Source organism: Schistocerca gregaria, chromosome 3 (assembly GCF_023897955.1).
Source record: "Schistocerca gregaria isolate iqSchGreg1 chromosome 3, iqSchGreg1.2, whole genome shotgun sequence".
NCBI classification, from domain to species: Eukaryota; Metazoa; Arthropoda; class Insecta; order Orthoptera; family Acrididae; genus Schistocerca; species Schistocerca gregaria.
In genome coordinates, this window is record NC_064922.1 from 220,729,565 (window position 1) to 220,801,653 (window position 72,089).

Consider the following 72,089-nt stretch of genomic DNA (forward strand, 5'->3'; position numbering starts at 1 on the left):
AGTCAGGTAAAGCAGCAACTCATTGAAACCAGTAACTTAAATTAACCTAGTGAGGTGGAAGTACGTTAAAATCAGGGTGTAAAAGTACATGACGGTGGGAACATGACTCACCCATAGATCAATACTGATTGAATTTTTCATCAGATAGTTCGCTTAAAAGCCTTTTGAGTTGCCTACAATTACTTATTTTAAATAACACGACCGTTTTCGTCATTTTCGTTAACATTTTTGTGAACAAAGTTTCAATTTTCCAGGGAACTTCTTATCAGTACACGCTTCACAGCAACGAAAAAATCATTCTCAAAACATTCTCTAGGTTGTCTTTAAGACTTATATCGGCCGTATCCTTTTTTCCAGGAGTGCTCGTCCAGGAAATTTCCAAGAGTTAGTGTTTAAGGTAAGAGTTGAGGTAATGGCGGAAGTAAATCTGTGAAGACAGGTAGGAAATCGTGCTTGGACAGCTCAGTCGGTTAAGAACGTCGCCCCGAAAGGCAAGAATCCAGCGTAGCATTCTCGCTACAGTAGAGAGTTTTAATCTGCCAGAAAGTGTCAATATTATATGTGTTTCAAGTTGTATTTTATTTAAATTCTCAAAACTTGCCTTCAGTCCGGATCCGCGTGACCACTACGGTCACAGGTTCGAATCCTGCCTCGGGTATGGATGTGTGTTATGTCCTTAGGTTAGTTAGGTTTAAGTAAGTCTAAGTACTAGGGAACTGATGACCTCTGAAGTTAAGTCCCATAGTGCTCAGAGCCATTTGAACCATTTTTGAATCAAAACTGGACAGTGTTTAGATAACGTAGACCTAATGATCATATATTAGATCAAATTGTAGCTAGATTTGCTGCATGATATGAATGGACATCATGTCCCACTACGATCATTGAATGTTGAATGTGTGTGAAATATTATGGCACTTAACTGCTAAGGTCATCAGTCCCTAAGCTTACACACTACTTAACCTAAATTACCCTAAGGACAGACACACACACACACACGCATGTCCGAGGGAGGACTCGAACCTCCGCCGGGACCAGCCGCACAGTCCATGACTGCAGCGCCCTAGACCGCTCGGCTAATCTCGCGCGGCAACTACGATCATTGCAGATTGCAGGCCTTTATTTGAAATGGACTTGGACGTGTGTGTGTGTGTGTGTGTGTGTGTGTGTGTGTGTGTGTGTGTGTGTGTAGTGTATCATCACATGAATAGTTGCCGAAGAATATGATAAGGTACTAGCGTGAATATACGAAAAGCAGGCCAAGTTATAGAAAGCTCTACAAATTAATTGTTACTGTCATTGGCGAAATGTGAACTAGGTATATTATCGTGATGTGCTAGTATGTTGTAGTTGGTATTTTCGTCGAGTAATCACATCGTAATTAAAAGGTAATGGCACACACCAGTAAAGCCTCAACTTCCATTTCAGAATATAATCAATGTAAACATTAACAGATTCGGATTTTTCTTCTTCATTTATTGATTTACACTCAAACATTGTTATTAACTTTGAGATTTCCTGCACATCGGAATTCCTTGTACTGTGATTTATTCAAGTTCACCGACAATCCACCTGAAGAATAATTATTGTTCAAAAATATTAACATGTCACATTCAAGTATGAGGTCTCTCCACTAGCTAAAATACTATTACAGTTTTAGAAATACTGCTGACAATCAAATGTTGCCCCAGCCTAGGCAGCGTGTCTTTCTTAAGGCACAATGGAACGGTTAAAGTTGGTAGTACTGCTGCAGTCTGTAGGCCAAGTACTTCCACACCTGCCGACAATTTCCTTCCGCCTTCTTGTTACGCATTCGTTTCCGGTATGACACAGAAACGATAAGGGGCTGTCGGCGACCTTTTAAGCCGCAAATACTCTTCTCGGCGGCGTGCTAGCGGCTCCCAGCGGTTCCCGCTAATGCGGCTGTGTGGAGCAGCCACCCCTGACAGCAGGCTGTCCTGCACACACCCTTTTCCTCTCATTACGGCCCGCGCAGCTGTCTGTCGCAAATAGTCGCGATGCGAGCCGCACCGCTAATGCGCTCTTTCTGCTCCAATCTCATTGAGAGCTACTTTCTGGCGATTTCCGTAAATCTTTTAGCATGCAGCAGCGAGGAATTCGCGCTAAGAGCATGTGCCCGAATTAATGGACTACCCGAGCATTATACAGTTCTTGCTAATCTATCCGACATCGTTCAGTTACGTGACATATCACAGTGTATGAGGATAATTAAGCTGCACAGAGCTTTTGGACAGCTGTTTACAGCATAAACCGATGTATGTAGGACGTAAGTTATGTGTATTGGCTTTCGGGCGGTGCCCATTTACCCATCTCAATAGTAATGCTGATTATGAGCGGAGATAATATACGACCCGGTCGGTAATCGAACGAGGGTCACTTCGCCAAAAATCCCGCGACACTGACCGCGCCGTTACCGTTGCTGATACGGATCGGTGAGATGCCATGTAAATGCAAAGCAGCCGTTGCTTAACGTACTAAAGATCGCCTAAAACCACTCTTTAAAATCTCTTAAGACATAAATAGCTCGGCCAGAGGCTTACGGAACACTTCATACTTAAATGAGTGAACGACATTAACCGTTTTCGATTCTCTGACCTACTCTAATGCAAATGGAGTGCGATTCTTTGAAAGCTCTCTGTTAGAAACGTCATATATTGATACACCTGGCTCATTGTGTTGGGGAACGCACATTTCTGCAGCGCATCTGCACTCTGAACGTGGAGCCGTGCTGACTAATTACTTGCCTATTAGGTTGTCTACAGTTCGACCATGGAAAACTGCCAAGCACTTGCTGTGGCCCTGTGCCTTCTCCTGTTCGCCACCTGCAGCAGCTAACATCGTTTTTCCTACTAAGTTCAGAATTTTTTGTCTTCAGTACTGCGGAGATCTGGAATTATTTAGCTCTTTCTGGTGGAAAGACTCGCATTTGCTTAATTCTCTATTAGACGAATTTTTCCAGGTTTGCATATGTTTTTTCACTATATGCTAGGTTAAATCTTTATCCTTTATGTGTCGTTGTCTTGCATAACGATGATTAATATCGACTTTTTCTAGAGCCATCTCCAGGCATGAGCCACTTCCCATATCCCTCTTTGTTACACGACACAGCATTACCGTGACCTGAAGGCATGCAGGTAAACTGTCTATTTCTAAGTACGTGTTGTGTTGTATCTTCACAGTGTGTGTCGAGGGACGTTCGTATCTATGGTCCGTGATATCTGATGCTCATTTATTGCATAACAGTAGCAATTAATCTCACGTTCCTGTTTAATAATTTTCCTCTAAGAAATGACTTCAGTAGGAACTAAGACTTCCATACCCAGTCGACATGTGCTCATGTATCCGTTATTCACGTCAGTGTTAACGGCCGTGCAGACATGAATATACCGGTTTCCGCCAGATCACCGACGTTAAGAACCTCTGGGCGCGGCCCAGTGCTTGGATGGGTGATATTCAGGTATGCAGCGTGCTGTGGGATTTTTCCCTCTACCTTTATGGCAGAGGCAACAAGAGGGCTTGTAGTATGACGTGCCTTGCACCTGTCTTTGCTCCAAATGTCCTAAATTCAGTTCCAAACCTCTCCGATGGTGTCATGAAGTAAGCCGTAAGACTTTACATCTGAGTCACCTGGTTGATCGATCGTTGACTCTCGCCTGGGACGCCCCTTAAGTGGTTTATGTGGCGCCCTCTGTGCCACGGAATCCGCCACTGGTTGCTCTTGCTTCCAAACCAAAACATTTCCTCTCACTACTTGTTCCCCCTTCTGCTCATACACACGCATTATATAGGATCGGTGTGTTAGTACTGACTATTAGGTGTCATCCCTTTTTGCATTACATACTGATCGGCAAACCTCCTCATTACCACCAAATTAAGTTAGGTACCATATTCTCCTTCCCAAGTATAAAGTTATTATGTAAGGTGCGAAACTGACTTACGTTTACTCCGCCAGCTTACACTACATTCAGGAAGACTCATACATCCCACCAGAAAATGTACACGGCTTACTGTTACTGCAATATCTGTACTGATGCCTAATACGTCTTTCCAAAGTGAAAGCTGACGACAGTTCAAAGGGAAAATGGGAACAAGCAAGAGAAAAAAATATGGTTCAAATTTGCATGGGGGGAACTGACATTTATAGCCTTCTATTAGATCTCATCAAATCTGACTCGTACTTTAAACACCACTTCCAGTAGTCCAATAGCTCCATGGTAAGATGAGCGGCCTTTTCCAGCTGTTTGGAGACTGGCGTAAGAGGTTTACTGATCAGTGCTTTACTGATCAGTGCCTGATTCACTCGCCGATTCAGAGGTACTGGCATTGTTGACACAGTACTATTTGCCTATCTGTAGCCAGGAATACCACTGGAAATCCTGTTATACGAATCGATATCATCACAGACTTCATACTTTCTGTACATGAGCAATTATTACGAGACCAACCTGATAAGAAAGATATTTTTACTGCATAATCGTGACTGTTTAAGAGATCTATAATTATACAAAATATGAGGGGGAGTTTTAGTGTAGTGTACTGATTAAAGAATCGATGTGTGAATTGTCTCTCACATCTAGTACTTTTACTAAAGCTCCAGAGATTCGGTTACCAATTCCGATTACATCTTGTCTATACTGTTTCTTTAGGTGTATCTATAAATCAGTTTAGTACTAGCCAAAGTTATGCGACAAATTGATGTAGGAAAGAACAGCAATTTCTGTATTGCGAATGGTTGGTGTCATAATGAAGTCCAATATTTATCTATGCAGTGCACCTCAACGGCTATAGAGTCACTAATAGCTTAGATAATTTTACGGGTTGCCTCTACATGCTGTCCCAACATCGTCAAACTCACTTGTTAATGGATGACGTGGATCCATATTACAAAGGTAATTTTTTTCGAAGAAACCGATAGGATAATGTTGCAGCCACAAGCATCCCATTAATTGCTAGCCTACATACATATTACTTGTCCAAGTAAATGATAGTGATATTTCACTTTAAAACTAACAGCTCCATGCACTAGACATACAGAAGGATTCATATTGATGGAACAAAAAGAAGCATCGTTGCAATTCTTGCACGGGTTAGAAGGCTATTTTATGTGTTCAATGTGACACCCAACATCTACGTTGCTGAACTGTTAACCGACTATGGTTGTAAGTGTTGCCAGTCTGCTAGGTGCACATGACGCCTCGATGGTTTCTCATAGCTCGTTCATTGTAGCTGACTTCTGTTAATAAACCTGATTATTCATGATCTCCTAGAGGCATAAGTCAAGGGGTGCATGGCCAGGGATCATGGTCGGTACTTTATAACTTTCTCCTTCCTCTGTAGAGTACATTTAGGATTTCATGCAAGCTGTCTCAGACATCTTTGTGGTATTGAGGTGGAGAGCCGTCTTGTTGTAGGTTGGGGGGATGTTTAAGGGGGACTAAACAGCTAAGGTCATCAGTCCCTTGTTGTAGGTAAAAGATTTCATTTCCAAATACATCTCGCATAGCAGATTCAGCCGTGTGGCTAGCTCGGGGCGGACCTGCAGATACGGTTATCTGGTCAAGGCGTAATTCAAACTGAAAAATACTGAAAACCGCAACAGTTGGGTGTATTGCGCTCCTGAAAATCCTCACCTTCACGTGGAGAAACATGTTAATCTATTGGATGCTAACGTCTGTCATCGCGTAGTGTGATTCGCCCATTCTTCTTTGAAGGTATCGTAAATGGTGAGATGTATCTTCATCGATTTTACCTGTGAAATCTGGTTTCGCAGGATGGAACGAATCAGGTTATGGTTGTGGAGAGGGGCCGTAATCAGTTACTGTTAGTTGCACAAAACACACAAACTTTTATTTTCCTAAGAACCACTTAATTACACATTGCGCTAAAGGATCAAATTAAAACAATATGGCGAAAGGCCTAGTTAAGAAAACTTTCAGTTCCTCCTGGGCTGAAGGTCGAAAACCACACAAAAAACAAAAACGTCTCAAGGCCTGTACACAACTTTCAAAATTACTTTAAAAAATACACGTGGCTGAAGGGCTTACTAAAACAACAAATTTCACATAAATACGCTGCTGAAGGCCAACTCAGGGCTTAGGGCGTGGACAACAAGAATTTCAGATAGAGCAAATTATTAAAAAAATTAGTTTTGAACAAATCAATCTTCAAATTTTAATTTACGTCGGCTGAAGGCCTTCCATAGTGCATCAGATTAAAATGAAAATCACAATCCAAAACCAATAGAACAGTGGAGTTCAGAGGTGTTCCAAGGGTCAGCCCGAAGAAGTAGCTCTAATGTAAGGTGAGGTGAGGCAGACAGCAAAAAATAAGGATAAAAAAGTGAATGGCAACCTGACCCAAGGAGGCTGAAGGACCGACCAACAAACTAATCAATTCCCTTCTGCCCAACCAACGGTACGACAATGGAAAATATCAGCCAAGGACGAAGATACCAGCAGCAATAGGTCTTCAGAACTGACGTCTAAAAATAGCCAAGGCACAATAACCATTCTTAAGAAAAAATATGAACAAACAACTAAAAGGCTGTCGAACTACACGCCGTGCTGCACAGCATCAACACGGCGAGGAAAACCACTGCCAGCAAACTACGCTAACGACCAGGGCAAGTAACGGTGGCGTTAATGGCCACATGGCAGAAAATACCGCTGGTGCACTTCACTGATAAGTAACAACCAATTTAATAGTTAAAGACTATACAGGAAGATGGTATTTCCACACCATACCTGCTAACCATTCATCCTGGCGCCTTGAAACCACTCGCAGTACTCCATCCTTCGATCCTGGTCGTCCTCGTTTACAGCGTACAGCGATCAATGAATGTGGAAAGTGTACATCACATATCACTTTCCACTTTGCAACCATCAGAATCCGTAGTACGCTTTATCGGCTTGCCCCGCTTTCACGTGAGCACCAATTCACTTTTTTTTTTAGGTGACGTAGTAACATGGTGGAACCCAGCAGCGTTGGAATCTGCTTCTTTCATTTCCACATACATCTCGGATTGCAGGTTTAGCCGTGGCCAGCTCGCGTTGATGCCGTTTGTTCGTTGGCATTTTGTCACAATCGAGTAGCTTCATATTTCTCCCTGAGCTACTACCATAACGAGTTGCTGACTTCCAGTGGCAGCAGCAGCGCTTATCGATACCAGTACTGCTGTACCATCTGTGGTGTGACCTCTGTATTTCCATGTGGTGGTGTGTGTGGCAGTGTTTCGCATGGGAGAGAGAAGAGGGGAAGTGTCTGTGCCGCGCAGTCAGGCTGGGACTGCTGGCGGTGTGCGCACGTGGTCGGATTGTGAGACCCTAGCTGAGAGATCTACTAAGTTCGTTACGAATCGAACCTGGACACTGAAGTTGAGTGATCAGTCGACCTGTTGCGGTATCTCAACTGCTGTGACATCTCTCTATTCAATGCCGATTGTTGCTTCCTGATCCATTTTGGCTAGCAGCAACGTATGGTGTGTTATAGTCGGTGACATTTGGCACCCATCTTCCTGTATAGTCTTTAACTATTAAATTGGTTGTTACTTATCAGTGAAGTGCACCAGCGGTATTTTGTGCCTTGTGGCCGTTAACGCTCCAGTTACCTGAACTGGTCGTTAGCGTAGTTTGCTGGCAGTGGTTTTCCTTGACGTGTTCATGCTGTCCAGCACGGCGTGTAGTTCGACAGCCTTTTAGTTGTTTGTTCATATTTCTCCTTAAGAATTGTTATTGTGCCTTGGGTATTTTTAGACGTCGGTTTGAAGACATGGTGCTGCTGGTATCTTCGTCCTTGGCTGATATTTTCCATTGTCATACCGTTGGTTGGGCGGAAGGGAATTGATTACTTTGTTGGTCGGTCCTTCAGCCTCTCTGAGTCAGGTTGCCATTCACTTTTTTAACCTTATTCTTTGCTGCCTGTCTCACCTCACCTTACATTAGAGCTACTTCCTTGTTCTGACCATTGGAACACTTCTGATCTCCACTGTTCTATTGGTTTTGGACTGTGATTTTCATTTTAATCTGATGTACTATGCAAGGCCTTCAGCCGGCTTAAACTAAAATTTGAAGATGGATTGGTTTAAAACTAATTTTTTTAATAATTTGCTCTATCTGAAATTCTTGTTTTCCAAACCGTAAGCCCTGAGGTGGCCTTCAGCCGCGTAATTATGTGAAATATGTTTTTTTAGTAAGCCCTTCAGTCACGTGTATTCTTTAAAGTAATTTTAAAACTTGTGTACAGGCCTTCAGCCATTCTTTTTTTTGTGTGGTTTTGACCTTTCAGCCCAGGAGGAACTGCAGGTTTTCTTAACTAGGCCTTTCACCATATTGTTTTAATTTGATCCTTCAGCGCAATGTGTTATTAAGTGGTTCTTAGGAAAATAAAAGTTTGTGTGTTTTGTAAAACTAACAATACCTCATTATGCCCCCCCCCCTCCACAACCATAACCTGATCCGCTCCATAATGCGAAACCAGATTTCACAGGTAAAATCGATGTTTGCAACATATGAAGATACATCTCACCAGTTAAGATACCTTCAAAGAAGAATGGGCCAATCAAACTGCGCGATGACAGACCACATCACACATTAGCACCCAATAGATTAATATGCTTCGGCACGTGAAGGTGAGGATTGTCAAGTACACACGGCTATGACTGTTTTCAGTATTGTTTACTTTGAATTGCGCCTTGAACAGATAACCATCCCTGCTGGTCGGCCCCTGGTAGCTGAGTGGTCAGAGTGAAGGAATGTCACACCTGACGGCCACGGAACCAATTCCCGACTGGGTCAAAGATTTTCTCCGCTCACGTTCTGGGTGTTGTGTTGTCCTTATCATTATCATTTCATCCCCATAGACATGCAAGGCCCCGAAGTGGCGTCAATTCGAAAGACTTGCCCTAGGCGGTCTACCTGACGGGAGGCCCTACCCACACGGAATTTCCATATCATCCCTGCGGACCATTCATCCTGGCAAAGCATGCCTTGAAACCACTCGCAGTCCTCCATATTTAGATCGTGGTCGTCCTCCTTCACAGCGTGCAGCGATCGTCGAATGTGGAAAGTGTACTCATACATCACTTTCCACTTCGCAGCCTTCAGAATTCGTCGTATTCTTTATCGACATATCCCGCTTTCAAGTGAGCCACACTTCACAAACTTTTTTAGGTGACATAGTGAAATGTTGGAAAGCAGCAGCGCTGGAAACTAGATTTGCTGATGTTTCTAGTCGGCCAGACCGTACTTATGCACATCGTGAACAGTTCCGTTGGCTTCAAATTAATCCCGAATACCAGAAGTTGTTGCACGTGTTGGTGGCTGAGATCCGTACACATTACGCGGTTTCCGTTGTATCACCATCACGTTTTCGTTCTTGCAGTACCACATAAGTAAGACCTTACGTTGCTTAGGCGACAGCCTTACGTTATTCATTGTTTCACTTTCATTTGCTGGAAAATCTACGCCCTGGTTTGGTGAGAAAACAATGGACTAATTTACAGCTCATAATTTGAAAGGTATGTTTCTTTGTTCCAAACATATTAACTATCAAAGAGCGTCTACATTTCCTTGGGCTTCTCTGTATTTAGTTAAGTAGCGTCTTTTGGTAATCCTACCATGGTGACTGTGTATCGCTAACACACAGTATCGGAAATGTGTACCTACTTTCGATCTCTGTTTTGCCCGAAGGGTAATGTAAACTAGTGTGTATTTCTGCCTGTCACAGCACTATCGCATTTAGTGTACAGAACACATAGTATAAGATGTGGGCTGTCTGATAAGGAGACTACATGTACAACGCTTACAGAGTATGCATAGCGGCTCCCACTATGCCAACAGTGACAATATGTGAGCCATGTTATTTATTTACTGCTAAAGAACAATTAAGTTACAACAGTAGTGATTATACTCAAAATCTTTAACATGGTATGGTTTAAGTATTTCAACACATTTTCTCCTTTTCGTAGAAGCTGTGGCCTAACATCGTTTCTATGAATCAACTGCCATTCAGTAATAAGTCTATAATTGATGGTACTGTGGAGTGCGGAAAACATGTTTCTCCCTTTTTAACATTAAACATCCATGTAGATAGCATATAACGTTAGCAGTATCTAGGTATTTTCCGTAACGGGTAGTACAAAGGAGATGGCCGGCAAGGGGGTTTATGTCCACTATAAAATAAGGAAATAAATTTCTGTCATTATTGTTACGGATGAAAGCAAGTGGAAACTAAAATCGTAATTTTTCCCGAGGACTTACAGCTTTACTGTATGGTTAAATGATGATAGCGTCCTCTTGGGTATGATATTCTATAGGTAAAATAGTCCTCCATTCGTATTTCTGGGCGGGGACTACTCAGGAGGACGTTGTTATCTGGAGAAAGAAAACTGGCGTTCTACGTATTGGAGGGTGGAATGTCAGATCCCATAATCGGGCCGGTAGTTTAGAAAATTTAAAAGCGAAATCGATAGGTTAATGTAACATACAGTGGGAATTAGTGAAGTTCGGTGGCAGGAGGAACAAGGCTTCAGGTCAGGTGAATACAGGGTTATAAATACAAAACCAAATATGGGTAATGCTGGAGTAGGTTTAATAATGAATAAAAAAAAAGAGTGCGGGTAAGCTACTACAAACAGTGTAGTGAACGCATTATCTTGACCAAGATAGATATGAAGCTAACGCCTATCACAGTTTTACAAGTTTATATGACGACTCGCTCCATAGATGACGAAGACATTGGTGAAGTGTTTGATGAGATATGTAGTGTCGCAGAAAAGTAGAGAGTTAGAAACGTGGAATATTGTCAAAGTTTCGGTGCCTATACTGAGAACCAAAGACAGTAAGTTAGCCAAGAGGTTAGAGGATTGCACATGTATCGGAATGTGTAGTTACGCAGAGGCAATGGCCTGGTTACACACAACAGGCGAGAGAGAATTGCTCGAGAAAGAATTGCTTTCTGTTTGACGGAGACTTTCATAGAGTGTAAGACAGAGGTATAGCGTCAGCTTTGCTGCATTCCACAACTTCGCGTACGTGTGTCGTAACAACACGTAACTCTGTCACAAGAACACCTAAGGGGCGAGTATGACAGATAAATCAGCAGTATAAGTGGAACGAATGCGTTCATTGCAAACGACGATGTCAGGACGTCGCTCATGCTTCCTTTAAATACGCCAGCTTCGATAGGAAGAAGACACTAGCAGCTAGACTTGCAGTTAGATGTGTACTGGGTCTCTGTGTACCGCTCAGCTCGGTGATCGACATGTTAATCTTTATTAAGGAGATGAGGCAGTAAGGGCGGCCCATCCAGCAGCAGATGTGAGGGGACAGTGCCAGCTCTGGTCCTCTCTGCTGCCACTGTCAATCATCAACCTAGGATTAGGAGACATCGCGGCAGACTCGCTCGCCGCCAATGCTGACCACATACATGAGCCGTCGTCGAGATCGTGCGGGGCCTAAACCCTGTGCATCCGCCGTTACAACCGGGTGAGCCGACGACGCTGGGGGACTGAAGCGTATTCTGCCCAACCACTGTGGACGAGCCACCAGGAGGAGCAGGGAAGAGGACGGGATGGGACAGAGTACACTCCGCACTACGAGAACGTTTCTCATCCTGACAGCGCCGGGATTCCAACCCGGATCTTCCTACGCACAGCGGCCTGCTGTTTGCCGCTGAGCCGGCCAGCCAGCCGGGCGCCGTCAGCCACGCACAGCCTGAGTAAGGGCAGTTCACGCTACATCATCGCATGCGGCGCTGCATTAGCAAGACTGATGCGGCCCGGAGCTGGTGTCATCGCTCCGAGACAGCGAGTACTCGGGAAGATCGTTGGTATCACCAAGATCAGCCAGCCTGTGTTACGTGGGCCACATTGTACTGTGTTATGAATTAATAACGTTTCTTTGGCGTTTCTGACACATCCACAGTCATTTCCTAGCATCCTGTCAACTAGAGAGATCACCGCTGGGCTTCCAATCCACCGTAGGCGACCGGGACCATCGGGGCGCCTACAGATAAAAGAACTTTTTCAGATAGTGAAGGGACACGAAAATTTAATGGTCATGGGTGACTGGAATTCTGCAGTAGGAAAAGGAAGAGAAGGAAACTTTGTAGGTGAATATGGAATAGGGGTAAGGAATGAAAGAGCAAGCAGCCTGGTAGAATTTTGCACAGAGCATAATTTAATCATAGCTAACACTTGGTCCAAGGATCATAAGACGTTAGTATACATGAAAGATTGCTGGAGATACTGATAGGTTTTGATAGATTATATAATGATAAGACAGAGATTTAGGAATCAGGTTTCAAATTGTAAGACATTTCCAGGTGCAGATGTGGGCTCATACAGAATCTATTGGTTATCAACTGTAGATTAAAACTGAAGAAGAAGCTGCCAAGCAGTGGGAATTTAAGTATATGGGACCTGGATAAACTGACAGAACCAGAGGTTGTAGAGAGTTTCAGGGACGGCATTATGGAACGATTGACGAGGACAGGGGAAAGAAATACAGTAGAAAAAGAATGGGTAGCTGTGAGAATTGAAATGGTGAACGCAGCAGAAGAGCAAGTAGGTAAAAAGACGAGGGCTAATAGAAATGCTTAGATAACAGAAGAGATACTGAATTTAACTGCTGAAAGGAGAAAATACAGAAATGCAGTAAATGAAGCAGGCAAAAAGAGTTACAAACGTCTCACAAATGAGATCGACAGGAAGTGCAAAATGGGTAAACAGGAATAGCTAGAGGACAAATGTAAGGTTGTGGAGGTGTATATATCTAGGGATAAAATAGGTATTGCCTACAGGAAAGTTAACGAGGCCTTTGAAGAAAAGAGAATCACTTTGACGAATATCAACAGCTCAGATGAAAACACAGTTCTAAGAAAAGAAGGGAAAGCAGAAAGTTGGAAGGAATATATAGAGGGTCTAAACGAGGACAATGTTCTTGAGGACAATATCATGGAAATAGAAGAGATTGTAGATGAAGATAAAATGGGAGATATGATACTGTGTGAAGAGATTGACAGAGCACTGAATATGATAATTCCAGTCCCAAAGAAAGCAGGTGTTAACAGATGTGAAAATTGCCGAACTATCAGTTTAATATTCCACGGCTGCAAAATAATAACACGATTTTTTTTTACAGACGAATGGAAAAACTGGTAGAAGCTGACCTCGGAGAAGGTCAGTTTGTATTCCGTAGAAATGTTGGAACACGTGAGGTAATACAGACCCTACTACTTATCTTAATCTAAGATCTTAATCTAAAGCAAACCTACGTTTCTAGCATTTGTTATCTTAGAGAAAGCTTTTGACAATGTAGACTGGAATACACTCCTTCAAACTCTGAAGGTGGTAGTTCTAAAATACAGGGAGCGAAATGCTATTTAGAGTTTGTACAGAAACCTGATGACAGTTACACGAGTAGAGGGGCTTGGAAGAGTAGCAGTGGTTGGGAAGGAAGTGAGAAAGGTTTGTAGCCTACCCCCAGTGTTACGTAACTGTATATTGAGCAAGCAATAAAGTAAACAAAAGAAAAATTCGGAGTAAGAGTTAAAATCCATGGAGAAGAAATAAAAACTTTGAGGTTCGCTGATGACATTGTAACTCCCTCAGTGACAGTAAAGGACTTGGAAGAAAAGTTGGACGGAATGGACAGTGTCTTGAAAAGAAGATATAAGATGATCATCAACAAAAGCAAAATGAGGGTAGTGGAATGTAGTCGAATCAAGTAGCATGATGGTGAGGGAATAAGATTAGGAAATTAGACGCTTAAAGTAGTATTTGAGTTTTGCTATTTGGGTAGCCAAGTAACTGATGATGGTCGAAGTGGAGAGGATATAAAATTTAGACTGGCAATGGCGAGGAAAGCGTTTGTGAAGAAGGGAAATTTGTTAACATCGAGTATTGATTTAAGTGTCAATACGTATTTTCTAAAAGTATTTGTATGGAGTGTAGCCATGTATGGAAGTGGAAAGTGGACGATAAATAGTTTAGACATAACGAGAATAGAAGCTTTTGAAATGTAGTGCTACAGAAGAATAGTGAAGATTAGATGGGTAGATCACGTAAATAATCAGGCGGTATTAAACAGCATTGGGGAGAAGAGAAATTTGTGGCACAGCTTGACTAGAAGAAGGGATCTGTTGGTAGGACATATTCTGAGGCATCAAGGGATCTAAAATTTAGTACTGGAGAGCAGCGCGGAAAGTAAAAATCGAGGAGGGAGATCAAAAGATAAATACACTAAACAGATTCAGAAAGATCTATGTTGCCGAAGGCACAGGGAGATGAAGAATCTTGCATAGGATAGACTAGCATGGAGAGCTGTATCAAACCAGTCTGTGGACTGAGGGCCACAACATCAACAATATTATTTTTAACTTTTGTTAGGAAATTATTTTTATACAGTTGTTGATTTATTAGCAGGTCCCAGAGCCCAAAAATATCTTTTACAACAGTCTTTGTAATACCAATGAATTTCCTGTAATTTTTACACCGGCGGTAGTGTTACTTTACGACCACTTCAGGAAGTTTTAAATTAAGCTGATTTCGTTAATTATCGTTGCATTTTATTCACAACATGCTTTCCGAAGTTATATAAATGTGTAAGAAGGGTTCTGAACATGAAAACCTGAAAATGACATGTGTAGTGAAAAGTCACATTACGACTAAATTTTGTGGCTCATTTATGGGGAAAGCTTTTTAAAAATTTCAGAGAATCATTAAGTTTGCAGCAGAATATGTGGGGTTTTAACATAAGTAGTAGTTATAATAGGGAAACGAGATCCACATACTGTTCTAAATACTTCTGTAGAGGTATAGGTCAGAACTCGACAGTAAAAGACAATTAAGGAGCCAGAATTGTGAGCTGAAGAGTTCTTTCTCGGGTTTCGAGCAGTGTCGAAGTACTTCGTAGAGAAAGGTATGGAATCAAAGGACATTCATGCCGATTTTCAGGACACACTGGCGACTTTGCTCCTTAATATCCAATAGCTGCCAAGTGGGCAAGTGAATTTAAATTTTGTTGGGAGGGCTTAGATCATGATCGGCCTAGTGGTCGGCTAAGATGTGTCACTACTCGAGAGACCAAAGCAAAAGTGCACAAAACGCTAATGGGGGATCGCCGATGGAAATTGAGTAAAATTGCTCACGCTTGCATGATGTCGTCTGAATGGGTATATCACATTTTAACTGAAGGATTAGAAATGAAAAAAAAAATTATGTTCAAGGAGGGTGTCGCGACTGTTAAAACGTGCCTGCACACATGTGCCGTCGCCATGGCAAAATTACACGAATTAAGGTATGAATTATCGCCACACCCTCGTTTTTCACCTGATATGGCTTCCATCTCTTCCCAAAACTGAAAATTTTTCTTCGTGGACAAAGATTCACTTCAAACGAAGAATTGATAACCAGAGTTGAACAATTTCGCAGGCCATGATGAAACTCATTTTAGAGATTAGATGAAGGCACTGGAACATCGCTGGACCAAGTGCATCAATCTACAAGGAGACTACAATGAAAAATTCAAGATGTTTCAGTGATGAATGTACCTGTTTTCCATTCGGTTCTGAGACGTTTTCAAACCACTCTCTTAGTACCTTCCAAACTTCATAGAATTTCTCTCCCGAAACTTGAGAGCTAACATACCTGCATGAAAGCAGATAGGAAGTTTCATATCAGCACACACTCCGCTGTAGAGTGAAAATTCGTTCTGCAAACACTGTCATCGCCGAAAGCTGAGGCGAGGCCGTCAGCTTAAGAGTTCTTGTAGGTCTCAGGCTTGCGCGAACTTGTTTACTTCCCGTAGGCGAAAGTCGTTTACTCCAAGTTCACTGAAGCAACATGGAGGAAGAAGACTACTAAGATTACGTTCCCAGTCGAATATCTTCTATCCAAAGCGTAAGATACACAAAACTCCTTGCGTGATGAACTACATATGATTCCTCGGGGTATGAATGGTATTAACTTTTAGGTTATGTCAGTGATTACCGGCGCTGTCGGCAAGCTTCAGATCAGGCTTACAAATGGATTTACCGGCGCTGTCACCGCTTAGCAAGCAATTTATTCTTGAGGACCATTTGAGTTTCCGAGGTACGTTTCGAGGTACCCGCTGATAACGTTATCTTTATTCTTAAGCTGTATGGGACTGTCGTTAAGTGGCTGAGAAATGATAGACTTTTACATCTCAAACTCGAACTCGTGAAACCTGTACCTTCATACTAAAACCACCGGTTGTGGTGCTGTTATCATGTACAATGGAAACCACGACCATGCTAAAGATATGGAGAGATGGTCATGTTCCCTACGATTGTTTGCAGGGACGGATCACCCAGATCAGAAAAGTTGAAGCGGTACAAGTTTCTCGTTTGATTTTACCAATTTATTATGCACAAATGACAGCGCCTGCGACGTCTGGTGGTTGGAATCGTAATACGTTACCACCATAGACAGATGGACACATTACTGACGAGGCGCATACCACTCGCTTGCCGCAGATTGCGGCAGCACCTAGCCCTGAATAGCAACTGACACTGCAGGAAGATGATTTTAAACACAACGATCGGTTGGATGTTGATCGACGAATGGGGAAACCCAAGATTTCCTCTGGGCAGGTGCAGAGGAGTTGGATCTACACACAAAATCAGACACGGGGACACACATCCTGAAGCAGCGTTTGCACCGCAAGCACAAGAAAGGCCGACGCGAGAAGTAAACTATCGTACTTTTCTCTATCGTGTGTTGGACAGACCTACTACGGAGGTGTTGACCGACAGTCTATCCTTTACAGAACTGAAAAGATGGATTCCACTTCTTGAGGACATATATTCGGAGGGGGAGGGGACGATGGAACACCGCCCTCGCCGTGGGACAACAAGACGACTGCCTCTTTCGCACCACTGTACCACAATGGCAGCTTCTTTCCAGTGAATCGTGGGTGCATGACATGGAAAACGACCTGTGGCGGGCGTAGCACACAGAAAAGAAAGTTACACCACCAGCCGCAATAACCCATAGACGCTCACATAATAGCAGAGACGACATGGTGACTTTGGCGTGACATAACTGGTCCCACTGCTTACACTGATAACAGATACTGCCACAGAAGGTGAATGACACCGTTGTACTTGAATTCCAGGGCCATGGCACTTATGTTCCAATTAATATATCTCGTCTATGTTAACCCACTGTTAGATGTCCGCATGAGGCACCGTTTCGTGGTGAAGAATTAACGCAGTTATTCCGAGGCAGGGTAAATGACATGGTGATCGGGGATGTATTACCCAGTTAACTTCCTTACCTTTCACCGTGTTCAGCAATTGGTGCTTTCATTCATGAGATCAGTTTGGTAGAGACTTGGGTTATCATCTCTACTGTTAGATCGGGTTTCATGTACTTCACGGAACATTTATATCTTAGGATAATTGACACGATATATACCTTACTCTTTGTAGGGAGCACGTTGTGCTCATGTCGGAGCCATCTAGATGCTTGTAAAGCAATAAAATGATGGCCAACATCGCAAGATTTGGTTTTTATTCCATGATTAATGGTTTCAGCGAAACTGAACCCGCTATCATCGGATGTTAGGACACATACAGGTTACAACACCAAAGGAAGCTGGTGATATTAATAGTTGCCTGTAACTTACAATAATTTTGTGAAGCCTGCGTGTTGTAGGCAACTATTAATATCACCATTGTTTGCTTTGATGTTGTAACCTGTATGTGTCCTAAGATCCGATGATGGAGGGTTTAGTTTCGCCGAAACCGGTAATCATGGAATAAAAAGAATTCCCGCGATCTTGGCTACCAGTTTACTGTTTTACAAAGCTTACACTCTCTCATGGATGCAGTTACCGCAGCCGAGTTATAATTGGCATACTTTACTGACCACACTGCTAGCATCTACATCTACATTTATACTCCGCAAGCCACCCAACGGTGTGTGGCGGAGGGCACTTAACGTGCCACTGTCAATACCTCCCGTTCCTGTTACAGTCGCTTATGGTTCGCGGGAAGAACGACTGTCCGAAAGCCCCCGTGCGCGTTCTAATCTCTCTAATTTTGCATTCGTGATCTCCTCGGGAGGTATAAGTAGGGGGACGCAATATATTCGATACCTCATCCAGAAACGCACCGTCTCGAAACATGGCGAGCAGGCTACACCGCGATGCAGAGAGCCTCTTTTGCAGAGTCTGCCACTTGTCTATGTTAAGGGTCAGTTAGAACTCCGTGCACCAAGTGCCTATCCGCTGCAGATCTTCCTGCATTTCACCACAATTTTCTAATGCTGCAACTTCTCTGTGTACTACAGCATCATCCACGAAAAGCCTCATGGAACTTCCGACATTATCTACTAGGTGAACGGGGCTGCACGCATGAGCAGTGTGTGTCATTGGAAACACCGAATCAATGGGTTTCCCTTTGGTGGCATTGTTCTTAGGTGTCCTGCGTATGCAGATGGTCTGATGTCAATCTAGGACGTCAACATGTGTGGTGCATCCGCAGTCCGAGGAAAGTTAACATCACTCACCTGACCTCGCAGGGATGTCAGGCGGCAGTGGGCAACACCTGGAGACGGTGGCTAAGATAAAGAGGGGCGAATAAGTCACCTTTAAAGTCGTGTCAGCAGGATGGCAAGCCGATTCTTCGCTGCACCTTGAAGCTTGGTGAGGAAGCTGCAGCGTGCAGACACACCACTATGGAGCTATACTACGCCATCCATAGGGAGTGTTCCTTTATTCCCCATCACCGGACCGCCAGATGATTGTAAGCCGAACAAAAGCTATTGAAACTTGACGCGTCAGTACTTGAAAGGAGCGTCAAGCTGTCAGAATCGCCAACGAACGGTCCCCCATGTACCATACCCAAGTCACGAAAATTCAGGCGCATGATTTTGATCGATGCCGTGATGACAGAAGATGGCTTACACCACGTCACGTAAAGAGACGTTAGCAATGCATACCTTCTCCATTATCCAGTGTACAGGGGTCTATCTGTAGGACGCATATTATCGGCACCGCGCTGTGTCGCCACACGGACCCGATTGTCCACGCTGAGGTCTATAGCACTAAGGTACGTCGCATACTGGGGGCAGTAGCTGCGACAGACTTATGACAAGTACCTGACCGCGTCAGTCATATGTAAATACCGACTACAGAATATGCACTGAACGGTCGCTTTCGCCTAGGTGGTGCTTCGCCTCCTACCTGGAACAATATTGAAAAGCAACGGTAGACTATCGAACAGCAGCACATTCGCTGCATAGTTAGACAAGGGTGCTTCTTTCTTGTCAACGAGTCGGCACGCATGAGCAGTTTGAGTCATTGGAAACACCGCATCACTGGGTTTCCCTTCTGTGGCCTCGTTTTTAGTTGCCCTGCGTATGCGGATGGTCTGATGTTAACTCTTCGTGACCAACATGATGTCCGCAGAGTCAAGGATTAGGTAGCCACTCATGGCGAAGCTTAGGGGATCCGTGTAAATGTACATATATCGTTGGTCTTGAAAATTGGCACTGGGATGACACCTGCAAGCATCACACCACTTACACTGTGCGAAACAATCCGCTGTGTTGGTATCAGCTGGTTGGACTAAATCTCGTGGACGGCTACCATTAACTATCGGAGCCCCTTGCAACAAATCTGATCCGTACTAGACTTGTGTGTCGTTGTCTCCGTGGTTTGGATCTTCATCTACAGATCCAGTTAATTAGTGTCTAATAGGCATCACGAATTGCGCTTGTGGCATAGACACTAGTAATGTCTAGATACAGAGACCGTAGCCTCCTCACGGCATTTCATTCATTTGTTAGTGCTAGGATGATATTTAAGGTATCTACGGCGGAGGAGCGGACAGAATTTCAGGGCACTCTGTTGTCCTATGGGTGGGAAACTGCCCCTGCAGGCGGGAGAATCAACAATGGTCAACGACATGAGGATGCAGAAGGCAGTGGATATCACTGTATTAAAGACACGAACGTGTATCCACAGGACACGTGGCCTGTAATTGACACCTCTTCTATTAAATATGATCTCTCCATTGGCAGAAGATTCCGGAATAGTACCCCATTCGGATCTGCAGCAGGGGGCTGCCAAGAGGGAGGTTACCATAAGAAAAAGATTAAAATATCAACGAAAGGATTACATTTTACCAGTCAAGACGTGGAATGTCAGAAGCTTGAACGTCGTAGGGAAACTACAAAGTCTCAAAAGGGAAGTACAAAGGCTCAATCTAGATATAGTAGGCGTCAGTGAAGTGAAATCTAAAGAAGACAAGGGTTTCTGGTCAGATGAGTATAGGGTCATATCAACAGCAGCAGAAAACGGTATAAAGGAAGTAGGATTCATTATGAATAGCAAGGTAGGGCAGAGAGTGTGTAACTGTGAAGAGTTCAGTGACAGGGTTGTTCTTATCAGAATCGACAGCAAACCAACACCGACAACAATAGTTACGGTATACATGCCGACGACGCAAGCTGAAGATGAAGAGACAGAGAAAGTATATGAGGGTAATATGGTAGGTATAGGGTAATTAAGAATTTAATAGTCAAGGGGGACTGAAATGCTGTTGTAGGGGAAGGAGTAGAAGAAAAGGTTACAGGACAATATGGGACTGGGACAAGGAATAAGAGAGGATAAAGACTAAAGGATTAAAACTAATTTAGTTCTTTAGTAATTTTAGTTAGTACAAGTGAATTCACCGTTCAATAATCACAAGAGGTGGAGGTATACTTGGAAAATGCCGCGTGACACAGGATGATTTCATTTAGATTACGTCATGGTAAGACAGGGATTCCTTAATCAGAAACAGGATTGTAAGGTGTTCCCAGGAGCATATATAGACTCAGATCACAATATATTAGTGATGAAGAGTAGGCTGAAGTTTAAGACATTAGTCGGCAAGAATCAATACCCAAAGAAGTGGGATATGGAGGTACTAAGGAATGACGAGATACTTTTGATGTTCCCTAAGGTTACAGATAGAGCAATAAGGAATAGTTCAGTAGGCAGTACAGTTGAAGAGATATGGACATCTCGAAAAAGGGAAGGGAAACATAGATGCAAAGAAGGTAACTGCAATGAAACCACGGTAAAACAAGAAATACAGCAACTGCTCGATGAAAGGAGGAAGTACAAAAATGTTCCAGGAAACTTGGAATAGAGAAGTACAAGACACTGAGGAATGAAATAAAGAGCAGGGAAGCTAAGACGAAATGGCTGCAGGAAAAATGTAAAGACAACGAAAGAGGAATGATCATGACAAGTATACATTCTACATACAGGAAAGTCAAAACTACCTTTGGTGACATTAAAGGTAATGGTGATAACATTGAGAGGGAAACGGGAATTCAACTGGTAAATGCAGAGGAGAAAGCGGGTAGGTGAAAAGAATGCGTTGAAAGCCTCTGTAAGGTGAACGATTTGTCTGATGTGATAGAAGAAGAAACTGGAGCCGAGTTAGAAGAGGTAGGGGATCAAGTAGTAGAATCAGAGTTTAAAAGAGCTTTGGAGGACTTACCGTCAAATAAGGCAGAAGGGATAGATAACAATCCATCAGAATTTCTAAAATCAATGAGGGAAGTGGCAAGAAAACAACTATTCACTTTTGTTTATAGAATGTATGAGTCTGGCCACATTCCATCTGACTTTCGGAAAAGTATCATCCACACAATTCGAAAGACGGCAAGAGCTGACAAGTGCGAGAATTAGCGCTTAATAAGCTTAACAGTTCATGCATCCAAGTTACTTACAAGAATAATATACATAACAATGGAAGAGAAAATTGTGGATGCGCTAGATGACGATCAGTTTGCCTTCAGGAAAAAATAAAGGCATGGGAGAGGCTATTCTGACGTTGCGGTTAATAATGGAAGCAAGAAAAAAAAATCAAGACACGTTCATAGGATTTGTCGACCTGGAAAAAGCATTCGACAATGTAAAGTGTTGGAAGACGTTCAAACTTCTGAAAAAAAGTAGGGGTGAGGTATAGGGAGCAACGTGTCATGTACAATAAGTACAACAGCCAAGAGGGAATAATAAGAGTAGCCGACCAAGAACGAAGTGCTCGTATTAAAAAGGGTGTAAGACAAGGATGTTGGCTTTCGCCCCTACTGTTCAATATTTACATCGAGGAATCAATGATGGTTATGAAAGAAAGGTTCAGGAGTGGAACTGAAATTCAAGGTGAAAAGATATCAATGATAAGATTCGCTGATGACATTGCTATCCCGAGTGAAAGTGAAGAAGAGTTACGTGATCTGGTGAACGGGCTGAACAGTCTAATGAGTATAGAGTATGGATTGAGAGTAAACGGGCTGAACTGTCTACTGAGTAAAGAGTATGGATTGAGAGTAAATCGAAGAAATACAAAGGTAACGAGAAGTAGTAGAAATGAGAACAACGAGAAAATTAACATCAGGATTGAGGGCCGTGAAGTAGATGGAGTTAAGGAATTCTCTGGCAAGTCAGTAAAATAACCAATGACGGACGGATCAAAGAGGACATCAAAAGCAGCCTAGCGATGGCAAAAAGTTCATTCCTGGCCAATAGAAGTCTACTAATATCACTTATCGGTCACACTTTGAAGAAGAAATTTCTGAGAATGTACGTCCTCGGTACAGCACTGTATGGTAGTGAAACATGATCTGTGGGAAAACCGGACATCTGTTAAGACATGAGGGAATGACTTCCATGCTACTAGAGGGAGCCGTAGAGGACAAAAAGTGTAGAGGAAGACAGAGATTGGAATACATCCAGAAAATTGCAAGGGCTACTTTGAGATGAAGTTGCACCAGTGTGCGTGATCGAGCAACGTTTCTATATGTTGGAACACTCCTTGAGCTTCGGCAGCGCTGCCGGCGAGTCTCAGGAGCTTAGTGATTGGAGCTCTGGCATCGTCTTCCCTTGAGCTTCCTGAGGCCCTTACTGAGAGACTGTTGCCATTTTCCTAATTTTGAGGTATTATCTAGAATATAGCTCTTTAAGGAACTTTCTTCCTGCCTCTCGCTTATCAACGGTCAGTGACATCTATCGCGCCTTTCTTCGAGGCCAGCTGCTTAGTGTAGTAGAATTAACACATTCTAACGTGTATTGCAAGTTTGCACGGCACACTGTCAACACGGTGACGCTAGATTCATATTACTTACGTCCTGGTCCGTCACAGTGAATAAAATATAGATTACATGGACTCCATGGGAGCCATCTTGCCTATTCATCTTTATGTGGGAAATGCACCATTTAAGATACAAACGAACACCGGCTGTATTGTGCAACGCAGGAACGTATCATGTATTTTATGCGTCAAAATTTTTGTCTCTCTTTGACGGGTGTCCCCCTTTTATGTCGATTCACGCACTCCCATCTACCGGGACGTTTTTTACTAGCAGAGGACGAAACACAACGCTTCACGTGAAACAGAGATCACTCGCTTCATTATTTGTTTGAAGATGCCATAATAGGTCTGCTCGATTTTGAAGCTATTTAAACTATATTCATAGTGCCATTGTGAAGAATCCAACACTTTTCGAACTTGTTGCGCAGTATCTTCCACGAGCAGCCCCGTAGCTTGATCAGTCTTGGCAGGAGATGAATTTAAGACATCCACACGTACATGACCGGACACACAACTTTATCTACACGATATTGTGAGAAGACATGCCATGAAGTTGGTACGTCGGCGTTATTGGAGGATCGATGTCTCATGTTGGTGTACCAAATGTGTTGCCTTGTGTTTTTTTTTTTTTTTTTTTTTTTTTTTTTTTTTTTTTTTTTGTCACGCAGTTAATACAAATCCTTATTCCTTTGAAAATCTTGGTAAGATAGATACGTCATAGAAAAGGCAGCTTAATTTTTTTCGATAAATAAGTGATTATTCTCCTGTAGCCATGTAACCATTCACTTTCTTCCTGCTTGGCGACGCAACGCAGGAATTATGGACAGGCCTCGTAAATGGCCCTTTTAAAAAGAAGTTGATAGAGCACTTACACGAGACAAACAAAAGTTGCGAGTTCGAGTGTCGATCCAGTACATAGTCTTAATCTGCCAGGAAGTTAGACATCAGCGCTGACTCCGTTCCACAGTGGATTAACATTACAAACAGATATGGCAACACAACTTTCGTTCCACGTTGATTTGATATACATTTATAAATTGTTCCTGTCAGTGTCAGCGTTTTCATCGTCATTTTATATCTCATTCCTCATCAGAAACAATCTTTTCATTTTATAACCATATAAATTTCAAACATTTTACAAACTTCAGTCAGAAAAGTTTTTGTTTCGAAGTGGTTACTCGCTAGGTACTTTGTACACCTTCCCTTCTTGTTTATTTCATCGACCACATTTTTATTTGAAAGTGCTGGTCTCCCTGCTGAAGGTCCTTTTACATAATTTTGTGTTGTTAACTTGCAAACTTTCTGTTTGATGGATATGGTTAGCGATTTCGTGGCTTGTCTCTTATGTATAACGGGTAGTAATTAACAGCTGAACTTGGCTACAGGACCTCCAGGCATTGCGTGCTGTTTTCTCGGAGAACAGAATGTATACTGCCTTGCAGTAAGCGGGTCTCCTTTCTAGAAAACATGATTGGCACGGTAACCATTGCTGGGCCAACATAGGTTAACGCAAGATCATCAGGAGGAACGGCTGTTTTTTGGAACGTTGTGACGAACAGGAGAGGAAGACTTGCTTCTGGATCGTCGTGGAGTACATTCACTAGAGCTCTTCCGTTTCTATGGAGAGAGCAGTTAGTTGTAAGCACATCCAGACACCCAAGCGAAACTTTACAGTTTTGCGGACGTGAGAAAATCACTGCCGCACGTGGAGTTGTCTCCAGCAGCACAACGCATCTCAGAACCTAGCGGATTTGGCAACGTGCGCAACACAGACGACAGCATTTCGTCTTTCACCGGTTATATCTGTAACGTTGTGGTGCTTCGGCAAATTTATAAGCCTATCAATCATTATCAAGGCAATATTTTTCATAGCAGTCTTGTACCCTTAGCAGTCACTCTTAGTGTCCATTGCATGCTTAATTATATTTTGATTTGAGAAACCAATCACTGAAATGATGCAGCAGAGGGTGCTTGCCTAGATTGGCATTCTTCCACTCACAGTAGCTAGTCTCATTGACAAGTAAATTTCTATTAGGTTCCTCAGGCCTATTGCCAACCAACCTGAATGAAATGTTATACAGTTGGAGTTTCTGTTTATATGTTACATCTCTCTTGACTTTTATATTACTTAATAAATTTCACTGTGGTACTATAGGTCCTTGTTGTTAATTTTTCAGTGGGAAACATTCTCATTCAGTACAATGTCCTTTATTTTGTTGTGGGTTGGCATAAATTGAATTAATTTTATGTCAAGCTGGTCAACAAGTTAAGTGATCCACATGGGGCCGCTATTTAACGAATCTCAGATTTCCTTGCACTAATGATGAAACTGGCACCTCTTGGGTGTGCCGGTTACGACATTTTAGTCGTTAGGCAGACAGAGAGCTCTGGCCACCATAGGCTACCTTGCAGAATGTAAGTGATGAAAAACCATCAGACTTCTGAAAAAAATCATCCACACCTTTCTGAAGACTACTAGTGCGAAACCAGTTTAACGGCACATGTATCCAAGTTTGTGACAAACATAATACACAAAATAATGGAAAATTAAATCGAGAATCTGTTAGGTGACGATCAGTTTGGCTCCAGGAAAGAAAAAGGCTCACACAGTTCTGACGTAGCACTTGATAACGCAAAACAAGACTGAAGAAAATTGGTTACACATTCATAGAGTATATGAAAAAGTTTTCGCCAATATACAATGGCGCAAGATAGTCGAAACTCTGAGAAAAACAGGACTAAACTGTAGGAAATGGCGGCTAACACAGAATATGCACACGAACCCAAAGTGGAAGACGAAGAAGGAAGTGCTCCGATTAATGGAGTAACAAAAGGATGTAGACTTCGGCCTCTACTGTTCAATCTAAACGACGAAGAAACAATTATGGAAATAAATGAATGGTTAAGGGATAACAAAGATACAACTCGCTGATGACATTGCTATCCTAAGTGAAAGTGATGAAGAATTACATGATTAGCGGAATGGAATGACAATGTAATGAGAACAGAACATGGACAGAGAGTAAATGGGAGAAAGAGTTAAGTAATGAGAAGTACCAGAACTGAGAACTGTGAGAAACTTAACATCAGAATTGGTGATCGTGAAGTAGATGAACTGAAGGAATTCTGCTGGCCAGGCAGCAAAATAATGCATGATGAATGGAACAAGGAGGATATAAATGGCAGACTAACATTCGCAAAAATAGCGTTCGTGCCCAACAGAAGTACACTAGAATGAAACATACGCCTTAATTTGAGGAAGAAATTTCTGAGAATTTACGTTTGGAACATAGCATTCTATGGACTGTGGGAATACCGGAACAGAAGAGAATCGAAGCAGTAGAGTCATCGTGCTACTGAAGAATGTTGAAAACAAGGGCCGGCCGTTGTGGCCGAGCGGCTCCAGGCCCTACAGTCCGCAAACGCGCGACCGCTACGGTCGCAGGTTCAAGTCCTGCCTCGGGCATGGTTGTGTGTGATGCCCTTAGGGTAGTTAGGTTTAAGTAGTTCTAAGATCTAGGGGACTGTTGACCTCAGAAGTTAAGCCCCATAGTGCTCATAGCCTTTTGAACCATTTTTTGGATATTATGATTGGACATATTTTAATAGGAGCTGGAAAGGGTGGAAACTCTAGAGGAAAACAGACTGGAATCCATTCAGCTAGTAACTGAGGAGATATGTTGCAATTTGTGTGGTGCTCCTCTTCTTTTGCTGGTACTTATTTCGAACCTTGTAGAATGATGTTCTTGTGATCGATTGTGTACGGATTAGAAAGAAGTGCTTCGAAATGTCCATACAATTCCATTATCGCAATCGTGTTGACTTTAGCGGATACTATTTGAAACACTAATGAGAGTGCCCTAACTTCTGAAGCGCATTGGCGATCTACAACCCATACCAGGCTATCATCAACAAAGACGCCGAGCAGATGAGATGCTTGCTGTGTGATGGGCTCATGAGATAGCCTCAAAGATAAGTAAACTGCATACGGAGACGTTACAAGAAAGATATTGTTCATTAGGTAAGCTTTACTTGCAAAATAGCTGTTGATAATGTCGTAGAATGGACCAAGAAATGCATTACTTAACAGTAATACTTCTTCCAACTTACATCACGCAGAATGCAAGCAATTGCATAATTAGGACTTACACAACGATGTGTCAACAGATTTTTGGCCAACATCTCCTGCTAGGGATGGAAGTGATATGGACACACCATGTGCATATTACACGGATCTCAGGCTTGACTGCGCAATACAGAGATAGAAGTTGGAAAATAATTGCTTACTAACCACAAAAGCGGAAGATGACATTTAGCACGGTGTCTGAAGAGAGAGCGTAACGTCACTTCCCATATAATATCGGTCCTGCCAGCCACTGCGCCCAGTATCAGCTTTGTTTGCGTGATTAGTACATCGTTTTTCTCGAGCTACATGAAGAAAATCTCCGATAATGGGCATTCTACACTAAAATCCAGTTTCCGTAAGTTTACAAAATATTTCAGCCGCTGTGGAAATTAAATTTTAAATTCTCTCGAAAGGTTAATTGCCACTTTCTCTGGTAGCTGTCAGGTCGAGTGGAATCGATGCGAACCCGTCGTAATTAAGAGCTCTCGTTCAAACGATTGGGTGTGATACATATTTTTATTTATTTACGCGTTTGTTTTTAATTGCGCAAATGCAACACGTTTCACACATCTGCCACAGCACGCTAGCAAGTTCTGCACATTTCTGTACTGCGATAACGTTTTCCTACCAACACCTATAAGTGTCAATATATATCAGAAAGAGATGTATGTGACTAATTCTATATGCTAACTAACCCAATTTAATCCTGTATTACGTTTTTAGAATGATGTTATAGAGTGAGTGCGAAGGTAATGCATTGACAAACGAAATACTTACAAAGACTTACACATTACATGCTGTGTTCCGTGTTACAGTGATACACCTTAGGCTACTGATATGTCCCAGTACGGCTGGTTTCGTCTTCTTAGTTTTTCCACCAACAACTTTCCACCTAGAGAGCACAAAAGTCGTTTGAATTGAAAGACGCTTATGCTGAACTTCAATTTATATTTTTATTGCCTTTCCAAAACATCCTTACGTTCTCATGAAAGAGTGTCCCTGTGTTAGTGCTACCGAACATAATACTCAATCATATGAATTGAGAGTATCTAAACCTTTGACCTGACTTTTCCGGAGAGCAAACTAAATTTTTGATGATAGGAACTTCCTCTCTCTCTTCTTACAAACTTTCGCCATTGGCAAAATACTTAAAGAATGGTACGATAGTTCTTCATCTCTTGGTTTCGAGCATGTGCTGGGTTTATTCTGAGGCCCTATTCTGTACTTGTTAAACTAGTCATACCATTCAACAGTTCCTGTAATTCTTCTTCACCTTTTCAAAGACAGAAATTTTATCAGTGAAATCACTGATATGCTTTCTCCATGAATTTTAATCCAATTCTCCAACGTTTCTTTTGTGTCTATCATTACTTCTTCGCCGGCCAGGATGGATGAGCGGTTCTAGGCGCTAATGTCTTTAACTGCGCGACCACTACGTTCGCAGACTATAATCCTGCATAGGTCACGGATGTGTGTGATGTCCTTCGGTTAGTTAGGTTTAAGTAGTTCTAAGTTCTAGGGGACTGATGACCTCAGAAGTTAAGTCCCATAGTCCTCAGAGCCATTTGAACCATTACTTCTTCGGGAAAAGTTGAACAGCAGGCGCGAATTAATGAATGCCAGTGATACATATTTTTAAACTGAGCACTTGGTTCTTGATCATACTGTCTTATTTTTCCTCTTCACATATTATAATATCCGTTGTTCGCCTCAGCTCACTACTGTTTCTCTCATAATTTCGAACATATCACACCATTTTACTTGCAGATTTTACTTCCATGTGTGAATCGTACTAGCAACTAAAAACTCCTTAACAGTTCGCACTCTCATCCAAAGTAAATTACCGTAGCTTTCGGGTAGTACAGATGTGGCATGTGTGACAGTTCGTCACAGGCGTCAGTTGCACCTAATTGGAGCAATATTCAGTCGAGTTCTACCGTGTGAAATACAGTTTTAATATTACGACTAAACAGAAAAGCCAACCCTAGCACAGCACAGTACCCTTCCCCTGCAAGGAACACAAGTCCTAAATTCTCCCAGAACTGTTCTGACACAAAATTTAATTCAGTAATGCTGAACACAGTAACTCACCGTCACTGCCGTGTATTCGAAGTAATCTATAACACTGAGCAATTGTTTTTTACGCAAAAGATGAAACATAATCACTGACACGTATCTCCCTATCTCCCTGTGTCCAATATTTATTTTTGCTTCTTAACATCTAGCAACGTTGCTACCAAAACCGCGTCTGTTCACATGCTTTTACAGAATTGTTACTATGAACAACCACTGGCGGATTTGGAGTCTCTCTTGGTGTTTAACTCTTGATTATTAAGCAGATGTCCATTTTGTTCTGCATACCTAAAAACTTGCTGCTGGTGCCCAACTAAACCAAATATCCTATGTTGTGTTGCGAGACACTTCTTCTGAATGCAGCCCCAAATGTCCATGTTTATGCAGCTTACGTCAGTAGAGAAGACACCTGACTAATCCGACACTCCTGTTACTACGACTGTCTCTTCAGCCTCTGAGGGTAATCGGATGGAAGGAGTCATCTAGTTTAAGATTCATGCCTTGCCCTCATTGACATATAAGAAGGTAGACCTCAAAAAAAGCATGTAATAGCCCATGTTTAACTTCTAGGGAGAATAGTTTTGTTTCCTTTGGCATTCTCCGTCACCTCGTAGCTATGCGCACTAATATCCCTAATTCTGTAGACAAAATTTTCTACTGACTCGGTTTGCATCTCAGACACCCCATTCAGCTGTTCCAGGGAGAAAATTAAGTTTATCAGCTTCTTATAACGCTTCTCAATACCGTCCTTCAGTTTCTTAAAGGTAATCGTGTTCCTTAGTACCACGTGATACCGAAAAATCTTTAGGCTTGCCTTGTAAAACGTATCTTGCTGATCTACAATAACTGCTCATCCATCTACAAACCCAGCCTTGCAGTTACCACTAGGGCCATCTAGAAATGACAATACATTTTCTCTTAACTTGCCGATAAATTAGTAACCAAACTGATGGCAACTGTATCTCTTCTGTAAACTGCAGTTATCGTCACACGCGTCCTATATATACATCTGACAATCCAGAGACCTGCATTTGCGTTTGGATCTACTTAGGAAAAACGGCTGGTCATATTACGTTAACATGTAAAGTACTAGACTGTGAATCTTACTGTTTCATAGGTAATAAGAAAAATGTGCTGTAAAGTGTAACAGCTTCCACAAATAATGTACTCCACAAGTCTGAAGGGAAAGAAGCATACACACACATGAAAAACTACTGTTTCTGGCGAAGACGGTTGCCATACCAGAAAGCTATAAACTACTGCCGAACTACCTTGAACACAGTATATCGATAATATCTGTACGTAAATGGGATATAGAAGATATCTGCATTTACTCTAAATACTAAAATAGAGTGATCACAATTTCAGTTAGTTGTTGAAAGTGATGAATTTCATCATTTATACATTACAATATGTGTGACACAGAATTTATTCACAACCCTCCATTCCCATAAGGATCAACTTAAAAAATATGGGAAACAAAATGCAAAACGAAAATACTCCAAATGCTTTCAGTTACTGGTAGTCATGGGACATGTAATTTATTTATTGAAGTATTTAATGTTATTCGTGTTTTGGTAATAAAGTGTTCTGTTAATGTGACATATAGCAACGACATTTGGTTACATGATACTTCGGACATGAGGAACATGAAATATAAGTAGTGGATTTTTATATTCTCCTTAGTTTACACTGTTTAGAGATGGGCAGTTACAAATTCTTTGGCGCAATTGTTAATACATGGCATTTACTTCCTTCAGTTTCTAAAAGAGGCTATCTACAAATAAAGTTATTCCGTTGTCCTTATGAAATAGAGCTGTAAACTGCTTGTGTTTCCACAAATAGGATTATTCCACAGGGTTTGGGAAAAAATAAATCTACAAAATAGATTTATGTCTGTCTCTATAAATAAATCTTTACTTTAAGTGAATTATTGTGGGAAACTGGAACTAGAAGAGGTCGGAGTCGAAACTACTAATTAAACTGGTACATTTGTCGAGTACAACTGAGACAAACGAGAAATTATAAACTGTTACTAGAAACACACATACCACAGCCGATAAGCAACAAGGCTGACAAATCACTTTAAACAATGATTGTGTACTTCAACGAATCTTAAATATTCCATTAACCGAATATTTTCTGGTGGTAAAGTGGTAGAGTGTAATTGTGTTCACATCAAACACTCACATGTTGCTTATCAGAATATGGAGGTATGTTTAATGGTCTCCAGTCTTTACAGAAAATTCTAAGTTGTCTGCATTGTTTTGTCAAGTAATAAACTGGTCTTAGTTCTGCGGATGCTGATACCGAAGTCATACCTTCATTGCAGTGATCCTCCAACTGACGTTATGTGTTGTTTGTCATTATCATTCAATTTTACTTCAGTTTTTGTATACAGTACTGGGATTTACGGTTAGATTGGGATGATATATTACATTAAAAACACATTGAGCGTGACTAATTAATACACACCAGTAAATAGTCACCCCTAAAAAGAAGTTTCGTCGTGTAGAGTAACAACATCTTTGCCAATCGGTTCGCCACTCACCTATTTGGAGATTTTTGACACAGACTCAAAAGAATTCAATATAAGTATTACACAGGAATGTTATATTAAAGCAGGATAAAGTTTCCGCATATGGCATCTATTGTAGATGTTGCCATATTAGGACTGGTCTCCATATACAATGTTATTTCACTGATCTTAAGAATACATCACACAGAATGAAACTGTGCTCTGTTAAATAAATTACAGTTTATAGTGCAGTTAACGTGTTACATGTCTGCGAAATAAAACTAGAATTGACTAACATAAAAAATTTAAAAAAATGAAAACTGATCTTTATGGTGGAACAACTGCTTTAATGGAAGAATATAGTACCATTAAGAGTGAGAAGGAACCACTGCAGACATACATATTGCTTTGCACATTGTATTTGGAAAATCTCGAGTAGGTAGCGGAATATCAGATATTGGTATTTACTGTAAACAGCAATGAAATGTGTCCATGTGTTAAAGTGCTCAGAGAAATCAGTGGAACCATGAACGTTTATTATATTAAAGGACACACGAAAAATCGATATAGATCCCTTACCTTTTGAATCTGCTGAAATAGAATTGTTACATTCTACCTCGTTACAGTGAATGGGACATTGTGCACCTGTAATAAGAATAGCCGTTTGTGGAGTTTAACACGGATGGAATAACAAAACTTAATACCTACTAGCATACAAAAGTTGCAGATTTGAAGCTCCAAATGGAAAATTGGCACGAACGTGGAAGAGACGTGCCTGTAGCGTGCTCCCAGGTAGTTGCAGAATGTTTTGACAGAAAAAGTTACGCAGGAAATAAAAGAAAATACTAAAAGCCCAGAATCCTTTCAGCTGGAAGAACGACAAGAAGAAACAAAGCTAGTTTTAAAACACAAGTGAGACTTATTTTACCGAGTAAGAATAGATGAATTCAAGTGTATACCATCTTTGGAAAAAGAATCAGTTCATTCTGTCGTCGTTTTAAATTACAAATTGAATATAAAGGTGACTGATATTGCAACTCTACCAGGATATTAGATGCTATGAGAGGATAGGGCCTCATACGGTTTAATCACTCCTTCGTTAGATTCAGCTGCCACTGGTTACCCCCGTTCCTGCAAGTCAACGGAGGATGTGTTGTCATTTACGTCACATTGGTAGCAGGAAGGTTATTACTGCTGTGTTTGACAGGTGAAGCGAATTCTTTAGTTAGGTATCACAAGTGTTTAAGGAACGCACTTATATTATAGGGCCTATGGATGGTTTCAGAGAGCACTTCTTATTGAAGAATAGCTGAAGATGCTTTAGCGAATAGCTGAGTTGTGTATCAAAGAGGCAAGTCCGTAGAAAATAAGGAAAATTAATGCAGGTATATTTGAATTGACAGAGAATGACGTAGGGAACAAAGTAATTCTCCAGGACACATGACATAGGAGATTAAATGATTTCCCAATAGTGCTGCCATCTGACACGTCAACATGGGGTAGGACAAGATTATCCAAAGCACCTGTCTTCTACCGTCAGATTAGCTACGACCTGGGGGAGATAGACGTAGTAACAGGAGTACTGCCTGAATAAGTATGAAACACGAAGTTTTAATTGGTTATACACATGGACATTTGGGCTACAGGCATAGGAAATTTCGTTAACCACAGCTTAGGAAATGTTCACATGCAGTATGATGTGAGGAACGCAAAATGAAAAGAGAATCGGCAGAATAATCATATGTTAAACACCAATGGAAAGGATGAATCCGCCAGTGAGCGTTCCCAGCGATCATCAACGCCGTTAAAATTTATGTAGTGGTGGAGAGCTGCTTTTTAGGATTCCAAAATTGTAAGAGGTTTCAATATTTATTGTTCACAGGGACAGACGTGTTTGGGTTAAGTGTGACTTGGTGGGTGCAAAGCATTTGAACACTCATCCACATCTAAATCTACGTGATTACTCTGTCATTCACAATAAAGTGCCTGGGAGCGATTTCAATGAACCACCTTCGACCTGTCTCTCTACCGTTCCACTCTCGAACGCCACGCTATGTAGGCGGGTGCCAACAGAATGTTTCCGCAATCGGAAGAGAAAACAGGTGATTGAAATCTCGCGACAATATCCCGTCGCCACGAAACACACCTTTCTTTTAATGATTGCTAATCCTATTCACGTATCACGTCTGTGATACTATCTCTCCTATAGTACGAAGTGAGCTGCCCTTCTTTGTACATTTTCTTCCATTCTTCAGTCCCACCTGATGCGGATCCCACATCGCCCAGCAATACTCCAAAATAGGGCGGATAAGCGTTGGGTAAGCAGTCTCTTTATTATAGCTGTTGCACCTTCTAAGTGTTCTGCCAATGAATTTCAGTCTGTTCCCCTACACACAATATTATCTATGTGATCTATCCAATGTAGGTTATTTGTAATTGTAATCCCTCAGTATCATAGTTTATTTGGGATAGGTGGCAGTATTGTCAAGTAAGAATGTTCAGTGTTACTAAGCTTCCAAGCTGGGACGATATTCAACTGCCTGCTCCTATTAATGTGTGGACTTCCATTTCTAGAAATAGTGACCCAGAAAGGCACTTGCAACCACCAACATAACACTGCCTATCTGCTTCGGCTCTGCTTCGAAAGTCACCAACAGCACCCCAGTTAGTTACCAGGTACGAAAGCAGCAGAATAGGTGATGTAAAAAGTTCATTTGAAGTAGAAGTTAGTACAGTACTTCAGAATGAAATAATACAGGTGTCAGACAATAAGGGACAACGAATTTATGCTCAACAATGGAAACCTTGAGAGTCTGATTCACGCGCATACTTAAGACTTATTTCTTTAGGTGTATATCGAGCACATAGGGAATCTACAAACGTTTGTAGGATAAGGATACTGTGTTCGAGCAACTACGTCCTTTTAAACATTCTGTAAAATATCTCGTGTCGTGCAGTTTGATAATAAATGCACACGAGAGGAAGGAAAATGTACTGATATTCGTAGTATCTTTGGAAAGTTGTTAGAAATCCTTCCTAAAATAGTTCAAATGGCTCTGAGCACTATGGGAGTTAACATCTGTGGTCATCAGTCCCCTAGAACTTAGAACTACCTAAACCTAAGTAACCTAAGGACATAACACACATTCATGCCCGAGGCAGGATTCTAAGCTGCGACCTTAGCGGTCACGCGGATTCAGACTGAAGCGTCTAGAGCCGCTCGGCCACACCGGCCGGCAGAAATCCTTCCTAAAACGTGTAAAACAGGAGAAAATATGACCGCCGACGAGCATTTAATAGAAATCAGATGCCGCTGTCCAGTACATTCCAAGCAATCCTGCAAATCTTGAGATCAAATTATGGACTGTGTTTGACGGAGACTTTCTTTAGTGAAGTTGTGTATTATTATTATTATAACATCACTACTATTATTTATTGTCATATAACAACAATATCAATGGCCTACATTCGTGCGAAAAATATGTGTAAGTAGAGGTTTCTGCTGTGTTTTATTACGTCTTATCATACTGGCCAGATGAATACATTCGTATAGTAAAAGTCAACAGAATAACAGCCTTTAATGAGGGCAAGTCAAGCATTCCTATATGGACGCACCCCATACCACGGTAAGGTGAAATGGTGAATAGGGCAGAGGGTTGGGATATAAGACAGGGCTGCCTACAGGAAGTTGTGGTCCAGAGCAGTAAAGCAGCAAGGATTGACGCGGGGTCCTTCATTTACACACATGCGCTTTGCTGGATTGGTTGCAGCCTCCGGCAAGTGCGTTGATATGGCTGCGATGCGGAGGAACAAATCTATTTCTCACGCTGCGAAGAGGCGCTGTAACACTGGAGGACAACACAGGCGACAGCAATGGCCAGCCAGCAGCATGGCGACGTGTCTGTGGCTGTGGTGATCTGTATCGGCAGGCAAATAGTCTATACATGAAATACTTGTCTCGCTGAAAAAACCGTAGCAATTTGCTCTTTCCTCCATCCTGTATAGAGTTATAAGGCACAGACTCATAACATGGGGTATAGTGTAATTTTCTAATGTCCCTGTAATTTAGCGATATTTTATGTGTTTTTAACATAATTCTGGTAACCAAGCTAATCCATAATTGGCATTTTGCTCATTAATTGGTTCCAGTATTTGTGAACTGTCCCAAAAATACCCCTACAAAATTGCATTTTGGCTGCCTGAACTTTCATTGCGTGCCAAGTATATATTTCGCTTTGTTAAAATACATCACGTATTACAATTGGTTCTTTAAACTAGTTTTCGTTTTATTCTTTACCCCCATATAACATTTTTGTGTGCTTGCTACAGGTCTGTCATCTCTGTCATGTCTGTCATCTCTGTCATCTCTGTCGGCGTTCTAGTGTCCATATGTCTTCTGCTGCATTCATCGGTTGACTGAAAGTGAGCTTCTGAGAGTCGACCTGTCTGTATACTGACCGAGGTTGCTAATGGATCAACATAAACCGTATCACAATTCCATTTCGGTAAAGGCTGAGCATCGTACATTGCTTTTCGTGTTCCGCTTACGATGAATAAAATTTCGGTTAATCATGAGTTTTCAACTCCTGCTTACATCGTAGATTTTTAGACGTTTATTCGTGAAACTATACTAAGTCATTCTGTTAGGGAATATGGTTATTAAGAAACTTTGCACACTCATAAACAGTTTTGGGTCTTACTCTCATATAATTTCGACAATGTCCATCGCTCGTTCCCTCTGTATTATTTACAATGAAGAATGCTGCCGCAACTGTATAGTGTGTGCTAGGGAGACCGCAAGATTTACATCTACATCTACATGGATACTCTGCAGATCACACTTAAGTGCCTGGCAAAGGGTTCATCGAACCAGCTTAACAATATTTCATTGTTTCAACATCGTATAACGAGTGGAAAGAACGAACATCTGTATCTTTTCGCGCGAGCTCTGATTTCCCTTATATTATGCTGGTGATTGTTTCTCACTAAAAAGTTCGGCGTCAACAAAATATATGCTCATTGGGGGGACAAAGCTGGTGCTTGGAATTTCGAGAGGATATTCCTCCGAAACGAGAAACCCCTTTGTTTTAATCATGTCCACCCATATTCTCTACCAGCTTTAGCTAGTTTTGAGTGCCTATAACGATTTGAGCAACACTGCTTTCTATTTGCGCTTGGAGCCCTGGTACGTTCCCGACACAAATATTTACAAGTGTTACACCAATGGTTCCTGTACCTACATTCTTTCTGTGTTCGCCCTGCACTCTTTGTGACTGAAGCCCTTTTTGTGTTTTCCCCGAGACCCTCTAACATTATTTAAAAACCGCCCAGTCCACTAAGCCACCCCTACCCGTGTAGCCCCTCTTATGTGAAGTGGACCCAGACCTATTCAGCGGAACCCAAAACCCAACCTCACTATGGAGCAAGTCGAGGAATCTTCAGCCTACACTGTCGCAGAACCGTCTGAGCCTCTGATTCAGACGCTCCACTCGGCTCTGTTATGCTTTTTAATTCAAGCCCTCCGTTCTTGGTCGTCCTCTCTTATTGTTCTCACCTGTCTCTTGTGCATACCGTGTATTATCCGTCTCTCCCTATAGCCTACCCCTATTTTTCTCAGAATTTGGAACGGTTTTTGCAGGTAGACAAATTCTATGAACGTGTCTTGAATTTTCTTTGGCCGCTATGTCAGAATTGCCTCTCTGTTGCCTTTACCATCCCTAAGGCCAAACTGTCATCTAAAACGACTTAGATTTTCTTTTAAATTTTTCTTCATATTATTCTTGTAACTAATTTAGATTCAACTTGGATGTGTGAGCTGTTAAGGAGATTGTACGATAGTTCTCGCACTTGTCAGCTCTTGCAGCCTTCAGAATTGTGTGGATGATGCTTTTCCGAAAGCAGACGGTATGTCGCCAGGCTCACACGCACTACACACCAACGAGGAGTCGTTTGATTGCCGCTTCCCCGAATGATTTAAGAAATTCTAATGGAATGTTATCTACCCCTTCTGCCTCTAAGAGATCTTAAGTCCTCCAAAGCTCTCTTAAATTCTGATTCTAATACTGCATCCCGAATCTCTTCTAAATCGACTCACGTTTCATCTTCTCTGACATTAGACAAATCTACCCTCTCATAGAGACCTTCAGTGTACTCTTTACACCTGCCGCTCTCTCCTCTGCATTTACCACTGGAATTCCCCTTGCGTGCTCAATGTTACCAACCTTGCTTCTAATTTCACCAAAGGCTGTTCTGACTTTCCGATATGCTAAGACAGTCTTCCTACAAACATTTATTTTTCGATTTCTTCATATTTTTATCAAGCCATTTCCTCTTAGCTTTTATGCGATTCCTATTTATTTCATTCCTCACCTACTCCTGAATTTCCCACAAAACTTTTGCACTTTACTCTTCCATCGATCAACTGAAGTACTTGTTCTGTTACCCGTGGCTTCTTCGCTGTTACCTTCTTTATGCTTATGTAATTCCTTACAATTTCTGTAATTGCCCTTTCTAGAGACGTCCATTCCTCTTCAGCTGTATTGAGTTATTCCTTATTGCTGTATCTATAGCCTTATCTATAGCCTTAGAGAGCTTCAAGCGTATGTCAGTTTTTCCTAGTATTTCCGTATCGCATTTCTTTGAGTATTGACTTTCTCTGAATAATGTCTAATACTTCAGCCTATTCTTCATCACTACTGCATTGTGATCTGAGTCTGTAGCTGCTCTTGGGTATGCGTTACAATTCATTATCTGATTTCGGAATCTCTGGCTGACCATGGTGTAATCTAACTAAAATCTTCCCGCATCACCCGGCGTTTACCTAGGATACCGCCTCCTATTGTGGTTCTTGAACTGAGTATTCGCTATTGCTAACTGAAATGTGTTTTAGAACTCAGTCGTTCTTTCCCCTCGCTCATTCCTTGTCCCAAGCCCATATTCTCCTGTAATCTTTTCTTCCACTATTTCGCCTACATGTACATTCCAGTCCACCATGACATCAACTTTTCATCTATCTTTACATACTATATTAGCCTTTCAGTATCCCCGTATACTTTCTCTCTCTCTTCATCGGCTTGTATACCTGAACTATCGTTGGCTGTTGGATTGCCGTCGATGCTGATAAGAATGACTCCATTACTGAATTGTTCACAGTAATACACCCATTTCTTTACCTTCCTATTCATAACCACACCTACTCCCGTTATAGCATTTTCTGCTGCTGTTTGTATTATCCTATACTCTTCTGATCGGAAACCCTTGTCTTTTTTCGATTTCACTTCACTGACCCCTACGATTTCCCTTTTCGTATTTTATAGCTTCCCTAGAACCGTGAAGCTTCTGACATTCCACGCCCCGACTCGTAGAACGTTATCCTTTGGTTGGTTATTCAACCTTTTCTCGTGGTCACCTCCTCCATGGCAGTCCCCTCGCAGAGGTCCTAATGGGGAAATATTCCGGAATGTTTTGCCAATGAAGGGATCGTCAGGACACTCATTCAGTTATAGCCATAATGTTCTGTGGATACACGTCATGTGCATTTAAGAGACTGGCCTGAACCTCTGTCTGTTCCTCCGCCCTCTTTCGCAAGGCCGTTGGCAGAATGAGGGTGACTTCTTCTGCCGGAAGTCTTCGGCCGCCAATGCTGGATGTACACACTTAAATGGAAAAAACGGGGACTACCTCACTCACAGAACGTCATGTTGCTAAACGATATAACTTACCCCACGGATATCGACAGAATCATTGAGACCGAATTTCCCAATCCACAAGAAGATACGGAACATGAAATTGTAGTGAGAAACGTGAGTCACGGACCATGCGATCCATTGAAACCCTATTAGACGTGTATGAGTGATGCAAAATATAAAAAAAATCCCAAAACCACACTTGGAAGGCACAGAAACCGGGATTCATGGCTATCCCAAATACGGAAAACGATTACTCGAAAACAGTCGCTTCATAGAAAAAACAAAAACAATAAAGAAAATAAAACTTGTTCAACCCAGTGACGAACTGGAAACAGATAATCGATTAATACTATCACATATCACATCATTTTCCATTTTCCGATACACGAACGTGAACCAACTACGCAGCATCTAGCAGTATGGTTCGAGAATGGACTGAGTTCACTTCACGAAAGTGAAGGTAATTCCAATCTAACCACCTCAGAACTCATATTAGCGGCTCTTTACTAACATTGCCAAACGGATCCATTCGCGAAAACATGACTATGCCGACGTCCCTACCTACTATACGTAGAACACCAGAAGAAAAATCTTTCCACGTTGAAAACAATGAATTCCAGTACATGATCATTTAGGATTCATGAAAACTGGTGCATACGGCCGACTATACGCTGTACATCCGAAAACGCCGAATATATCCGGATGGGACTACACGAAATACGCAGACCAACAAATTTCACGGATCCCCACGCTGTTCATGGCTATGTATGCCAGACGTACAGGGAAGCATGCCAACGCTTAGAACTACTGGAAAGAAGCCACCACTGGGAATTAACACAAGAAGCTTCACCCGCAGCCCGCCGGAGTGGCCTTGCGGTTCTAGGTGCTACAGTCTGAAACCGCAGGACCGCCACGGTTGCAGGTTCGAATCCTGCCTCAGGCATGGATGTGTGTGATGTAACTAGGTTAGTTAGGTTTAAGTAGTTCTAAGTTCTAGGGGACTGATGACCTCAGCAGTTAAGTCCCACCGTGCTCAGAGCCATTTGAACCTTCACTCATAGCCTCCACTGAACAAATAATAGACTTATTCGTCATAATTCTAGCAATATATCACCCATAGACTCCAGAACAGCCATGGAACTCCTTCAAAGAGAAAGTGAGAGACATACCGTACCAAATCCGACAAGCTCATCCTGAACTGACCATCGAATTCAACGACGACATCTCCGGTGCAACACTTATTTACCTAGAAGATGTTTAGCAACAAACAACCAGACCTTACTGCAACTTCGGATGCAAAAACGACGAAAAGATCCTATCAGTCTGCCAAACATCGAACTACAAAGGAAAAAAGCTACAACATGAGCGAACTACTTCAGTAGATTGCTAACACTTCACTCTTGAATGACAATCAAATGGATATTTACGACGTTATAATATAGCCAATCGACAACTACGCTGGCGGAAATAGTTACCTGAACGCACCAGGAGGCACCGGGAAAACGTTTCTAAAAAATCTATTGTTGGCGGAAATACGTGCTAAATAACACATCGCGCTTGCGCTGTCATCATCCGGCACTGCAGCCACATTTTTGGAAGGATGACGAACTGCCCATTCCACCCTACAACTACCGTTGAATATAGCCGTAATCCATTTCTCAGTATGTAAGATCTGAAGAGCATCTGGACGGGGTGAACTTCTACAAAGAGCTAAAATTACCTTCTGGGAAGAATGAAAAATCGCACATAAGAAATCACTCGATGGCGTGGACACAACGATAAAAGACTCGCGGTGAAATTCAGAAGTGGTGAGAGGAGCTGTACTTATACTCTTTAGGGATTTCCGACATACATTTCCAGTTGTCCCCAAGTCAGCGTCATCAGCTGAGATCAATGTATGCTTAAAAAATCCTAATCTCTGGCCACAAATACAAATATTAAGACCAACAAAAAATACGGAAGTTGAATGACCGAAAGATAAAACAATAGCACATTTTGTTCAACAACTGTTACAAATATGTAAAGGGACAAAACTTAATAACCAGACGACCGGCAACAATAAAGTGAAAAGTGATTCCTGCAACATAGCCACTGCTGAAGACGAATTCATCGACCAAATTGATCCAAACGTTGTTCATAACGATACCAATGGGGACAGGCTATTTGAAAGGGCAGTGTTGGAAACTAAAAGTAATGTAGACGGTATCAACTTTAATACTGAAAAGAAAATTCCCTGTGAAGAGAGAATATACAAATCAATCCACACCATGGTAAATATTGAAGAGTGTGTGATCATCCCTACAGAGTTAATAAATTCTTTGCAAGTACCAGATATGCCATTACACTTCCTTGGACATAAAATTGGATAACTGATCATATCACTCTGAAATTTAAACCACCAAAGCTGTTTAATGGAACAAGGATGATCGTCAAACAGCTGTCGAGCAACATCATCGAAGGCTAAAACTATTTGCCCCCATAATACTACTGATCTCTACTGAATTGCCATTCCAATTTAAAAGGCTGTAACTTGTAATAAAACTAACCAACTGTTTTACAATTAACCAAGCACAAAGAGAAACTTTACAATATTACTGAAACCTCAAAGATTCCTGCATCTCCCACGGTAAGCTATACGTAGCTTTCTCTGGAGTAGGAGACTGGAAAAATTTGTTCATACGTACCCTGGTAAACAAAACGAAAAATTTTGATTATAACAAAGATTTTAAATATTAGATATACTTTTTCAATGATTTTTTTACTTGTTATAGTTTAAAATGTATTCTAAGTAGTTAGAATATATTTTTAATTAAGTTTTTTGATCTCTTACACTTTGAAGTTTATCCTTTTATTCCAATTACCGCACAGTCAACTTCAAAGCGAAGCCGGGAACCCTAGCTAGCATTTCTTAAAGTCAAACCAATCGTTACGGCTCCTGGGTACGCATTAAAATACACTAGTTGCCCAAATGAAGTTTTCCACTGCTTGTGGGTCATTTCCTATTATATCTCTTCGTCTTGAGATTCTTGAAGATAGTATTGGCTTGATTTTTCAAATGTCTTGTTTCCATCATCAACTGCAGCTCTTTTCTGATCCTGTCTGTCTATCTAGTTTTCAACATTCTTTATATCACTATGACTCAGACGATTCGATTCTTTTCCTTTCCGATCGTCTCATACTCTACCATATGATGCTTTGCTACAACTGTATAATACCATATATTTTTTGTTCAATTTAAGACCAATATTTCATGCTTGTTTCGTCAAGAAAATCCCCTTTACGTGTGTTAGCTTGTTTTCTTCGCACGGTTTGTCTTGTGTTACTTTGCTTTCAAGTCAGAAGAACTCTTTCACTTCGTCCACTTCATGGTCCCCAATTTTAAATGATTAGTATACTACCCACGTCGTATAGGTAATTCCTCATTACGTTTGTCTTTCTTCGGGTTCCTCTCAGTCAATTTCGTATTGCTTCATTTCTCTTAATGTATAGTACGTTTCTGCTTATTCATTCTTTTCAAAGGTCCCCTGATTTTCATTCGTACGTATTATTACTGATATTGTTAAACTATAAATTTTAATACGGCTCTTGAATCTTCATTCCCATCATAGGTTGTTCGACGTACTAAATGAATAGAAGGGGCTAAAAATTAGAATCCTTGCTTGTAGCTCTTCGAATTCATTTTTATTTTTCCCTTTCGGTTCTAGTGGATATTTTATGTTACATGTCTTTCCATATGGCGTACAACTATGACTATTAAATCAGAATTTGGAACATTTTGTATCAAGGTACACTGTGGAACATTTATACTAGGTTCAAGAATTCTAAGAATATGGCTTGATTTTTCTGAAGTCATATTTCCATTATCAAGCGCTACACCAGAATTTCCCTCTCTTGCACCTTTACTCTACTTGAACTCATACTGATCATCATTTAACAAAGCCCTAATTTTCTCTTCCATTGTTTTGTACATTATTGGGCCCTAACATCGATACTTGATGTGTAAACTGATTGACCCACATTTATCTGTCCTTGTTGTCTTTGATCTCTCCAGACTCATTGATTCTAAAAAGTAGGTTGAATAATCTTTTTGATTGTCACTTCCTCTAAAGATTGGAAAATTTTGGAGGGATGTTATTCATACCGGTTATATACTACGGTGACAAAAGTCATGGGATACCTCGTAAGCTCGTGTCGGACATCCTACTGCCCGCCTTACTGCAGCAACTCAAGAAATATTTAGCCATGATGACTCTATAGCAGTCCAAATTTGCAAAAGTTTTGCCATCGCTGGGTTTTGTGCAAGACCTCTCCATTAAGTCCCAAAAGTCTTTTATCAGATTCATGTCGTGCGATTAGGATATTCGGATCATTCGCTCGAACTGTCCAAAATGTCCTTGATATCAATCACACACAAAAGTGGCCCGGTAACACGGCACACTACCATCCATAAGAACTCCATATTTGTATGCGAATGATGATTGGCTGAAAATGGTCTCCAAGTATCTGAATATAAACGATACGATTCAGTGATCGGTTCGCAGCCCATACCATTGTGGAGCCATCGTTGGCAAGCACAGTATATTGTTGACAACTTGGTCAATGGCTACGTGGGTTCTGCGCCACACTCGAGCCGTACGATCAGCTCTTGGAAACTGAAATCGGTTCTCATCTGAGCAGGTCTCGATTTTCCAGTCGTTTAGGGTCCAACTGATATTGTCAAGTGCCTAGGAGAGCCGTTGCAGGCGATGTCGTGGTATTATTACAGGCACTCGTGCCAGTGGTCTGCTGCAATACCTCGCACTTTCTCACGCTTACGGTCGTTGCACGACCTACATTGGTTTCTGTGGTTATTTTACGCAGTGTTGCTTGTTTGGCTGTTAGCACTGACAACTCCACACAAATGCCTCTTATCTCGCTCGTTAAGTGATAGCGGTCGGCAACTGTGGTGTCCGTGGTGAGAGGTAATGCCTGAAACCTGGTATTCTCGGCACAGTCATGACGCTTCGGATCCGAGAAAATGAAATTCCCAAACGATTTCCGAAATGGAAAGTCCTATGCATCTGTCTCCAACTACCATTCCATATCCAAAGTCTGCTAATGCTCATCGTGCAGCCATAATGTCGCCGGAAACCTTTTCACAGGAATCACCTGAGCAAATAACAGCTCTGCCTATGAACTACCATTTCACACCGTGTGTACGCGATACTACTCTCATGTATATATGTGCATACCGCTATCCAATGACTTTTGTCACCTCACTGTATTCCAGTCGTACGCCAGCGTTCTTGGCTGTAGCAACAGACCTGCGAGACTGCGCAGCGATTAGTACCATCGATTCATTTTCCCCATTCGGCCAACTAGATTTTGGCTGTACGTAATTTCCCTAAGTCACTCCAGACAAATGCAGGGATGCTTCTTTTGGAAAGGACACGGCTGATTTCCTCCCCATCCTTCCATAACCCGGCTTGTGACCTGTCTTTAACGATATCATCCTAATCCGCCCTGCTTTTGAGACAATCGGGTAGCATTACATTGGTAGTCAGTCTCTTATTATCGTGTAATATATCCACGTAGGCCACGAACTTGCAGACCGGGGAGTGGATAAAGAAGCTATTCGGGGGGGTCTTTTTTGCTGTGGGCTTAGATTCATTCATACTGTAGTAAAATAAAACGATTTTAATTGTAGAGACTACAGAAGAAATACATAAAAAGCCTTTACTAGTGGGGGAACTGTTTAATAACACGGTAATATGTGACGTGTTTTTGACTGGGAAGACATCTCAGTGTTACAGTGTGAGAAAGTTTGTACAATTTGTGATCGGCCAAGTGAATAGGAACCAACAACATTAATTTGAAATTTCAGACGTTGCCATATGGTAATGAATCGACCACTCAAGTAAGTGTGTGGAACGGATGTGAGTGGAGAATGTTATTGATCTTATGGATGAATATCATTCATAGAATCTCATACGTAGCAACAAGATATAATTTGGAGAATTATCGCGCAAATCAGCTTCACACCTGATTACCACAGGGTCCTGACAACATTCGTATCCAAAGGACTGGCAAAGAGATTTGAACGACTGCCTTATGACCGGTATGGCCTTAGGAAAGCTAAGGATGATACATGTGCAATTCTGACGTTACGCTCGACAGTACAAGAAAGACGTAATAGGAAGCTTGGCACATAATGGTATTTTTAGACTTAAAAAGTGGTTTAGAACATAAGGTTATGCAATATATTCGAGAAGTTCACAAGAATAGATATTCTCAAAAGGGAAAATGGGCATCATAAAACGTCTACACAAATAAACAAATAAAATTTAGAATCTAAGCTGAATAGCGAGATTATGTGATAAACGGTATTTTCCGGTCTCGAGTTTCCAAAATTCGTTTCCTTTCCGTATTTTAACTAGTTATACTCTTAAGTATTTGCGATCAAATGGATTTTGTTCGAAAATTGTGCATTGTACCTGAAAGTCCCGTTTCGATGGAAGCGCGCATATGCTCGTTCCAGCACATCTCGACTCCGATCATTATCGCTTTCTCTGTAAAGATTTGGTAACATCATAGGTCGAAGAAAATATCGATACAGTCATCGTACTTGCCCACCAGAAGTCTCAACTACATGCTTTAGAAAAACTTGAGACAGAAAACTCGGTAAAGACGAGACTCTATCCCAGGAGTTCAACGAAAAAGAATCCGTAGCATGGTTACTCTACTGAAAGTTGGTGTAAATGGAAACAAGCAGCGATGAACGGGAGCCAGGATACTTCTCATCATAAGACACCACTGAGGAATGACGTTACTCAAGCTGTGGCTTATATGTACAAATATCTGGTTAAAATTTGATTGGGAGCTGCCTTGGAGTCTATTCGCAGAACTACGATGGAGTACTAAATTCATTAATTGGAACTTACACTCCAAAACCTATGATTTTGAGTGTAAGATTCGTCAGAATTGATAACAATCGGGCGTTCGTAACTCTTAATGTCGCATTCAGTGGTGTCCTGCATAACATGAGGGCCATGGGAGTCGTTACCGGCACCACGGCTTGCTTATTCGCTACCAAAATCGACGAGAAGTACCTCACGCGTTCCGGTGGGGCCTCGTTCCAAGGAATGTTGAGGCTAAAATCGCGGTTAGAGAGGAGATCTTTGAAGGACAAGAAGATTTACTGTATGGCCCGGATTAATGGTATGTTGCAAAATTATAATGTTACTGTCCGTAATACTACATTTTATTACAGAAATAACTGGTCTAGGAACCAAAGATGTTACTCCTTGCTTAAGATAAGCGAACATTATCATTGCATTATGTGTTATTAACTCTGTTGTTGAATGTAATGTTAATGACTCTGAATTTGTTTTTGCTCTGATAAAGACGAACTTATAATTGTGAATATTGCGTATTATGGTTTAACAGTAAGAGAAAAAGTTGTATTCAAGGAATAAATGAACGAATGCACATTTCTCATTAATAATAGGTGAGAATCGAATGAAATATTGCTCTTTCTAGTCATACCAATTATTATGGAAAGTTTCAGTAACACTAGGTCGATATGGAGTTGGAGTGACGCAGGAGAGATTGGTGAATGGACTTGCAAATAAACAGGGCGACACTCAACGGACTCAGGAGCACACAACAAGAAATCAGCCACTACTCTTTGCCAAAATTTTACCACACTACAAAACAAATACAAGGCGAGTTTAATTTCAATGGACATTTCAGTATAATATTTTTAAACGAAGAATAAACGGTAAGCTTGTCCATAAAACTACTGAATGCCTTAAAAATAGCATTACACTATATGCTCAAACGTATAACTCAAAACAAGAAATACGTATTCCTCGAGACAATGTCTTTTAAAATGATTCTCATGACTAAAAATTCTGCTCGGTAAAATTAATACTTTTCGTAACTGAATAAAATATACACTTCTAATTTTGGCCGGAACCTCAACAAACAATATATTTTGCATCATGTTTCTTATTTATTTACATTTAAAGGCTATAAAACAGGTCGATTTTCTGTACCTACGTTTTCAAGTGGGCACTACTTTGGAATGCACTTCTGGAAACACGATTTCCGAGAATTACTCCATACCGAATTTCATTCTGATAATGAACATTTTCATTGCATACCTATACTTCATCCTCAATTGTGAGAACGTTTAGTTGCGTAATTCGAGTAGAACTGTTTTGACCACCATTGGAGACCCATCAATTTACTGGTCAAAAACTGTTTATGTAGTATTTAAAACACGTAATTTTGCTTTTTAATAATGATTATTATAGAAAATTAAATTTTTTTAAGAAATAATATTAATCATGAGCATAAACTAAGATTTCAAGACCGGAAAACTCCCTTAAGAAGAACATAAAGCATGAACTTTGCATTCTTTCATTAGTTTTAATCGATGGATCCCTGAATAAAGTAAGAGGAGCACTCATAGAGACTGTAACCTACGTTGAGACAATATTAGTGGTACCATTCCTTAATGACAATAGCGTGAAAGGAGCTGCCGCTTTCTCCTGATCACAGAATATGGACTACGAACGTGTTGCAACAGAACAAACTAGTGATAAACTTGACACCAATTTCAGGGACCATCTCGCACACTAAGTTAAGGAACGTTGATACCTTGGAAACAAAATATTACACAACAAACAAAGCGATCGTAGGAAGAAACGTACCCTACGTAAAGAGATCATTGATCAACAAAAGAAGTATACTGGTATGAACTGAAGATCTCATTTATATAAATAAATACCTGTAATTACTCTCCTAGTGGGCCGATCTTCGTATAGAACAGAACTTCAGAACGTGGGAAAGTCGGAAAGATGATAACTTAAAGGTAGGAGCTGTGATGTAACAGTAGAACGTTGGTAAGGTAAATGTGGAGGTTTTTCTGAAGAAACGGCTACAAAATGGATAAGTCGTGAAACATAAGTGAAGCAGTAGGGTAATAGCGCATGTGTTAATGCATGAGTGATACAGCTGCATGTAGTTTAAGGGAACCGAAACCGGTAAAAAAATTATAGAGCAGTCGGGGCTTTTATAGAATAAATAATTGAAGGTATTGCGTGTAAGTGCCTCTCTGAGACAGGGTTTGTTATTGTAGAGAATAAACCCTGGCGGGTATTAGCATCAGAGAAGTCGGAAGACAGATGAAAAGAAATATGTGTTGGAGGTAGCTCTGTGTATCAACTGCCGACTGGACAATAGAGTTTTATTATTAGCAACTCACGAATGCTGGTACCAGCTTCGTATGAGATTGGAAGTCATAGCAGAAATTCGCATTGTTTGTGATTTTTTTCCTCTTAAATGTGTTTTTCTTCGTGATAACACATGAATGTACCATCTATGTAGAAGTAATGTGATTGGAGCAAAGTTTCCTGCAGCAGTTGGAAAATTAACCAGTTAAGGAACCGATTAAGGCATTTCGCCGTATCGATTTGTTATCCGTGAAAACCTAGACTGCCTTTCGTTCTGAAGGAATAGACTGTTGTACCTATCTCCGATCCCACTACAGCAGTAGTTACACAATGTGACTTTAGTGCTCGTCTGTCACTGTTGTCTCGTATCACAATCGTACCATTCAGTGCTGCGTTAACGCCGACAAAGCTCGCCCTATCATAAGGCGGCTGCGGGTGGCGACGTTACGAATTCACAGCCTGCCCCGCGGCGATAAATCTCCAAAATCCCCTCATCTGTAACCGTGACTTTGTCTCCAAGAGGAGCTACATATCTCGTCCCTGCAAATTCATCCGCGACACAGTTTCTTGCAGGCAGCTTGTACGAACGAACAACTCGTTCTGGCGACATGAGAAATCCCATTTACATGCTAGAGGTAAGCCGCTTAAAGTGCACTGGGCGACAGTCACAGGCAAGATTGCGTATATAGAATATCGAATTCACCCGCAGCTTACAAGTTATTGTGACAAGTCGAGCGTAGATATCATGCATAACAATGAAAATGTTTGTTAGTAAAATACATGTTGATTCATGTCAGTTATCTTAATCAGAGTTTACCGTATTCAAAAAATAATATAATTAACCTCCATCCATTCTAATGGATTATGTTGTGATAAGATAATTTTTTGTATTCTTCCCTCTCGTAAAAGTTTTCAACAAACAGGAAGTGCAGCATCAGTCTTAAATTTTTAATCAGTTTACCGCAGATCGATTTCAGATACTCTCTAGCTATCTTCAGTGCAATTATATCTAGGCACACTGAAACAAAATCATATATCGTACCATGTTGTCACCAGAGATAATTGTTTCGTATCTGTAACGGCAGTGTGGTAAAACGTGCGATTTTATTTACAATAAGTCCTCATGACATGGATATAATTACTCTGAAGGTAGTTATAGAATAGCTGAAATCGAGCTGCGATAAACAAATTAAATATTTACGACCGATGGTGCCCTTTATCCTATCTTGGAGCTCATTTCAAAAACACGCTGTTGCTGTAGGAAACAAAATTGACAGAAGGTTTTTTGGTGGCGATATGCACAAAATGCATTCATACATGATGATTGTTCGATCAAAGAAACATATCCTACATTTCCTTCCTCTTTTGCTTGCGTTGCAAGCTCTTTAGGACGAATGGTAGCCCCTCCATTGACTGTTATAACCTACAATCCTCCCAGAACCCGGAACTTTTTCATCCTTACTTTTCTTCTCTCCGCCTCTTCTTCAGATATCTTTAGTAACCTCATACCTTGTCTGTTCCACTTGTACTCTACCTTTATTCTGTGTCCTTTTCTGTAATGGATCACAGTAATATTGGTCTGCTTGTACTTACTTCTCCACATTTACATTTCTTCACCCTTAATATTTAATTCCGTCTAGTCTTTCCGGAGTTCACCAGCCCACTTGATTCCTGTGTTTCACTTGTCCTGAATGTTACTTCCTGTACTCCTTTAGGCATTCTGTCCAACATTAACGATGATTATATGTAGGGCAGACCTTGTCCTTTTCTGTCTGATTTCTCCTGTTGTTGTTCTCATGCTCCTGCATAGTTGTTTCCTAAGTCATGACATCCATCGCTCTCCAGCTGTGTTAGGGATCAGTATTTTCCACAGTATATTTCTTCTTCAATTCTCCTGCACCATTCCATCCGAGTGTTATGGTCTCAGCAGAACACCTGACCGCATTCCTCACTTTTGAGTGTTTTATCTTTGCGTCTTAGATACATCTCGATACATCTCTTTTATCGTACTCCAGCTTAGCGCCCTCAGCTTCGCTCGCATACATTTTACGGTCTGCATAACGGTTTTTGTGTTTTTCAATCGAATTTTTAAATGTTACGGCTATCGCTCATATACAAAAATTCTATCATCCCTGTATAACCCCCTTAGGGGTGGAATTACGAAAAGTCCTTTCTTAGACGACACCTTTCAAAATTTCATGTTCCTTTCCTTAGCAGTTTCGGCTGGGCTATGATGAGTAAATCAGGACATTTCCATTTATATACTGCAAGGTATAAAGTTAAATCATAAATAAACAAATAAATAAAACGATGGACTAAGAATGGTTACAGTTGCAGAAAAAGGAATGATTTATTCAAAACAAACTGAGCAAGTCAATCATATGTTGGCACTCCTCTGTCCCTTGTGCAGTCAGTTATTCGGCTTGGCATCGATTGATAGGATTGTCAGAGGTCCTCCTCAAGGATATCGTGCTACGATCTGCCTGACTGGCCCGTTAGTTCGTCAATTTGGAGTTAGTTGGAGAGCCCTGCTCATAATGCTTCGAAAGTTCTCAACTGGGGAGAGGTCCGTCGAACTAGTTGGACAAGATATAGTTTGTCCAACACGATGACAAGCAGTAGAAACTCTGGCTGTGTGTGGGCGGGCATAATCTTGCTGAAATGGTAGCCCAGGATTATTGCGCAGTGAGGCACAAGTGGTCGTGGTGTAGAATATCGTCGACGCGCTGAGCAATAAAGATGCAGCGGATGACAACCAAAGGCCTCCTGCTATGAACAAAAGTCGCACCCCAGACCATGAAACCTGGCTGTCGGTTCGAATGGAGGGAAATAGTTCTGTGCGTGTCCCAAAGTTCTCTGGGGCATTCCCAGACATGTCTTTGTTCATCATCGCGTCTCATTTCAAAGCACAAGTCGTCACTGAAGACAATTCTACTCGAGGCCGTTTTTCATCTGAAGGCGTGTCTGGAGACGCCCCAGACAGTGGTGGGAGACCAACGTGATTGGCGTCTGTCATAACCCGACATCTACCATTCCTGTTCTCGCATGCGATTTCTGTTCATAGCAGGAGCGCTTCGACTGTCATTCGCGGCACCGTTGCAACACATCGGTACGTCGGTGATATTATACAACCAGTTCTGCTGTGATTTTGTGGCAAGCCATTCTGGACCTAAATGTCAGCAAGATAGTGCCAACCTACTCACGGCTAGGCTTTATGCCAAACCCTACTTTGGCCAGCGAAGGCACCGGATCTCTCTGTATTTGAGAATGATCGGACCACAGTGGGCGGAGCCCTCCAACCATTTCTATATTTCGATGGTCTGACGCGCTAATTATGTGGAATTTGGCGAGATATGTATCAGGAGGACCTTCGACAAGTCTGTAAATCGATCCTAAGCGGTATAATTGATTGCAGACTTGCAGGTGGTGGACCAGCAGGATTTTGAATGGTTCAGTTTTTTAAACTGTCACTCTTTTGAACTAAACATTCAGTTATTTTCTGAAATTGCAATCATTTATTAGTCCTCATATGTACATCACCACTATCGATATCACTCCCATTTGAATAATTACTTAGTAGTGTGTCTTCCTGTTTTGTTCTTTGTTTCTTGCCGTAGAGTGAATATCTCTAGCTTTACAGAATGCTGTCTTCACTTTCTTTCTCCTCTCTGTTGTTCCCCTCTTGCTCCTGTTCTTCCTGTTATATATTCTCCCAGTTACTTAAATGTTTCCACCTTTCGCAAGTTTCCTTCAGGTTTTTCCTAATCCACAGTTGTATTCGAAGTCCTTACCTTGCTGTAGACAAATCTCAGTCGTTTCTTTCTCGTTACATAGTTTAGGTTGGCGAGATGTGTCTTTGCGTCTTCCTTGTCTCAATATCATTACACCGTCGGAAAAGGCCAGGCAGTCCAATAGGATTCTATTCTCCTATTTGTCCATCTCTTGCGTCTCTGCCATTTCCTCCTTTATTACTCTCCACTGCCTGATCGCTTCACCCAGTGCTATGCTGAATGGAAATGACGGCAATGTGGCCCTTAAAATAAACAGTTATGTCCCTTAAAAATAAAAAGTTACCTATTGTACGATGAATGGACTTTGTTTCGTATGTTTGCTCGCATTTCGTTAGTAGCCTTAAAATACACAACAGCTAAAATTTTATCCGTATGCTCATACTTTCCTTCGGCACCTTCTACGTCGTAACTTCATACAATAATTTACGCACATCGCGCCACAAGAATGGGACAAGAGTTACATATTGTACATGTCCAGCTTTCCTGTACACAGTTCTGATAGGTTACGGATAATAGGTACGTCACAATGTGGGAGTGAGATGGGGTGACGAAGAGCAACGTCCTACAAATATCAAATAGCTTCAGTCTTTGTAGGCAAAACGTCTAACGTGCACACAGCTTCACAGTTAAATTCTGGCATCTCCTTAGGGTTGCCACGACTCGGTGGTGCTGGTTGCCCAGTCGGTATGACGTGGGACGGCGTCCGTCCCTCACGACAACGCTACCCTATAACTAGTTGAACAACACAGACTCCTCCCGTGGTTTTCTTTTGTTGTGACTCCGCGACACACTTTTCAGCTTGCGCGAACTGGCTAACTGCAGTTCTTCTTTTTATTATACCCGGTTAAATAATGGATGTTGAATATTAATAATACAAAGCCTTGAATCTTCAATCCATTACCCAAGTTGTGGCTGCATTATGGAATTGCGAGGATGTTGATAAATTGTTATTCCGTCGTAAGGACGTCGCTCCCGAGTGTATTCAATAACTACACGGCGTAATTCCAGAGATAACATGTACTTAAGTAATGTTCAGAATGCGTCGCAATCTTGGGACAACTCGATGATTGTTCACTATTAAATTATCATGAATTCTCTTTTCACTTCATAATATTCTAATACTCAGTTATCACAAATACACATGCTAATATCTGTTCGATTGTTTAGGTGGCACGAAGAATTAAAGTTTGAATCCAATTTTATTGTTCCCTGTAATAAATTGTCCATACGCTGAGCATGTACACCGATTTCTCACTTAGGAAATTGCTTCCGTTTGCATTAGAAAATCCCGTCGTTGCGACAACTTCTGCGAACTCGCCGCAATTATACGTCATTCGTCTTTGCGTTTGTCTGTTACCTGCTCGTGACTAATAATAGTTTTTCTGTCGGCGATATTTCTTTTCCAACGTCCTTGAATGTTCGTGCTTATTCAGTATCACGTAGGCTAAGTCCCATCACACATCTCATACGATTTAACTTCGTCGCGAATATCCGTATTCCGTTATCTTCCTAACGGTGAAGATGACTTTGCTTAAGTATGACTTCTCAATAATGCTTTTGTCTATATCCCAAGACTTTCAAACTTCCGATTAGCTTAAAACAATCTAGTACCGCTTACATGCATGCTACGATCACACTAGTACTAGAGAGCGAGCTACATTGTAGTCTCATCGAACTTCCATTTCGGCTTTAACCTTCGTTATTAATTAATTTCCAATACTTTTTTGATGTTTTTGTTGCGTATCTTGGCACATTCTTTCATTCAGTCTGTATTTTATGATATATATTATTATTCACATGGCATTTCTATTGACCAAAGTATCACAAGTGTAAATTTTGTCGTCAGTAGATGCCGTCACTGTCGGGATGACTAACTTTTCTACTTCTTTTACCACAAAGGGCCGGCCAGGTGGCCGAGCGGTTCTAGGCGCTACAGTCTGAAACCTCGCGATGGCTACGGTTTCAGGATCGAATCCTGCCTCCAGCATGGATGTGTACGATGTCCTTAGGTTGCTTAGGTTTAAGTAGTTCTAAGTTCTAGAGGACTTATGACCTCAGACGTTACGTCCCATAGTGCTCAGAGCCATTTTACCACAAACGGTTGTTCATTAGCGTTTCTGTAGTTGAGGTGTTAAAGTACGAAACGCTATGTTGTGTGCTGTCGCTGTGAAATGGTTACAAACATTCGACTTATTCCGCACGTACATTTACAGGGCAAATCGCCAAGGAAGCCGAATCGACTACAGAGGACGATGCCCAGGAAACGGAGGAATAACGTCTGCCGGGAAAGATATTGCAGCAGAGAGAACGTTCACAATGCGGTTCTCGAATGGCTACGTGACCAGGGTGAACTGAACGACTTGGTGACTATGTTGAATGTAGCGTAAGTAGTCGCGTCGTTTTGAGGTGTCCAGCATCCAACTAACGTTACGTGGCCTGTCGTGATAATATTTAACTTAATTTTTGAAATCCTGTCGTATGTGTGCATTTAATAAGCGGATTAGTTCAGTAGGTGCTTCGTTCAAAAAAGACACTAACCTTAATTTGTAAATGTACCCAATATGAGAAATACTCCGGCCTCTGTAGCAGAGCGATTCTAGGCGTTTCAGTCCGGAACCGCACTGCTGCTACGGTCGCAGACTCTAATCCTGCCTCGGGCTTGGATGTGTGTGATGTCCTTACGTTAGTAAAGGTTAAGTAGTTATATGTCTAGGGGACTGATGACCTCAGATGTTAAGTCCCATATTGAAAAACTAAAAATAAAAATTGGAAATACACACCACGTTTGCTTTCCAGTGTACAGTGAGACAGCTACGATAAAACCTATAGCATAGTGGACTCTGCTCCGAAATATGCTAAAAGGAATAGTCTGTAAGGGAGTTTTTATAGTACAGAAACTTAGAGGAAAGGAACAGCTATTATTTTAAATACCTTGGAACTCATCTCTTTACTGCTAGGATGCGTGCCTGTAAGCAGTGACTTACTAAAATTTAAAGACAATCTTAATGGCAAATCAATTGTGGCACGTAAGCATTAACGTCTGCGATTGCTTTGATGTTATTCCATCGAATCAGGAAATTTGCTAACAGTATTTACGCTGTGAGATCAAACATTTTGTCTATTAGAATCAGTCAATGAAAAAGAAGCAGCTTTGAGGCCAGTACGGTACGGAGAGAGATAGTCGTGGAGCAGTGAAGTCACGTAGTTAGCCAGTGCGGTTTTACGCTTTAAGGTCGTGATAATAGTATAACTGGAGCGGCAGGAGACGACATCACATTACAAAACTTTTGGAATCATTATGCGCAACAGATTGCTTGAATTTCCAAAAAATTGCAGCACGTCTCGTGTCGTTAAAAACCTTCTTCTGCCGTCGCTTTCAAACTTGGCTCACAATCGTGTGAAAAGAGAAAGTAACAACTGTCTTATATGGATTCTCATTGGAGAACTTCTATGATAGAATTTATACACACCATGAACTTCTGAGAAATGTGAATGAGACACATACACACGATGTTAAAAAAAACTTGGTTTTAACACTGCACTGCCAGGCAATCAAGGCCCAAATGATTCTCCTCCACAAATATGCTTTACAGTAGTCTGTATAAAGCTACACTCAGTATACGCCATAGAAATCACAAACAATTAAGTACACAGACAAAAAACCACGTTCGGTTTGGATTGGTTGCTGTTGTACACAGACAAGGATCATTTAGGCAGCTCACACTGGCTATCGAAATCTGAGATCAATATGTTAGATTTTAACCGACATATTACATGCAGTTCCTACTATGAAATGATACGATTATTTACTTGTATGTGCAACATACATATTATTCACGAGTACGAATCACGTAAAGTTAGTTGTGTAACGAAAATTCAAAATGTACAGAAAAAATTTCTTTTTCATGATAGCGCTAAAAGCCAGGAAGTGGTGAAACCGTAAGGTAGCCGATACGGTTGGGAGGTGGTAATGCTTTTTGCCAGTTCTGAATTATAATACCTTTTTACGTCGTATTTTCCTACCAGTGTGAATTATTACTTCTGTAATCATCATTACTGGAAGAAAGCATGTAAGTGATACAATTTTAGAAACTGTCTACTGCATCGACGAAATTCAAAGATGCTTAGAAACGTTCGCGTGCTGCGCCGACTCATGGATAAGGAAAAGCGGATTTTAGTCTTGTTGATGAACCAAACAGAAAGCAATAAGATGTCACATACATATGCCTTAAATGGTAATTCTAAAGTTATAGCATTATAAACCTAAAACAGATTGTGAATTTACTGAACCTCACTCACGAGGAAAAGGACGTTTCTTTAATTTACATCAATGAGAAAAGGTCACCTTGTGGCCGAACAGTTCTAGGCGCTTCAGTCTGGAACCGCGCGACCGCTACGGTCGCAGGTTCGAATCTTTCCTCGGACATGGATGTGTGTGATGTCCTTAGGTTAGTTAGGTTTAAGTATTTCTATGTTCTATGACCTCAGATGTTAAGTCTCATAGTGCTCAGAGCCATTTGAACTTTTTTTAGAAAAGTTCACCATTCGTGTTAAGTCATTCATGTTTATCTTCCCTCGCTCAACAGTATCCAGGGCTCTTCCGTTTGCACTAGCGGTTATGACACAATGATCCTTTGACAGGCGATAGAATGTACTGTAACACACGAGATAAATTTAGTTTTATGAGTCAGTCATTTTGCCGAATACAAGAACTGTAACGACAGTCATATTCCATGAACTGTTTTGGATATCTGGTGATCTGTTCTAAAGTACTATACTGCTTTTTGAAAGATTAAACCTCATCTTCGTAGGATGCGGAGGACTCTCGCTTGTGGCGTTTACTGCTGTAAGTAGTAATACTTAATGTTTAAGTAATTAATTAAACGGGTACTATTACTCATAGTAAAAGGTTTTCGGAAAAAATTCCTCAGAGGCTACTTTCTGTTAGCTCCGTAAGTCGATGATGATTCTGCTTCCATTTTTCAGTATCGTTAAGGTGTTGATATAGTATAGGATTTTGAGAATTAACCTACTTTACACAGTTATTAGCATCACCACCTTAGGACACGCATATAATATTCACTATTTCGGATTGACGACTAAAATGTACATCTTTTTTGTTCGGATAAACATCTGTTGGTACCATACACTGAAACGATTTGGGAGGAAAACATGTTCATCCCTATCTTGATTGCGGTAAATCACTGACGTTTCCTTTCAAGGAAATGTCATAACGCGCATCCAGGAATCACGTGGACAGAATATTACTATCGTCTTATTAAAATAATGCATGTGCTTCGGTTGTGGGAGGATAGGGTAGAAAATAGTCAGTGCCTTCTCGAAGGAACTACACCATTTGCTTCACCGAGTCAGGAAAATCAGCAGAAACCTAAATCTGGGTTGCAGGAGAAGGATTAGAACCGCCGTCTTCAAGAAAGCGAGACCATTATATTACTGCCTGGCTATCTCCATCGATTCAGTCATGAGTGTTTCACAAAGTTCTTGTAAATATAAGTTCATAGGCTTCCGAAGGTGGCGTCAACGTCGATGACATTATTTGGGATTATAGCGCCTCGCCAACGTCAAACACTATAGCAACTAAATACCAAGTCGTCGAGCTTTCCTGCAGCGGTCCTCCTCAGGGCGAAATATATGTTGCGAAATGTAATTAAATGGACACCCTAGCTGCAAACAGGCGTTGATGTACTTCATTAGGGACATGTTGAGAATGCGTGCCCCGACCGGTACTCGAACCCGGGATCTCCTACTTACATTGCAGACATTCTATCCATCTGATCCAGCGAGGGCATAGAGAATAGCTCGACTGCAGGGACTTATCCCTCGCACGCTCCCAGTCCATTTAATTATCATTTCATTTCTAGCAAAGCTGCATGGTCATCTACGGTAACTGTTCTTTCGGGAACAGATACTATCGTCATGTATAGTTAAAATATGGCTTCCCGACCATTGACCTTCTTGTGCGAATGCACACACTATACCCGAACTCGTACGGGACTTGGTAGATTAATCTGCCACGAGTAATGAGTGTGATGGGCAAATATCTCTGAGGGGGACTCAAATGTAGTGGTGTAGACATGTTGGGAATGTGGGTGTCACTGGGAGCGTGCAAGGGATAAGTCCCTGCAGTCGCGCTATCTTCTGTGCCTACGGTGGCTCTGATGGATAGAGCGTCTGCCATGTAAGTAGGAGATCCCGGGTTTGACTCTCGGTCGGGGCATGCATTTGCAACATTTCCCTAATGAAGTACATCAACGCCTTTTTGCTGCTAGGGTGTCCATTTAATTATCATTTCATTTCTTGCAAAGCTGCATGGTCATCTATGGTAACTGTTCTTTCGGGAACAGATACTATCATCATGTATAAAATATATAACACTTTTAGGGCTACACAATGACTCCGATTAATACCCAGAATATCCTACAAACTGTTATAATATGATTACTATTATTGTGAATAACATGTTGCCACAACATACACGATGGTAGTTCGTCAATGGCGGTTTTAAATCGTGTAAGAAATCTCATATTTGTGATATCTTGATATTGGACGCTCCAGGACCGTCAATACGCTATTGACTACATAGTTGATTCCATGCTGAGATTGTAGTGATCCGTATGTTTTTGATGGATACTATCCAATCACACCCGTTAACCTACCTATCTTCTCAAAGTCGCTCAGTGTTTCCTCGTAATTGTTCCACAGTTACGAGGAACAATCAAAAGTTACCAAAACTAGGAATCCATTCATGGGCAGTTACAGCACCCCATCTAATAATAAAGGTTATTTACCCTATGGCGTTTCGTGCCAGCCTATGAACGAGATGGCTTAACTCAATTTATATGATGGGGAGGGGGTGGGGGGGGGGGGGGGGGGGGTGCGGCGGCCGGCATATATCATACATTAGCAAATGATGAAATAAATTATCTTTACATGACTGAACTGCCGCGCCCCACGTTGAAGATGAAGTTTTAGGTTCATGAGAGTGCCATATAGGGCATTCTGCTAAGTATCGGCTGTACGTGTCCACATCATCATTTATTCGCTTTCACAATAGGGTTTGTAATAGGGCTACAGCCCTTTGTATAGGCAGCCAGTCGTCATGCTTTAGAAGCGGCTGCCGATCATATCCACACAATTCTCACAATAGAACGTTCTTACCGCAAGAGAATTGATCGAATAAATATCTCAGAGGCTGTAGAGGTTCTCGCTCCGGATAGTGAAGCTGTTGATGGATAAATATTGGCATTGCTCGGTGTTTGGCCTCTGAACAGTCCACCTCCATTCTCACCTACCTGGCTCCTGCAAGGCATTAAAAATTAATTCTGGTTATGCGTTTAACGAAGCAGAATGGTTAATCTTATTAAATAATGAACTCGACAGAATATAACGAAACAGAAAATATTTAGGCAGAAATATTACAAGAAAATGTATCTGCACAGCACGAGGTCCCAATAATATCTGTTTTATTTTCATCGACATTATATTCACTGCTTATATATTCTAGAAGTTTCGATGTATTTACATGTCCAAAAAAAGTTCTTTAGTTCCTCGAGGAGTAATGGCTCTTGTCACAGAATTTTTACCAACCAATCACCTTTCTCTTATCATGTATTAACTCAACATTAGTTAAATGAGGAGAATATCATTATGTACAACTATATCTGGATTATCCCATAGCTGCCACCCCTCCCCCACTTGTGCACTTATAGGAAAAGCTCACTCTTCATTGAGCTGTTAGTGTAGAAGATTGTGTGTGTGTGTCTGTGTGTGTGTGTGTGTGTGTGCGTGTGTGTGAAAAATTGATGAGGTATAGGCATTTAGAAGAGAGGAGATTGGCTACTATAGTACATGTAAACATACAGTCGTGAAATACATCTATAGTGTGTGTCCTGAAGATTGGTAAGATGAGATGGGTGGAGATACAATTCTTTTCGCCAAGTAATGGCGATGCAGTAGGATTAGGTGAAGCTGCATTTCACAATTGTTGCACACAATTGCTGGTATTTTCACTGGCAACTTCCACCTTTGAAGTTGCTTCAGACTACCTCTTCCACAATGCAAGATGCGATTGCCTTGGATTGGGGAATCCAGCAGGAAAGTGACGTTATTTCTATGTGCTACATTTTTATAGTGACAGCACACCGACATTGGACTAATAACGGTTGCCACTGCAGTCCAACAGACAGGTCTGCAGCAATGGGTCCTCTTCAGCACTTCAGACTGACAGGCCAACTTCGCAATTCTGCCACCAGACGGTGCTCTAAAGTGTGACGTCAGAGAGGAAAAGTGATGGGAACCAACAGGAACACAGCATTCCCCCTCTCCCACCAGAAAATGGACAGGATCCAATAGAAATGCAGAAATGCTAAATCCAGACATGTGATCATGATGTTGGGTGATAAAAAGAGGATATAGTGTCAGTCATGGTCGGTGAAAGAACCATGAAGCACCAACTGCAGTTGAGACTGTCCGCTACCTTTCCATCACAGAAGAAGCATAAAAGTAAGTACATGTGGTTTAGTTACATGTATTTACTCAACTCCATGTCTTTGTGCGTGGATGCTTATTGTTTCCTCCTCTTCTTTGTTCCGTGGCCGTTGTCTTGTCCAGAACATCAGTAATCTCCAGCATGTCGCGATGTGCAGTGGGCTGCAGCACGTCCGGTGCATCAGCAGCCACCACCAGCCTGTTAGGACCTGAAGCAAGCTCCGGCCTATTGGGACTGACAACAATTGTTTGGGATTCTGTAGTACACCTGAACGGCAAGTAGGAGCCGAACAATGAGCTACTATTATTCATCACACCAATACGTTTGTGTAAAGGAGACACCCAGCCAGTCTCTGACTCCTAGAAATATTGTGCTGGAGGTCCTACAGTACACAGGCAGGTCAGCGTGGCCACGGTCAGTGCTGGTCTCTGTCATATGAACCATACCATTACGTTTAAGTCTTAATGAAAGGAGAGAGTGTTCGTTTGGTGGACGAGAAGCTGCCAGTTCCTCTCAGTGCTCTTGTGCTTTCTACTTCAACTTATGATTTAAGAGTTAAAACATCAATGGTTTTAAATATTGATATCGAAGCGTCAGTGGACAGTGAATGACATTTTCTGTTAGATAGCTAAAATTCACTAAGAAGCTTTAAAAGTGTGGTTTCTGGAGTTAGAATGGGATGTACTTCGTAATGCAGAACTATACATCAATCAACAAGTGACTTCTATGTATTATCCACCCCAGATATTTGCTTTGTTGACCTGACACTTCCTACCTCACCATTGTGTGACGGCACTGCGCTCATGCTGAGATCGTTCAGTCAGTCCATTTATTTACAGCACTCGACCATCGCTTGGCCTATGGATGGTCATATTTCTTTTGTTGGAAATGCTTAGCAGATGGTTACCTTTTGTTGACTTTCTCTAAATGCTTTATGAACCACTTCCATATGTATAGTCTGATTTTAGACGATTTAGAACACTGAATCAACCCGATTCCAGCAGAAGAAACCAGACGAATGCCCATAACTATGAGGTAAATACACAGTGAATTCTGTGTATACAAGGGAACGTCTCTACAGGTGTACAGATGAAGGAAGAACTAGTTGAGATTGGGACTGATGACCACAGATGTTAAGTCCCATAGTGCTCAGAGCCAACCAATTGAGATTGTTGATGTTGTGCATGCTGAGATTGTTGAAGTTGTGCATCCTGTATATTACCACTAATTACAATGTCTATATCACAGGAAACTGCATCTTTCTTTTCTATAGCACTCATAATAATATTAATAATTTTACTGGTCTCAATATTTTTTATGTAGTTTCTAGAGTACTGCAACAACAGAAAGCTGTCAGAATCACGTCTTCACCAGGAAAACAACCTGTAACTTTTCCTTAATGAACACACAGACTTCTGGGACAATTACGTTTGATCTATTTGAGAATATTGTTTCAACCCAAGGCTGCCACTTTATCTTCTTTATCTCTGACTCCTGCGTTGTACTCCATATTAACCTCTGTTTAATTAAAATGCAGGTTATAATACTACTTTTATTCACATTTTGCATGTATTTTACCCTTTCTTTGTATCATGGACGCACCTTCCATCTCACATACCCTTTACATTATTTTGGCACCATTTAGATTAACATGTAGTGGTGTATCATTTTAACACTCTATCTTTAACTTCCTGCAAATTACTAAAAAACATTAGTGTATCTTAATTCTTTTAATCCCAGACTGGCCTTTGTATTTTTATTCTACGTTTCTATCAGATATATTACTAACGACATGTCTCTAGGTATGTATTTTTGTTCCCGGCAACCCTTACAACGAAAACGCCCACTCAGAGGTCATTGCGTATATCGTCTATCTGTCTTTACTATGGCCAAAATCGGTATTACCAAGTGCGGCTTGGTGTTTTCCTGTTCTTAAATAAGCCATTTTTTGTCACCACGGAATTCAGACATGTGCATCTCGTCGAGTGCTTAAGGTATCGCCAGAAAGTACTATGTAACATTTTATAGCATTTTGTAATGTCTTTTTTTTCCATTTTATTTGCTGGGTAATGTTACGAAATGTTTCCGCCACACGCCGCTACGTGGTAATGATCGTTTTAAATTTTCCAGCAACCAATTTTATTATTCGTCCACACAATCGTCCTTGAAGATGTCCACGTGGGTCGTTTCCACTACTATAGATGTGTAATTATTTGGTCTGAGGTGCCATATTATAGTCTGTGTTGGTATACTGCGGCGTCCCTTTGAGTAGACGTTTATCTGATATAAGGGCTACCAACATGGCCTCTGTGTTGTCTTGACAATGGCGTCATTTTCAAATACAAACTAGAGAACACTGTCTAGCGAATAGATGACGCCATATATATATATATATATATATATATATATATATATATATATAATCTTAACGGGTGTTCCTCTAAATGCAATTTAGTTTGTAATTATATTTCTCGTAATATCAACACGTGCCCACAATTATTTGTTTCTAGGTCAGCAAAGTGGTTCTGGACTGGAGTGCCTAGAATCGCTCGCCCACAACGGCCGGCTTTTACACCCTGCTTCTCTGTACAAACATTAGTTATTGTACTGCCAAGCAGCTGAACGAATCCCTCTAATATAATTACTGGAGCATCATTCCATTAGGCTAGTTTTTCATGTTTTGGTGTTCAAGGGATAACTGCTCCTCAAGTAACTATCCACGCCGTTAAAATGACTCTCTAAATACTTTATTCCTACATACGTTGCAATGTCTTCGGCAAACCATAAATTATATTTCTCTTCCTGTACTTAAATACACATTCAAAATGTCTCGATCGTATCTTCCTACTACTCACACAACGTAGAGATTGAATCACGTAAGAACCCTTTTTAACTTTCTTATCAGCTACTGCACACCTTTCACGTAATTTGTTCTACAAAAACAATTCATAATTTATCGATGCCCATACTTCATCTCTGCCACTATCACATGTGCAAGGTGTGTGTTTAAGGTTCTAGAGTTACAAGGTTTATGTAAATATATAAGTACGTGTATGTCTACCTGTTTTTCTCTAAGATCTGCCATAGTTTCTCTACTACCTCTTATATTTACAGACAGCAAACTAATCTTCACTGAGTCTGGATTCTACTTGTCTTTCTAGTCTTCTGTTAACACAACGTGTCAGCAGTTTTCAGTTCCGGGTTGTCTGTCCAAAGGCTTCGAGGGACAGTAAAAGTTTGGTTCTGAATTTGAAAGTACAATTTCATCATTAAGAGGTACACTTCTGCAATGGACGTTTAGCGCAGTAAGTCAAATATTATAGTTAGAAATTATATAAATGTAATGCTTTTGGCAGCGTAACTTACAAAGCGCAAACCACCCACAACATGTACAATTAGTTTTTCTAAATTGTTAGCTGCTACCAGTAGAACCTAGTGGTAGAAAAAAAAATGTAGCAGCTGTCAGGTGGTACATTATCATTGATGACAGCTCCCACTCTGACAGCTTACGTTCAATCAGATGCTCGAAGGTTTCTTCACGGAATGCTGCACTGAGGAGAGGTATCGATGACAGTCGGTGAGGTTTGGCACGGTCGACCTTCCAAAACATCCCAAAGGTGTTCTACAGGCTTCAGGTCAGGACTCTGTGCAGGCCAGTCCACTACAGGGATGTTATTGTCGTGTAACAACTCTGCCACAGTCCGCGCATTGTTATCAGGTGCTAGATCGTGTTTAAAGATGCAATTGCCATCCTCGGATTGCTTTTCTGCAATGGGACTCCAGAAGGTACTTAAATCATCAATGTAAGCTTGTGCTGTGATAGTGCCACGCAAACCAACTAAGGGTGCAAAGCCCCTTCCAAGAAACTCACGACCACACCATAACACCACCGCTTCCGAAATGTACTGTAGGCACTATACAGGCGGGCAAACGACATTCACTGTTCATCCACCATACCCACACTCTGCCATCGAATCGCCACATTGTGTACCATGATTCGTGACTCCACACATCGTTCTTCCACTGTTCAGTCGTCCAATGTTTACGCTCCTTACACCAAGTGAGGCGTCGTTTAGCATTTACCGGCATGATACGTGTCTTATGAGCAGCCGTTCGTCCATGAAATCATAGTGTTCTCACGTCCCACCTAACTGCCATAGCACTTGCAGTGGATCCTGACGCAGTTTGGAATTACTGTGTGATGGTGTGGGTAGGTGTCTGCCTGTTAGACATGCCGACCCTCATCAACGCTCACCGTGTCTATCAGTCAACAGACGAGGTCGACCTGTACGCTTTTGTGCTGTAGGTGTCCCTTCATTATCACATCGGAAACAGTGGACCTACGGATGTTTAGAAGTGTGAATACCTCGCTGACAGGCGCAGAACGCACGTAACACCCAATCTCCTGACCATGTTCAAAGTCCGTGAGTTCCGCGGACGGCCCCTTTCTGCTCTCTCAAGTTGTCTAATGACTACTGAGGTCTATGATATGGAGTACTTAGCAGTAGGCGGCAACACAGTGGACCTAATATGAAAAAACGTGTTTTTCAGTGTGCTCGGATACTTTTGACCACATGTGTATATCCATGAATGTCTAATATTCGTACTGTTTATTGGTGGCTCGGCATACTATATTACTTGACCGTCAGATATTTGAAAAGAAATTAAGTATGTAGGGTTTTGCCGAGAATTTTGTGCTACCAATGAGGAGGTAGATAGTTAGTTAAGAGACGAAAATATACAGGTATGTTCTTATCACTATCATCAAGATTATTTATGAATGTCACAACTTCGCTTATAGGAAAGTGGGCCAAATAGTGCCAGTGATACAACAACAGAGACCGTAGTTTGTTGTTCTGTGTTAGCATATTGCTGTAGTCTCAATTTACGCCTCGCATACAAAGATAATAATGGTTCCCGCGAAGGGACGAAGACTGAGGCGATGCAAGTTCTCACAAAACCGACATTTCGTTACGTATGCCTTCAGGACGAATAGCGACACTAAAACTTTGGATGGTCTGGTGCGTCCTAAGTCGCTACTGAATGCGTCGTTCACTGAAGAAGAGTCTGTGGGCGAACCGTCAATATAACCCCGGAGTGGTTGATACCATATCCAGGGCGCACACGAGGTCATCCGAGCGCACTGCGGTTCTTATCTGCATAATTCGGTTCACTGCGGTATTGCTGTTACTCTGCAGTACTCATTATGAAGACAATAATATTTGCTAGCTTGCATCCTTTTGCTTTGTATGTGAGGATTTTGTAAGCACTGTGTACGCGTGTCAACAGCTGTCAGCTGCACAAGGCGCAATGTTATCAATGGCGGAGTAGATATGTAACAGTCCAGGGCACACGTGCTGTTGAGTGGTCTTTCTACGGGTCCTCTAAGAGGTAACAGGATTAGCTCGGGCCATGTGCGTATTCCACCAAGGCAACAGTGCGAAACTTTTTGACGTAAATAGTCTGCTTTGTTTGTGTGCCTGTGTGTGTCTGTGTGTGTGTGTGTGTGTGTGTGTGCGTGCGTGCGTGCGTGTGTGTGTGTGTGTGTGTGTGTGTGTGTGTGTGTGTGTGTGTGTGTGTGTGTGTGTTTGTGTGTGCATGTGGGTGTGTGTGGAGGAGGGGGGGGGGGGAGGGCGGAGGGTTCTGAATTCGTCATTCTTCTGATTCGTTACATGTACGCGTCTCCCCTCTTGCGCTAATCTCTTAAACTGATAGTACACTTAAATCCAACGTAACCTTGCGCAACCAAATGATATTTTCTCTCCAACTACACTACTGGCCATTAAAACTGCTACACCACGAAGATGACATTCTACAGACGCGTACTTTAACCGACAGCAAGTAGGTGCTATGATATGCAAATGATTAGTTGTCAGAGATTCACACAAGGTTGGCGCCGGTGGCGACACCTACAACGTGCTGACATGAGGAAAGTTTCCAACAGAATTCTCTTACACAAACAGCAACTGAGCGGCATTGTCTGGTGAAACGTTGTTGTGATGCCTTGTGTAAGGAGGAGAAATGCGTACCATCACGTTTCCGACTTTGATAAAGGTCGGATTGTAGCCTATCACGATTGCGGTTTATCGTATCCCATTTTTGCTCGCGTTGGTTGGGATCCAATGACTGTTAGCAGAATTTGGTATCGGTGGGTTCAGGAGGACAATACGGAACGCCGTGCTGGATTCCAACGGCCTCGTATCCCTAGCAGTCGTGATGACAGGCATGGCTGTAACGGATCATGGAGCCACGTCTCGATCCCTGAGTCAACAGATGAGGACGTTTGCAAGACAACAACCTTCTGCACGAACAGTTCGGCGACGTTTGCAGCAGTATCGACTATCAGCTCGGAGACCATGGCTCCGGTTGCCCTTGATGCTGCATCACAGACAGGAGCGCCTGCGATCGTGTACTCAACGACGAACCTGGTTGCACGAATGGCAAAACGTCATTTTTCGGATGAGTTCAATTTCCGTTTACATGACGGTCGCATCCATGTTTGGCGACACTGCCGCCAACGCACATTAGAAGCGGATATTCGTCATAGCCATACTTGTGTATCACCCGGAGTGATGGTGCAGCGTGCCATTGGTTACACATCTCGGTCACTTCTTGTTCGCATTGACGGCACTTTGAACAGTGGAAAATACATTTCAGATGTGTTACGATCCTTGGCTCTACCCTTCATTCGATCCCTACAAAACCCTACATTTCAGTAGGATAATGCTCGACCGCATGTAGCAGGTCCTGTACGGGCCTTTCTGGATACAGAAAATGTTCGACTGCGGCCCTGGCCACCACATTTTTCTCCAGATCTTTCACCAACTGAAAACGTCAGGTGAATGGAGGCCGTCACAATACGCCAGTCACTACTCTTCATGAACTGTGGCGTCGTGTTGAAGCTGCATGGGCAGCTGTACCTGTACACGCCATACAAGCTCTGTTTGACTCAATGCCTTGGCGTATCAAGGCCGTTATTACGGCCAGAGGTGGTTGTTTTGCGTACTGATTTTTCAGGAACTATGCACCCAAATTGCGTGAAAATGTAATCACATATCAGTTCTAGGATAATATAATTGTCCAATGAATACCCGTTTATCATCTACATTTCTTCTTGGTGTAGCAGGTTTAATGGCCAATAGCCTAAAATTAAAAAAAAAATGTTGTAAATGTTTAACTGCCGGGAAGAATTTTTACCAAAATGGTTCCCTTTCCTGTAACTTTTTGTTTACGAGGACACAATCAGATGTACATCTTTTATAAAAAGTTTCCTATAATTTTCAATCGGAGTACACTTCCTCCCATCAAGACCTGCTCAGCGTTATTAGAAACAGAGATTAAATTCACTTTGAGTCCTCTGTAGTAGTTCACAGTGAAGATACACGGACTAATGTAACGCGTAGATTTGCTGAAGTTGGTACAAAATAGAAATTAGAGAACACAGGTCATTCATTCATCCTGAGTTAAAGACATGTGTGAGAAAAAGTACATACCATCGAGGAGAAGATATACTCATTTTTGGAAAATAGAAATTGGTAAAAAGGTAATTGCATAAATGTTTTCCTACTTGCAATACCGTTACGTGTATTAGAGTGTTGTAGTACTTTAGCAATGGGGTGACAAAACTTGTGCGATGCCTCCTAACAACACGTCGGACCTGGTTTCACCCGGCATAATCCCGCCGCTCGACTTGGCATGTACTCAACAAATCCCTTGATAGTAACCTGCAGAAATACCGAGCCATGCTGCTCCTACACCTGTTCACTATTAGACACTTAACTGTAGAAAGGTGCAGAGCCCCAAATTTATAAACTGAAGTTATTACAAACCAAGTTTTTGTAGTAAATTGTTTTATTTCTTCCTCAAACTTCTCCATGGTACAAAAGAGATTATCTTGTCATGTATTAGTGGTGGTTGCATGACATTGTATGCATTGTTTGGTGCTGAAGGTGGTTTGTTCTTAGTCAGTCTCCAGAGCTTTGTATATAATATTCATTATGCTCATTCGTTTCCAGCTAAAGGTATAACTGCCTTTAAATCTCTCTTCTTTTCATCGGCAATTGAATGGATTGGGGAAATAGGTTCAAATGTAGCAGATTGAATGTTTCATGCGGGTTTCCCTATTTTGAGCCTATTCCCCTTAGGGATCCTTTCCATGTCGGTGTAACATTCTCTTATTGCTACACGTACTACATCTGCTGAATCCTATGTGATGCTGACTGAAATGTTCAGCTTTTTTGTAGAGAGTATCTCGTCGGCTACACCTTGAAAAAAATCTGAAGTCTTCATGGACATTACTTTGAAAGCTCTAACAACCTTCGCTTCCTCGACCATTTTGCATAGGTCACTTGGTACAAATGCCTTCGTCACCGACATCATTATTTTTATCAAGGCACAGCGGAGGAAGCTGTGCCCAATAACAGGAAACTGTTGTTCTTTCGTTGTAAACAACCCATTTGCCACCAGAAAAAGAAAAAGAAATAGCATCATTCAATTCTTGTTTTTTGCAGCACAGTGGTCACTCCATACAATAAGGTTTATCTTCGTTGTTGTCCCAGTGTTGAACACATTCAGAATGCATGACGCTATTTCATTTCCACACCTACCAGCGATATTCTCCTACCACATGCACATGTAAGACTGAATGGTTTCACCTATGGATACTGCCATACTGTAACAAGACAAGTGGCAGCGATAAACACCTTGGAGTGCGTTAGTGTGGGCACAAACATAGCCTGTTGCATATCAATAAATATGCAGCAAAGCGAAACACACACAACTGATTGGCACATTGCACCTTTGTCATGAACATACGTACCTGATCTCATCACTCTTTACGGCACTGACAGCAGAAACACGCAAAAATGGTGGGTCAAATGCTATTCAGTGTCATTAACGTGGGAAATATTACTGACACACCAGTCACGTAAACATTTCAGATATGTACGATAGTTACTATCACAACTAGGTATCTCAAGACATCTAGTTCTAGGAAATATAGATGTCTCATGTTCGACAGCTTATACTACAGCACTTCTAGGCAACCAGACATATCCATTTTCGGCACAGAAATACCCCTTCATTTATTAGTTAAATATTTCATGGATTCCAATAGTTAATTCTGGTAAGTGTCCTTTCGTAGCGTTGACCGGAGTATGGGTAGGCGACAGTAACACAGATAACTCAAAAGTGCCAAAAGATCGAGTTATCCAGTTTTTATACTGAGGTAACGTTATGGGTAAACAATATGTAAAAGCTGCTGTGAGTTTCGGCGAGATTACAGTTCGAATTCACGATGTGGAGGGCTTACGGGCGTGCCATGAAAGACGCCAAATGTGAACGTTAATGAAGGACAATTGAAAAATCGAACGTAGTGCGTTACAGTTATGTACCATATAAGCACCGAATATCTGTTTCTGGAACAAACCTAATACAGAGGCCAATACCATATGAAATTCAGTTAGCTAAGTGGAACTTTTTGCTGTGTTAGACGACAGGACAATATAGCTAAATAACTTGATCCTTATGATGATGAAGCAGCTGTTAAGATCAGTATAATGACCGCCTCCAAATTTTATTGTACCACCTGGTAGAATTATTATGTTCCTTGCTTCTCATTTTCTGTTATACGATATGTCCTACAACTACAAGGTCATGTAATTTGTCTCTACATAACACACACAAATAATAAAAATTCAGAAATAAAAAACACACGAAACAATAAGTTTTGCTATCGTATATACAATGAAGTCGAACATTTCACATAAATCTCTCAACCAAGAGAACTTCGTAACGTAAGGGTTGTCGTTTAATCAAATTTTTTCAGTTCCCGGATGAATTTGAACTGACAAAAAATACTCATCGCTAGTCTACTAATAATCTGCGCAATCCAAGCACGTGTCATGCCTCTGTTTGGTAATCACACCGTGAAAATCAATGCATGAGACAGTTTTTATTAACTACAAATCTCTCAAGCGAGCAGATGCGCAAGGGGTTTTAAGGTTAAAGTTAGCCATATTTACCATTCTTACGCTGCTGTGCACCTCGTCTGTTGTAGAGGAGACCTCTTGAAACGTCAGCATTGCTTGAAGATCTCAAAAATACCTTAATCTGCTAATCCGCCATATTAAGAAACTGTATTAATGGAAGGCAAACAAAAGACACAGTTACCATTACTTCTTAACCATTACTTCTTAACGTTACATAAGAGGTAAGTGACGGTGTGCCAACGTTACTGCAACACACAGTTCCTGAATTCATATTTTCGCAACATTGTCGTGCTAGGGAAGGGGGGGGGGGGGGGGGAGGGAGTACATCGAAGTTGAGAACATCACCAGTTAGCGGCGTCATAATTCGAATACTTCTTTTGTGTCAACGTCTTCATTTCAGGGTAGCTCTTGCTACCTACGTCCAGAGTTATTTTCTGGCTGTACTTTCTCTGTCTTCCAATACAATAGGCAATTTTCCTATGTTAAAAAAATGGCTTGGATTGTCGATATTCGGGGTGATTATAACATTCAAATAGCATTTACGGTCAATATTTTCGCAAAATATGACTTATTAATATATAAATCATTAAATGTGAAGCTTTGGTAACATGATCGAAAACACTCTGTTATTGGCTGAAGCTCTAGTGACGTCTCGGACTAGGAGTAGGTCGAAACTATACATGTGTTAGCCGACTTACCACGATTTTACTTACATTTTCTGTAATTCGTTTAGCTATTTAGTCATGGTAAACGCATTTACAGCTTTTAAGCAGCAATAGAAAAAAATTTTCTTAACGCTGATAGTGGAAACCTTACGAAAATCGACGTGTTTACGCTCGACTCATTTAGAGCCGGCGATATGTGCAAGGACGGACATTATTTTACCTCCTCCCAGCAACATCACTAAACGCGTTTAAAAGTAATGAATTGTGGAAATTTTGCAAATGGGTCCGTAGTATATATGTACACTGTTGACTATCGGTCATAAGATACGACCCAAAGCACGACAAAATTATTTTTGGAATATCTTAGTGCTGGTTTCCG